We start from the raw sequence: 72,089 nt of genomic DNA, 5'->3' as shown, positions 1-72,089 counted from the left end.
AGATGCTCTCCAACTAGTTTCCCTGGAGTCTGCTTCTCTTTCCCTGCGTTAATGTGAGTGCAATAATAACAACAGCCCACCCATTGTCATCCACTGGTAAGAGGGGAGGGTTTATTTGGACTCAGGGTGTTGAGTTTCAGTCCATTATCACTTTGACCCATGGCCTTCATGCCTGTAGTGAGGTAATATGTCATGATAGGAGTGTGTGGTAGGTGAAACTGCTTATATTTGGCTTACAAAAAGAGTATACAAGGAAGACAGAGGGAGAATGAACATGTACAGGAGAGGCTAGTGTTGTAAATCCCTCCAGATAGCATGCCCCAGGAACATCAGACCTCTGACTTAAAGATTCTAGAACCTTCCATTTGCACCACAGGTTGGAGACCAAGTTTGCAACACATGAGCCTTTGCAGTATATTTCAAACCAAAACCATAGCTGTGATTTCTCTAGAAGAGAAAAATGCAGGCAAAGAGAGATTAGAGGCCATCCGTGGCTAATAAGAAGAAATCTTGCTGACAATCTCTGGGCATCTTTAAAAGTTCATTCTTGGGATTCTACCTCAGCAATCCCAATGTCTCCCAGCAATCTGTGCTGTAAAAATCCCATGCTACACGGGGAGTCCATATGTAGGTGCCTTGGTTAGCCACCCAAGCTGAGCAACCAATCATCAGCCAACATTGTCCTCCAGCTGTGTGAGGGAGCCATCCTTACCCTGCAAAACCACCAAGGCTCATGATGACTGCCAATGTCACAGTACCCCAGTCACTAGCTATCTCCCCTGGCACAGAACAACCCAGTAAACCCACTGAACAGTAGAGAAGAGAAATTGCTTTAAGCCAATGATCTTTGAGAAGGTTTATGATGCGGTGATGGAAAAGAAACTCTTACATAACACAGCAAGGGAGTCAATCTGAGAAAGAAGACATGAGATCTAGGGAAAAAAAAGACCAAAAATGGACAGTCCTCAGGGGGAGCTGGACAGCAGATGCAAGGAACAGTGGTTGGGTAAAGACTGTGGGGATTTCCACTGGCAGGAAAAGCTCTGAACTTGGTGCATTTTCTCCCATATTTGAACATCCAGGAAAACATATCTGATAACCTCTAACACTAGACAGGAAAATAACACTTTCATAGACAAGCAAATAAATAAATAAAAATGTATTATCCCCAAGGAAATAAAAACCAAGTAAGAAAGAAAAATGTAATGACTGTATACAATTTAGTTCATCATAAAATTTTGCCTAATTAATATAAGGTTAATGCTGAAGGATAAGCAATTCTAATAAGCAAGATGGAAAGGGTTAGGGAAGAAACAAAGGAAAGCACAACAACAGCAAAGCTATTGTCAACTCACACACAGGCATCCAGTGGATATTATCAAAAACTTATAAATCCACAAATATCAATGACTATTCATTTCTTGGAAATATAGAGGCAAACTTGTACTATCAAAAAATAGTACAAGTCGAAAAAAACCTCCAAGTCTCTGAGAAAAAGGAACTAGGTATCAGGAAGAAAGGCATGGTGGTACCATGGTGAGGAGAGTGTCACTTCCTCTGTAAGTGCAGGATCAGTGACACATAATCCCTATGCTACACAGCCTGTTCCTATTTCAACATGACTACTGCAGTATCTTTGAACTTTTATATGCAAATAATCTTCCATGAACCCACCAGGGTCCCATCTGGAAGTTGATAACAGAGAGCTGTCATTGTCCAATGACTTAACATAAATAAGGCATTTGGTACCATACCTAACACTTTGTCTGTGTGTACATGTGCATGCACATATGCACACACAACACACTCAGACAATATTTGATTTTAACCCTTTGCCATGTTTGATTTTAACACATGAATAAGGATTGCTTGGATAAAAATAAAAACTGGGGTAGGGAGGGACTGCAGAGATGCTCAGTTAGGAAAAACGCTTGGAATGTTATTACAAGAATCTGTTTGGATTCCAAGGACCTACAAAATTCTAAGACCAGGGTTATTGCCTGTAACTCCAGCGTTCCAAAAGCAGAGTTGTATGAATATCTGAAACTTACTCATGGACTACTCTAATCTTAGCAGTGACATCCAGGTTCAGTGAACCCCATTACCCAGCTATAGAACATCTGTCAACAAAATCACATATGCATTGAATAAATACATGTGTGATAAGGGTAAAGGCATTAGGTTTGGCTTTCAAGGGAAAGAAAATTTTAGGGAGAAAAGATGATGTACTCTCAAAACCTGTGGTCAGAGGATCCACAAGAAACTAATAGAGCTTTGAGGAAAGGAAGACTCTGCTCTTATTAGACACATGAAACCCTGAAACAGGTGATGGAAGGAGGCACTGAAGTCAGTTCTTGAAGAGTTTAAAGGTAGTGCCCATGGACACGTCAACTTCCCTCAGTTCTGACAATATGATAACAAGAAATCAAGGGACCTGCTGCTATTAGAATCAATAATTCATGAATGTGAGCATGAACAATTCACCTGGTGGGGATTTGGTCTTTACAGGGCATCTGCCAACATTGATCCTGTCAAGAGCCAGAAATATATTCTACCCTGTTCCCTAGGAGCTCATGTTCTTGTCAGTCATCCAAGAGCTTCTATCCAAGCCCCAGCATGTACCTGGTTTCCCATCACTCTTCATCTCCTCTTCAGTTCTTCTCAATGTTAAGATGCTGGTCTATGTTTCCACCTTTTCCCTGACTTGGCTCTGTCTATGGCCTCCCATCAGGCACCAACTCTGTGACACTGTTCCACTGCTTATTGTTACATGAGGCTGAGTCCTTTGTGTCTCAACTAGTAGTCAAATCATGGAAGGTGAATGAGGGAAATATTTTAATCAGCAGCAAGACAACACTGGCTACCATTGAAGACCATCGCCTTAGATGGTAAATAAGACAACTGATGTAGAATTTGGAAGTCCTACAAATAACACTGTTTAGAAACAGAAGGTACCTCAAGGGGCAGTAATCACAAACCTGAATTAGAGGCAGGCCCAATCCAACCTCTGGTCCATCAATAATTCTGTCTCCCCAACTCTGCTTCCTTCCTTCTCCTGCACTTGTACCCTTCAACCCAAGTGGAGTTAATACAACCAACAAATTGGGCATTTTCCACTCAATGTTGACCAGCCATGGATATTCTAAAATTCATGAGCAGGGACATAGATATCTCATTTCCCTCTTTCTCGTTGTATTGGTGTGTGTTTGTGTTCAGGGTTTGAGATCTAGGTAGTGAACCTAGATCATGGAGGGAAGCCTGGACTTTCTGATCGAAACAATGACCATCATTCTTATGATGTTAAGAACAGGCCACCTTTGGAGACTTGGGATGGTAGAAAACATGATGATTAGTGTAAACCATGATATAGAAGATGGATGTCTAAGGGCTTCTTTATGTAATATGCTCAGTCCATTGGAGTCAAAGGCTGAGTACATAGGAAAAAGCAGAGAAGGCTCCATGTTTAGTATGTGTGCAGAACACTATTGCTTGTAAAGCAACATCAAAACCAAGAGAAAGAGACCCGGGTTTTGAAACTGGATTTCTTTTGATTGTGTAATCAAATAGGCAAAGAGGAAAGGTTAGTTCAATGGTAGAAAGTTTTCCTAACATGTGTGAGGCCCTGGGCTGGATCCCAAGCACCAAAACATACAAGATAGAATAGCCATTCCAAAACTCCTGTCAGTCCCACCTACGATAAAGGAAAAATGAAGATGACTGCAGGCCAGGGAGAAATAGTGAAAGCTATTATAGCAGTCTGAAGAAAGAAAAGTAACAGGATATAAATGGAGTGCCAGAAATGTACACATTGCTATAAAAGATAAAGATGACAGAAAGAAAAGCTTCTAGTGACATTATACCAGAATAAGATAAATAAAATCAACACAGCTAAAAGAATAAGAAAAGACACCATTTAGGAGACAGAAGAATAAGGATAAATTATTTTGCTCTGAATCCCCAAAATCTCAGACTACAGAAGCAACTATACTGTTTCAATTAAGAAATCTATGGGGAGATATCCTGATTCACCCATATTAAAGGCTTTGCATTGGAATTATTCATTCATGATTGAAGACAGTATAGTACTTAATTCAATGAAAGTCTGTATGGTGGTTTGAATGAGAATGGCTACCATAGGCTCATATGTTCCAATATTTGGTCCCAATAATTAGGAAAGACATATGACATTGGATTGGTCTCCACATCTGGACAAATAAATATATGAGCAAGTGCACCCATCCACAAGCATGTGTACACACACAACAATCCATATGTGTATGTATACATACAGTAATGCATATGTATATGCACACATACAGAAATGTTAGGAAATGCCATGTTTTTTAATCAGATTGGTGTAAAAGAGGAACAGACACTGACTCTGGGTTAAGTTCAAGGAAGTGAACTTGAAGTTAGATGCTATTGTGTATTTTCATCCAAAGAAGCAGGTTATTAACAGTTTCTTCAAGTGTGCATGAAAGCCAGCATGTAGAAAATGTTTTGGCACAAAATCCTAATATGAGGTTCCTTTGAAAAAGAAGAAATGATGGGAGGATTTAAATCTTATACATGTGTTGGTGGAACAGTTTGAGAAGAATCAGGAGGTATATTCTCTTTGGAGAAAAAGTTACTGGGGGCAGGCTTTGAGGTTTCAGAAGACTCATGCAATTCTTAATTAGATCTCTGTGTATGTGTGTGTCTCTCTGTGTGTGTCTGCCTGTCTCTCTGTATGTCTTTCTCTGTCTCTCTCTGTCTGTCTCTCTCTGTCTCTCTCTGTCTCTCACTTTGTCTCTCTCCATGTCTCTTACTCTGTGTCTCTCTCCGTGTAGCTCACTCTGCGTCTCTCTCTGTGTCTCTCACTCTGTGTCTCTCTCTGTGTCTTTCTCTCTGTGTGTGTCTCTCTCTGTCTCTTTCTCTGTTTCTCTCTGTCTCTCTCTTTGTGTCTCCCTCTGTGTGTCTCTCACTCTGTCTCTCTCTCTGTGTCTCTTACTCTGTCTCTCTCTGTGTCTCTCTGTCTCTCTCTATCTCTGTCTCTCTGTTTCTTTTGCTGTCTCTCTGTCTCTTTCTCTTTCTCTCTCTATATATATATCTTTCTCTGTCTCTCTCTGCCTCTCTGTCTCTCTGTCTCTCTCTGTTTCTCTCTCTCTTTCTGTTTTTAATCAAGATATGAGCTCTCAACTATTCCTTTGTTCTGTCATGATAGTCTCTGACCCTTTGTGACTATAAGCCAAATTAAAAGCTTTTTTTTTATAAGTTGCTTTGGTCATGAAAACCAACAGAAAAGCCATTAAAGTAGTCTGTTAAATAATTGCGATATCAATGGTTTCCATTTTGAACTTCTGGATCCCCTATACTCAAGGTTAACACTATGTGATACTAAAGCCTGGAGAGGAATTAAAATTTTGTATTATTAATTCTGAAAGAACTGCAAGCTAGTATTGTTCTATAGATCTTATCATATATCATATCTAAAGGGCATATTTAAGACTAACAGTAATCTAAAACATTCGTGACATTTATATAATACTCTGTTATTTATAGGTAAGGATAAATGAAACATAAGCTTAGCCCCTAGGGTAATTGAAGTCAATTTTAACACTAGACATTTGGATAGAATTCACATGCAAATTATAGGTGTTAATCACTTTATTAAATACTATTTCAAGTGTTTGTTCTAGCTAAGAGTTATCTATCAAACATCCCAGGACAGAATAGCATTGCTCATTTTCAGAGATTTAAATCCCCATGGGGATGTCTTAGGGCAGCATAATAGTGGGGAAAGCTGTATTCAACTCTCTAAAAATATATGGATTGGAATGCTCCACTATAATTCCCATAATAATATCCCCTGCCAACACAGAGAATGGCCCATTAAATTCACAACAGTTCCGAGAGAAAATGCATTTAACACTACCAAGTAGAATGTTGTTAAAAAATTAATCTAACACGTTGAGCCCTCCTCCCATAAGGATATACTGTGTAAAGTCTCCTTCGCAATGTAACACCTTCAACCAATGGAAAGAAAACCAGGTTTTTATACAGAACACATTTATAAGATTTAAATTCCCCCATCAGTTCTTGATTTTTCAAGGGAACTTAATAAAAGAATTTTGTGCCAAGAATTTTTCTACATGCTAGATTTCATGCATACTTGAAGAAATGGTTAATAACTTGCTTCTTTGGCAGAAAATACTCCATAGCATCTAACTTCAAGTTCCTTGAACTTATCCAACAGCTTCAGTGTCGAGACAATCAAACATTTCTTTCTTTACACCAATCTGTTTTAAAAAGATATCATTTCCTAAAATTTCTGTGTGTATCCATACACGTACGGATTGTTGTATTGTACACAAGCATGTGGGTGGGTGCTCTCATCCATATATTTACTTGTTCAGATATGGAATCCAGAGGATGTTATAAGCCTTTCACAATCAGTCTCCACCTTATTTTCGACACAGGCTTTCTCAGTGAACCTGACACAAACCATTCCTGAACACTTGATGGCCGTCAAGTCCCTGGGCTCCACATAGAGACTATGTTAACATAAAAATCCATTCAGTAAAGATAAATATTCATTTACCTGCATATAAAATGTAGTCTAGAAAATGTGCCATTAGGTCAATACAGGGGCCCTCAAATTATATAGCATAGAGCTTGTTCAGCTTTAGGTGATATATATATATATATATATAATGTATATATATATAATTTATATACATACATATATACATATATATGTATGTGTATAAATTAAAAGTTCTAAAATACTTAAACACTGAACTTTGTAAGGATCCATTAGCTTAGTTTTAGATACCTAATTACCAAATTAGTCTGTGAGTGCAGATCCAAAACTAGATATGACATAATTTTCAAATATTCAACAATTCGAATAATTTTAAATGACACAACTTTTAAATCCTAAGTAGCTCACAGTAAAATACTATTAATAATAATAAATATTGTTCTTTTATCGTTATAAGCTAGCCATGAACTATTATATCCTTTGAAACAGTACACACACTTAAGATGATCATGACTTGCCAGGATGCCCACTTGGTTATTTAGGAAAGACTGACTGCTCACATAGCAACGGCAATGGCTTCATAGCGGCAAGCCCTTCACTTAAAAGCAAAAACTTCAAGTAATAACACCTATATCCATACAGTCGCATTACTGAATTTTATGGGTGTGTTTCATCAGATATTATGGGTTATTGTTTTATTTTTACGCGGATCTAGGGAGCTTTGTGTGTTAGATTGTCACTGAGTTGAGTGACGTTTGTCAAATGCTACATTACACAGGCATGGCATTCAGCTTTAGGACAAATACATGCATCGTAAACACCTAGGATGGTCGACATAAAGGCTGACCCAAACCTTGATCATCTCGGCTGAAAATTTTACTGTGGATAAATAAGAATGAAGAAATAAGCAACTAGGGAAAGATTCATTTCCAGGGTTGTAATGTAATATTTGACTCAGTATTTAAAGATGGGCCATTTCTGAAAATGAAGACAGCAAAGGAGCAAGGGAAGGTATCAGCCCTTCTAGTCACAGTCTCACCATGTAAAGGTTTTCATCGGCACATAAAGCTAAAAGCTGCGGCTCATCCAGCTACCACCAGTGGAAACCATTTAAATAGATGTTGGCATGCTTTCTTTTCTACCTGTTTTTTTACACTTGATACCTGATCTAAGTGCTCATTTGGGATAAAAATTTAAGTAGTTTCCCAACCTCTCCCTTTCTCCTCCTAAGCTCAGCTCCCTACTCTCTATTCCAATTAGAGTATAACCAGTCAATTAAAGTGGCAAAAGATTTGCATTTTGTATCTGTATGTTCAGACTTGTTCATTATGGCTCTGAAACAGGTCTGGGCACACATTAAGGGTTGGCACACATTAAGATGAAAGCATTGCTATGGAAACAGGTAGTGTGTCCTCCCATCTCCCCGCCCTGCGTCCGAATTTTCTCCCAGAATTAGGTTAGAGGACAAGAACCTTTTCCTAAGAGGTTTTACCAGCTCTTCTCTTGATTTTTGGCCCAGTCATACTAGTGTGACCCACATCCATTTGTATGAAATCACTATTTTCAATTAAATGGAAGCATTATAACTGACTGAATATACAATTTAACCTTGATATTTCTATCAGACAGGCATCCTACCTACTGGAAACATCTCCCAGTAAATGGAGACAGATCTAACTTGAGACAACACTACTGCTTAAGGTGGCTTAATGGCACTTCTTTCTTGATCAAGTAGGAGCCTTGAAAAGACAATTATAGCTACCTTGCTTCTCTGTTCTATTCTTCTCAGTGACTGCCAAGATATAAACAAAAGAAAATTACAAAAGAAAAAAATAAGAGTTAAAAGCCAGGGAAATTAAGGGAGCAGTTAGGTAAAGGAAGATGAAGAACTAACTTAACAAAAGAAAAAAGATATTGGTAAATAATTTAATATTTAGCCTATTGGGTTATAAAAGTATAAATTTAAAACACAAGGTACATATTTATAATTATTAGTTAATAAAAGCTTTCCAAAGTTTTATTTAGCTTACTATCTGCATGAAACTCCCCAAGTCAGTGATTACTGGTCACTGGTAAAGCAGTCCATTTTCAACCCTCCTTAAGAAAAATGACACATGTGGCATATAAATGCTTCAGCCCATTTGATGCATTCATGCCATTTATATAAGTTTACTACAAAAACAAGATCTTGAAAAGGTATTAAGTATGCATATACCAAGTAATAAAATCACAATCAATATAGAAATGTGACTTGAGGTAAAACAGCACATATATATGTAATGTGACACAACCACTGTACAGATCACCAACTGCTGTGTGCTATGGAAACAAGCAGCTAATACAGTAGTGAAGAAAGCAAGGCTGCGGCCGTTGGGTCTGTCACCATTTGTCATTACTTGTAAATCAGACATAATACCATTTTTAAAAGAAAAGAACTTTAACTACAGAGATGTTAGAGCACACAGAGAGGGATCGGTGTGCTCATAAGAGCTCACCGGATGTTTATTAAACAGGATACTGTTATACGGAAGAACCAGAGTCTTAAGATGTGAAAGATAGATAATAGTCACTGTTCAAGATTCATTCTGTTGCTGTTACAGTACTATCACAAAAAGCCACGCAGGGGAGGAAAGGGTTTATTTGGTTTACATTTCCAAGTCACAGTCCATGGGGGTTGAGGGGTGAATTCAGGGTAGGAACTGGAAAAAACCATGGAGGATTCTGCTTGCTGGCTTGCAGTCTGGCTCATGTATTTGCAGTCTGGCTTTTGTATTTGAGGACTGCCCAGGAACTACTGTAGTCTGAGCTTTTGTACATCAAGATAATGTCCCATGAACAAGTCCCATAGGGCAACCTGATCTAGGCAGTTTCTCCATCTAGGCTTTCCAGTCTGGGCTGTGTCAAGTTGACAATTAAAGCTAGATAGGACAGTCACCAAGCAGACATAGTTCAAAGGAAATCCTTTTAAAACACCAGCAACCCTTTAAGCTGCAATAACCTTTGATACTTCCTCAAACTCCTGGTAGTCAAAGGAATGAGAACTAATATAAAGAGATAGTTTTAACCTATTAAAATAACCACAATTTAAAACTGTATAAGGCTTGGTTCTGGAAATGAGGCAATACATGGCTAATTCCAGATATAGCAGGATGAATAACATACAATAGTGGGAGGAGGAAGTAAGCCTCAAAAGGCATTGATATTCCCTCAAAGAAATATCTTTAAATTCATTTAAACATGTCTTTAGCATAAGATCTAGCTTTACCATTCATTCAATGTTGAGAAAAGCTGAGTACAAGCTCCATACCCCACGGCCAGGTAGAGCATGTGCAAAATGTGGGCTGTACACTCGACAGCATAGAACATTGCCACTAAAAACAATGCTCACAGATGTGCTAATAGAACAAGAGGGAACGCATATGCCAAAGTTCCAAATGAAAGCAGGTGCATAAAATACACAGACGTCACCCTTGCAATCTGTTTTAAACACACTGTGTGCATCTAACAAGCCAGACAGAAGCACATCGGAACTCTATCCAGTTAGGTTTGTGTGAGGATATTACAGGTAATGTTTTTTATATATTCCCTATCTTTTGATTTTAACTTAATTAAGATTCTAATTAGTTAACTTCTCATGATCCTTACATTGGTAATATAGCAAGGATACTTGTTTCTCAGAAAACTTAAGGGATCAAAAAGAATGAATGATCTTGGAAAGCAGTATAAAATAAGATTACAGGAGGATATGTAACAGTGAGGTAGAACATGAAATGGCCAGGATTTATCTCAAACATGATAAAAAATTATCATTTTTAAACACTATCAAGTTTATTACATAAATTAAGATGGTCATAATATCCCAAGACCATAAATTATTACTGTGCTGTGCCTCAGCCAATCCATCATTATCCAAAGCATCATTGTGTGGTTTATGATTGCAAAAATGACTATAATAACTGGTATCTACCAATATCCCAGTTGTGTGTCCTGCTTTTAATTTCTTTAAGTCCCTTTGAGGATTCAACTAAAGAAATAGACACTAATGATAACCACAAAGGGTGGGATGTGGTAGAAGCTAAGACTGCCTGATAGGTCAGGGGCAGCTGAGCTGGGATTTGGAGAGTAGGTGGGAATTTGACCGGTAGAAAAAGAATGAGATGGGTTCATCTTCCCTCTGTCTAAATCTGGGCAGAGAGGACCTAGAGCAGCAATTCTCAAACTGTGGGTTGCAATCCTGTTTGGGATGTCATTGCCCTTTCACAGGGGTCATATATCAGATATTTACATTGCAATTCATATCAGTAACAAAATTAACAGTTATGAAGGAACAACAATATAATTTTATGGTTGGGGGTCGCCATAACATGAACTTTATTAAAGGCTCACAGCATTAGGAAAATTTGAGAACCACTGAGCTAGAGGATACAAGTCTGGCAGGGAGTCATTGCTTGGGGAAAGAAATGTGCCACAAAACCAGGTGACTCCCTAATCAACTGTCAGGGGTAGGACTAGAACTCAGAACCCTTGTCCACGAGCTTTGGTTTCTCTCTCATACAAGAACAGGGGGATACATTAATGTAACTAAAACTAAAATTCTACTTCTATTCATGATTCAGCTCTATGAAGATTCCCTGGAGGACTCTGGTTACCTGGAGAAAAATAGGTGCCTCTTGCCTAGGTTGTAAGAACTGATGAGATTATCTTAAAGATCCCTGTCAACCCAAGCTAATGCCATTAGTGCTCTCTTCCCTAGTTTACTAACTCTTGCTGTTTGAAAGTTGGATGGCGTGACAGATTTCCACCTACAGTCAAGGTCTTCAAACTTCACTATACTTCAGGAACACCTAAAGACCTTGAACATTTTTGCTACCCAGGTGCACACTTACCCATTACATCTGAAACTCTGCAAGTGTGGTTCAGATTTAAACTCCTCCTGTGCCGCAAATGTCCAGGTACATTGGAGTATCATGCTCAAAGCATAGTCAAGGACCACATTGGCAGAAGCATCATCTGGGTGCTTGCTGGTCATGGCAAAATCAAGTCCTCCTGGTGCTACAGTTTTACAAGCTCTCCATGTGGCTAGTATGCCTCATAATGTCTGGAAGGCACCTTTCAATCTGGATTTACTAAGGCTATAATAAACACCCAGCAGTTCCCTCCTCTTTTGACTTTCAGAATACAAGAGGACAGTGAATCACAGCTCTGTCTTCAAAGATTAAGCAAGGCATCCTTAATCCTTGAGATCTCCAGAGGTTACCCTCTGTGAGAGACGGGGAGCTGTGAGTTGATGGGCAAGGCCTCCTAGAGGAACTGTGGTACTGAGACATGTAGTGGCATCACAAGTACAGCCCTGGCCAGGTTACACCAGAAGCAGCAGGCTTGAAGTTCGAAGTTTTGAAGTTTAGGGAGAAGGTCCAGATTGGTGATACAATTTGTGTGAAAATGTTCTGGAAACTGTAAATCATTATGCAAATGGGAGAGTTTCTATTTTCTGTAATATGTCCTCATGGATCTTCTAGGAATCTTTAACGAATTAACCTCTTAATGACAAGAAAAGGCAATCACCAAGTAAGGATGGGCACTCAAGTCTTTCCAAATGATGGAGCTGACATTAGGCAGCCCTAGCCGATGCATAGTGTCCTCTGCACAGATGAGCTGACCAATACGACCACACCTCCTGCTTCGCCTGCCATGCCAGCACACTTTGTAATAGCATCTCCACTCAAGCTTGGATAATTAAAAATACAGACATAACAGTGCTTCAAAAATGAAAATGAGACTTGCTTAATTTCAGTAAAAGGGGCAGAGCTGTGGGGACAGTTTTCAGGCTTGAGTGGAATCAGCCCAAAACCCAGATATTTTCTGTGCTGAAATAAGTTTCACTTGTGACACCATGTGATCTGAATTGCACTGGCCTACATTGCTGGTACCCCGAGATACAGGTAGCTCACAGCTCACAGGGCTGTGGGTTACAAATTTCTATCAGTCCTGAAACCCAAATATTACACACATCTCACATGTTGTCAACCAATTATGTCATGTTTGAAATGACATTCAATGTCCAGTGGACATTGGACTACCTTCCACCAATAGCAATCATCATTGCAAGATGACCTTCTGTGGTCACTGGTTCCTGAAGGGCAAGGAAAGGGAAGAGACAACCAAGACAATGTATCATTCCAGAAAAACACCAACTTGATCTCAGGTATCTCAGTTCCATTCTACCCCTGCGACAGAGACAGCAGTTTCAAGCATCTGGCAATGGACTGACTTCATACTCATGTCTCTGAATTCTGTTTCTTTAGAAACCAACAAATATGCATCATCGGGAAAGATGATAAGGCTCGCTAAAGAAACCCCTGCTATTATTTACGGGCTCTCCTGAGTTCTCCACTGGGTCGGAAGGGGTGGAAAGGGAGTGTCTATCTACTGAGCTCTATGCCATGCATTCTAAGGGACACTTTACAAGAAGAAAACACTAGTCTCTCCACGTCACACACAAGGAATCTGGCCTTGAAGGAAGCCAAACTACCCAAGTCACAAGTTACACTAGTACAGATCTCCACTTTCACATCTGCTCCACCTACATTTCCAGTTTGACCACAGCAAGAAAAAGAATCCTGGGAACACAAGAATGAAGAAGCAGCCCTGCCGTCCATCTGCAGGGTGTTTTCATCTCGTTCTCCAGCTCCGTCACATCTCTGCTCTTCTTTAAGATGACCTTGAACCCATATGCTCTTACTGGGCATCTGGAGACAGTGATTCTCCCTACAACCATTACCACACCCTAACAAAAGACAGTCCACTTGCTTTAATCTGTTCTCTAAATGTCCCAAGTAATTATGTATCAAAAAATTTCCCCTTTCAAAGAGTTGGAAAAATTTTCTAATTTGTGGTTGGCAAAACTCATTCAAACTATATTTTCTCTTTACTACTTGCAGCCAGCATTTTTACTAAAACCCAGTCACTCTGCAAGAAATAAAACTAAACCCAACACAAACTCTCCTCAATCAATATTTCCAATACTCCATTACACTGCATATTACCAAGTTCCCAAACATCTTGAGTTGAGTCAAATTAATAAATTTATCAATGACACAATATATACAGAATTCAACTCAAGCTATGTCAATGAAGAAAGCACAAGCCACGATTCACTCGTTGTCTCAAAGGGTAGAGCTTTAAAAATGAGTGAGACACGTGCTTAGTGCTCTATAAAAATTGCACTCAGGCAAAAGAGGAAAAGCTGCATAGAAATAAAGTTAAACCACTAAATCTGGTAACCTAAGGTGGATCACTGGAACCCACACAGTCGAGGGGAAGAACTGATTCCTGAAAAATGTCCTCTGGTCTCCACACATGCCATGATGCATACACCTGGACCTGCATATGCATGTGCACACACAAACACACATTAATATATGAATGCTTACAACAGTTTCCAAAAATCAGAATTTGGGAATCAAAGAGATGGTTCAGTGCTTAACGTACCTGCTAGACAAGCATGGGAACCAGAGTTCTCACCTCCAAAAGTATCACATAATTGGTCTTGGCAGCCCATCTTAATTTCAGCACTTAGAAGGTGGGTAAAGCATGGCTCTTAACAAGGGAAAGATGCCTGGGTTTACTAAGACAATGCTTGATTGACAGAACTGGCTGGATTCTCAATAGAATGAATAGACCTTTAATAGATGTTGTTTGTGGATCAAACTCTTTTATTTATTGATCTTTTGATTGCTTATTTACATCCCAAACCAGGAATTCTCAATCTTCGTAATGCTCTGACCCTTTAATATAGTTCCTCGTGCTATGGTGAACCCCAGCCATAAAGTTATTTTCTTTGCGACATCATAACTGTATTTTTGCTACTGTTATGAATCATAATGTAAATATGTGTGTTCACATGACCCCTGTGAAAGGGGTCACAGCCCATTGTTTGATAATGGATGGTAGATGCTAGCACCTGAACTCATTAGATGGTGGCTGTTCCTCATCTTACTTCCTCAGTTTTTATCAATCATCTGCCCCACCTAAAACAAGGCAGCAGCAGGACATTCTCTTTCAGCACAGGCGGGGTGCCCTATAGCCCTGAGAGCCTGGCAGTACCTGAGCAAGCAGTGAAAATCCTACAAGGAGCTACTTCATCTACAGTAAGGACCAAACTCCATCCCTAAAGCTCAGTTCTAAACCACCGTGCAGTCATGAGGACTTAGCAAAAGTGTCTGGCTCCTATTCTGAAGTCCAGACTTTGATCAAGTAGGTCACATTTGTTAGGGGAACCTTCACCATCACAAGGTCCCAGTAGGTTCTAAGAGACATCCAGGCTTAGAGCGCATTGTATATGTTCTAAGCCCATTCACCAAAATAGTCGTCCACTGTCATGATCGCTATGCCTCCATATCACATCAGAGAAGCTCACACCTCCACCCACATTACACGGGCAGGATGCTCAATCCCACATAGGTTAAATTTCCTAGCAAATACAAGATATACACATCTGCCTGAACTCACCATCTTGTACCATCATCCAGCCTTTAGCTATTTCCACCTGACCCTGTCTACCTGAGCAATGTCCATTTACTCTTTCATGCCCAACTTGGCAGCACAAAGACCCAAAGTTATGATTCGTGTCATGCTACCCTCTCCTCTACCACCGGAGTATATCTAATATTACCTTATATCCATAGAAACCCCAGTTCCTAACCATATCATGACCAGGTCTATTCCATGATTAAAGTGGAATCTTCCTGTTGTTTTCATGTGAAGTTTAAAAATTATGTGAACAATATGTGTTTGGCATGCATTATATCTCCAATAATGTCTGTGGGGTCATCATCCAGTGGAGCGTCAAGTGGTCCACTGTCTTTATTGGTTAGGTTCACTGGGACACCTACACTGACATCAGTGATTGATATATGTGACTTTTTGTTTGAAACTCTCCTCTGTGTTAGCTTGTAGAATCCTGTAGATTCTTTTACTTAAGTATCATTCTCTTTCTGTTTTACAAATGAGAAAATGAAGGCCAAGGGGCTGTTATAACTTGTCTAGAGTCGTGGAGCAATGAGTGTACAGTCCAGATTCAACTCAGGTTGTCTTCACCCCAGACTGTACTCAGTACCAGGTTGTTATCCAAGGTCAAATTCCTCGCCCAATGAGGGGGACATCTGTTCCTGCATTGCCCACCTGCTCATTACAACCCAGAGGGAAACACTTCTACCATAATTGCTCCAAGCTGTCAGGAGATATGGCCATTACTTTGCAATGACAGACACCCTCGGGTGCTAAGAACAACGTTGGAAACCTTGGCTTGTCAAGGCTGAAGTTAATATTGTAAGAAGGACCTGTCTACTGGGCACCCCAGACCTCCTCCTGCCTTTTAGGAAGTAGGATAACAGATGCCACTCTTAAGAGAAAAGCACTCTGAGGATAAACCAAGTACAAAGTGTTTCAAGGACTCAGAAAAAGAAATCTCAGTCACCTCTTGTCTCTCTCCAGCAGGGACATGAGTATAACAACAGTCTCTGTTCTCCATCACAGGTAACCCATCAGAATCACATGAGAAACTGTTTTTCAAGCAGCAGGAAAATTAACACTGAACAAGAAACAAACAAGTCTGTACTCTAATCTATGACAACTCGACTTCAAACTGCATAACAAAAGTTTCATTTTTTTAAGTTGCTTTTCTTCTTCTTCTAGCCTGGCACATGACCTTGGCCTATAGGCAGGAGAATGTCATTGATTCAGTGTAGCCTAGCATCATCCCAACACTGAAATGCCTTTGATCTAGAACTGATAGAAATATACACACTTGAAGTGTATAGCATAATGCCCTGTGGCATATGGAAAGGGTCACCATAGCTATGTTACATGGCACACCTGTCATTCACATAGGGGCCTTTATTTCCTTTGGTAAGGACAGTTGTTGTCTATCGCTAACTCTCCCTCATGCTTGTGTATTAACTCTTCTGAGATTTTTCATCTTAAGAACTGGACCCTGTTCCTTTTCCCTCACTGGCTTCCACAAAGAAAGTCTCCTCTTTGACCAGGGTCTGTCTGCATGTTTTGGATGAATCATTGAACATGACAACATCTTCTCTTATAGATCACGGTGGCCTCTGACCCAATGAGGGCTCCTGAGAAGGAAGAAAGACTGTGCATTCCTTTCTTCCTAACATGGTACTACATTAGGTACCACCACTACTCTTCCTCAAACAGAATTGTTGAAAGAGAAAAGGAATACAGAAGCTGTAGTCGGGTAAGCAATGAGTTGCCCAAGTATACACAGTAGTGATTGCAAGCTGGGGACTAGCCTGGTCTATCTGTAGACAAATCAGGCCCCATGGCTCTTACTGAGTGTGTATCTGAGAAAGCTCCAGGAACAAATGCCAGTGTGATAGAGACCTGTTATACAAATTCTGCCTCTTAAACACAGTTGTTCTGTCCTTAGTGTCCTTGGCCAATATGTTACCTTCCCTATGTGAGGCAAGGAAAGAGAAGGGTTAACAGAATACCCTTACCACTCCAATACTGAGGGAAATGTCCACACATTGACAAATGGAAGAAGTCTGCTATTTTCTTCTCTTGAGCACTCATAGCCCCCTCCTGTCCCAGTTCCACATTTAAGACTTACATAGTGAAATGAGTGGCTTTTTCTCTGCCAGTATATAACTTAAATGCACCTTCAAGCCTGCAAAGACACACACACACACACACACACACACACACACACACACACACACGCACACACACACACACAAAAGCACTGCACAGTTGCTATGGGAACCAACCTAGAGAATTCCCTGCCTTTTATTCTATTAAAATTTTACCCTCACATCTTTGAAGTGAGATATATTTCCATTTATGAGAAGACAACAAGAAGAATCTGTCCTGAAAGACAGACTCTGCTCATATCCCATGAGCAGACTGGTTTTACCAAATCTGATGATCTAATCACAGTATGCCAGAAATCATAGATCTGTCTCTAATCAATAATGTGTATGTGAACCATCAAAGCTAAGTGTCTGAGTAAACTCCCTTTCTCCTTTACTCTTGGAGCAGAGAAGGACCCCCATGACTACAGTTTCTTTGCTCTCATTCTGTGATCCTCTCTGAGTCACTTACCCTTCCAAGCCTCTACTGAATATCTGAAAATGTAGGAAGACAGGGCTGGAGAAATGGCTATGTAGGAAAAGTGCTTGCTGTGCAATCTTGTTGACTTAAGTTTGGTCCCTAGCACTCACTAAAAAGCTGGAAATGGTCACGTGCATCTGTGACATCGTGCTGTGGAGGTAGGGCAGGCAAAGTCCAGAGAATCTCCAGATTACAAGCCAGCAATCAATTGGCAATAGCTGTCAAAAGAAGATGATGCAGATAGTCAGAGTGGAAGACCCTGAACACTGATCTCTGGCTTTCACATACACTGGCACACATATGTAAATACTCATATCTGCGAAGATGGGGCCAGCTATCCATTTATTCAATGATCCAGGAATGCTGTCTTTATGATGACACCAGAGTTCGCCTTGAGTTTACCTTGCTATCTATGAAGGAGGAGGCTTGCAAACAAACCTAAATGTAATTGCACGGAAAACACGATTATCAGGTAGCCCTATCCTGAGGCGTCTCAGAGCAGCCCATTTACCGACTTAGCTGATAATTGCCAAGTAAGCAGATACAGTATGGCTTGAACTGATGTAAAGTCAAAAGTCATGTTTATCTCTTCATTTGATCATCATGTTGGGAGCCAGAGTTCATCTCTCATGTCTGTCACGTATTGCCTGTGCACCACCACAAATGTCCTAAATTCCTTGAGTCACAAATTTCTCATCTGGAGAGAAGAACTAATAATGCATATAGCATGCACCAGATGAGGAGGTAAATGACAAATGACAAAGTACACCAGTCTGCTGGCTGTGTTATTGCCAATGATGCCTCACTGAGGCATGACTTGCTGGCTAAACTGTGAGGATCATGGCTCTTATTACATTGTAGAAGTGTTTTAGTGGGAGGCTAAGATCGCAACAACAAGGACAGCAAGATGGGCATGAAGCAGAACCCAGGTGCCTTAAATTGGGCTGGGAACAAACTATTTGTCATTCTTTTCAAGTTGCACCTCTGCCAGGAAAGAACAGCTGAGCTCTTGCTTAAGAACCTCTGATCTTAACTGAAATAGCAGGGGGTGACCAGGAAGTACATGAATTCATTACGCATACCTTGTCAGTTTATTGACTATGCAAAAAGCAGACTTGAGAAGTCACCTGGGCCCATATTACAATCCCTCATGCCGCTGAGTCTTCTGGGGGAAAAACAAGTACATGTGATACCTCTTCTTTCCTTTATTGCTTCTGGAAGCTTTGTGGTTGTGCCAGAATGGAATTTTGCTCCTTACCTTCCACCTTGAGACAAGTCTCTATTGTTTGACATTTCCACACCAGCCTAGGTGACTCATGAACTTGCAGGGATTCTCCCATCTCAGCTTACCAGCTTGCCCACTGGGATCATAAATGCACTTGATAACACCCAGCTTCATTGCATGGATTCTGGGGGCTTGAACTCAGCTCCTCATACTTAGGCGGCAAGTTGTTTACTGCCTGCATCCTCTTCGCAGGGATAACTTCCTTTCTTGGCTCTGTGTTTCAGATGGTTGGGTACTTGACCCCACCATACAAAGAGCCTCAGGAGGAGTCAATGTCATAGAGAAGACAGGAGACTGAACAGCTGCCCCCAGTGGGCAGGGACATGGACCACCCAAAGTGAACATATATGCCTGTGTGCAACCTTATGGGCTCCTAAGAACCTTGTCATCAGTGGTTACAGCTACGATAATTTAAACCAAAGTTGACTATTTCCCAGGGTGTTTGTGTTGCTTGCCTCCTTTGGGCTTAGCTGCTTCCAGGTAATGAGTATACAGAATGTCACTAAGACATTATAAGGGAGCTCGTGACAAATATTAAACTAACAGTGTGACAGATAATAAAAAGTTGTATTTCTAATCCTAGGATGGAAATGCTCAGTGAAGATAAGGAAAATATAAGGAAGGCATTGGAAAAGGCTCCACAGCAGTGACAACACTGATCGTGGGTCCTGGGTACTGAGCACCCCGATGGCCCCACTTAACATTTAGCAGGGTCTAGCAAGGTAACAATTCCTTTGCTATTTTATAAATACAGGAACTGTGTCAGTCAGTTTCTTTCACTGTGACAAAATATCTAAAGCTAACATTTTAAGCAGTAGAAAGGTTTACTTTGATGTGTGCTGTCAGAGACTTCTTGCTTCCTTGGCTTCCTTGTTTTGGGATCTGGAGCAAGGTCAAGTATCATGGAGAGGATTATGTGGTAGAGAAAAACTGAACAGGTAATGTCAGCTGGTCAGTGAGGAGGAAGAAATCAGCTTGTCAGTGAGGAGGAAGAAAAGGAAAGAAAGGAAGAGAAGAGGGAGGAGGGGGGTGATAGAGAAAGGTCCCAATACACACTTGAGGCAATGTACTCTTCCAATGACCTAGTTCCTTCAACCAAGCCCCTACCCCCAAATTTTCTACCATCTCCCAAATTGCCATCAGCAGACAAACAAGCCTTCAATGCATGAGGCTTGAGGCACCATTAAAATTTAAACAATGTGGGAATGTTGTCTGCTGCCACCACTGCTGAAAACAGCATGGAGATTCCTTAGAAAAGGTGAAATTAGAATAATATCATCATTCAGTGCAACTCTTGAGAATGCTAAGTCAGTGTCCACACACTGTATACCCACATTTCACAGTAGCCAGAGTATGCAAGCACCCTAGGTGTCTAACAACAGATGAACAAAGGAAAAAATATGTGGAATATACACACAATGGAACCTTATTCTGGCATTAAAAAATGAAATTACAAAATTTGCAAGAAAATGAGAGGAACTGGAGTGTCCAGTAAAATTAGTCAGACCGAGAAAAACATTTGTTTCATATGCAGAGAGGGATTACATACACACAAACATATATAAATATGGGGAGGAGACATGAGAGTAGAAGGGGATTCTGAGGTGGCAGGAAGAGATCTCAAGAAAGGCAGAGGAGAAACGGTAATAAAATATATGTGATATGAAAGCAAAAGGAATAATTGATTGCTCAAGGAGAAGAACTAATTTCTGTGTTTTCTTTTATGACAGTAAGAAGACTTAACAGATTTTGAAGGGTGTTCTTTATCTCTATGCTCTTAATCCACTTGCCAGATCTTCCTTCTGCAAGCACCTTGCACATGTCATAATCCAGCTACTTATCACAACACTCTTTACGGAATTCTGCAATATGAGATGGAGAATATTAGATGTAGGAGGAAACCTGACAACTACAATTCAATTCTTATCTTTGAGGACTTCAGAGTCTAATAGGAGACGAATGTAGTTATAGTACAAATATAGTTCTAATGGTTTCATTGTGATATACCATGTTGCAATGTGGAACAACACTATAGTCTACTTTGCATGTGAAGTGTGTGTTTGTATATGTGTGAGTATGTTTGTACATGCAAGTACATGTGCGAGTGTGTATATGTGTGTATGTGATTGTGTGTGTACATGTGTGAGTGTGTGTTATATTGATGTACTATAAAGTATCACATAAATTCTCAGGTTATTGATAGAAGGGAAGAATTGATTTGGGGAACAGAGGTCAGGGTAGACATTTGGACAATGTGCATTTTAATGGAGCTTTGAGATATGAACATTGGTAATAAAGAGAAAAAACAGATTGAATAGAAGGGGCAGTCTGTTGAATGATCAAGGAAAGCTTATATTCACAGAGATGCCTTTGGTTGTTTTCCTAACCCCACTTTATTCCCTTTACTTCAGTTATTCAGCCAGCATGTGGGTAGCAACTTACTACTGGAATATTTCCTACATGCAAAGCAAACAGACCTGACCTACGTGCATAGACCCTATATACCAATGCAAAGAAAACAGAATAAATTATAATATCCATTCTGTATCTTCCAGTTATTAGTGCGACAAAGAAGAGACAGATCGAACACCCCATTTCATTCTGCCTTGATGGAATCCTAGACTCCACCTTCCCAGAAGCCAACGCTACACTGTTAATTTTTTTTTGAATTAAATTCTAGCCAACCAGGTATGAAATATTTATGGCAAGATAGTCTTGGCTGTTAAGAAGCAAATCACATTAAAGCACCTGATATTTCAAGTTTGTGACTGGATTAGCTTTAATTAGAATTCTCTCCCATGCCTGAAGAAAAAAATTTCAGGACACGGTATCAGAAAATCAGCTTTCCTCTGTGACTTGTGAAAGATAAATCAACTTGAAAAATTTCCAGTCATTTCTAGACATCTATTTTTTAAATGCTATGAAAAAAAAACTTGTGGCATACTTTAAATTCTTTTTAGGTCACCAAGATCTGTAACATTTAATAATACATTTCAGAGCTAAGAATTCATATACAGTCTCATGTTATCTTCACAAATTGGATTTCTGGCCTCCAGTCACAAATAAACTTAGTTTCTTTCAACATATAAAACAGTTTTTTTTACTAGCCAGCTCATTTAGCCAACCATAATCTTTTGTGATCCTTTTAAATTTGAATTTTTGAGAGTAATGTCAAGTTTACGAAGTAAATGATTTTTAGACCTGCAAATGTACACAATTTAGAATTTTTTAAGTGCTTTGAAAACCCCCTTCTCTTAGAAGTAAGGAAGCCCAGACCCTGTGAGAGAGAGACCCAACCGCCTGGTCAGGTGGGCACTCCTGAGGCTGCAGAGCGGAAGAGACCACCAACACTGCTCACCCCTGCCCACATCCCTGGCCCAAGAGGAAACTGTATAAGGCCTCTGGGCTCCCGTGGGGGAGGGCTCAGGAGCGGCAGGACACCTGCCAGAGACACCACAGGACCCTGAAGGAAACAGACCGGATAAACAGTTCTCTGCACCCAAATCCCGTGGGAGGGAGAGCTAAACCTTCAGAGAGGCAGACAAGCCTGGGAAACCAGAAGAGACTGCTCCCTGCACACACATCTCGGACGCCAGAGGAAAAAGCCAAAGACCATCTGGAACCCTGGTGCACTGAAGCTCCCGGAAGGGGCTGCACAGGTCTTCCTGGTTGCTGCCGCTTCAGAGAGCCAGTGGGCAGCACCCCACGAGCGAACTTGAGCCTCAGGACCACAGGTAAGACCAACTTTTCTGCGGCAAGAAAGCTGCCTGGTGAACTCAAGACACAGGCCCACAGGAACAGCTGAAGACCTGTAGAGAGGAAAAACTACACGCCCGAAAGCAGAACACTCTGTTCCCATAACTGGCTGAAAGAAAACAGGAAAACAGGTCTACAGCACTCCTGACACACAGGCTTATAGGACAGTCTAGCCACTGTCAGAAATAGCAGAACAAAGTAACACTAGAGATAATCTGATGGCGAGAGGAAAGCGCAGGAACCCAAGCAACAGAAACCAAGACTACATGCCATCATCGGAGCCCAATTCTCCCACCAAAACAAACATGGAATATCCAAACACACCAGAAAAGCAAGATCTAGTTTCAAAATCATATTTGATCATGATGCTGGAGGACTTCAAGAAAGATGTGAAGAACTCCCTTAGGGAAACACAGGAAAACATTAATAAACAAGTAGAAGCCTACAGAGAGGAATCGCAAAAATCCCTGAAAGAATTCCAGGAAAACACAATCAAACAGTTGAAGGAATTAAAAATGGAAATAGAAGCAATCAAGAAAGAACACATGGAAACAACCCTGGATATAGAAAACCAAAAGAAGAGACAAGGAGCTGTAGATACAAGCTTCACCAACAGAATACAAGAGATGGAAGAGAGAATCTCAGGAGCAGAAGATTCCATAGAAATCATTGACTCAACTGTCAAAGATAATGTAAAGCGGAAAAAGCTACTGGTCCAAAACATACAGGAAATCCAGGACTCAATGAGAAGATCAAACCTAAGGATAATAGGTATAGAAGAGAGTGAAGACTCCCAGCTCAAAGGACCAGTAAATATCTTCAACAAAATCATAGAAGAAAACTTGCCTAATCTAAAAAAAGAGATACCCATAGGCATACAAGAAGCCTACAGAACTCCAAATAGATTGGACCAGAAAAGAAACACCTCCCGTCACATAATAGTCAAAACACCAAACGCACAAAATAAAGAAAGAATATTAAAAGCAGTAAGGGAAAAAGGTCAAGTAACATATAAAGGCAGACCTATCAGAATCACACCAGACTTCTCGCCAGAAAATATGAAGGCCAGAAGATCCTGGACTGATGTCATACAGACCCTAAGAGAACACAAATGCCAGCCCAGGTTACTGTATCCTGCAAAACTCTCAATTAACATAGATGGAGAAACCAAGATATTCCATGACAAAACCAAATTGACACAATATCTTTCTACAAATCCAGCACTACAAAGGATAATAAATGGTAAAGCCCAACATAAGGAGGCAAGCTATAACCTAGAAGAAGCAAGAAATTAATCGTCTTGGCAACAAAACAAAGAGAATGAAAGCACAAAAACATAACCTCACATCCAAATATGAATATAACGGGGAGCAATAATCACTATTCCTTAATATCTCTCAACATCAATGGCCTCAACTCCACAATAAAAAGACATAGATTAACAAACTGGATACGCAACGAGGACCCTGCATTCTGCTGCCTACAGGAAACACACCTCAGAGACAAAGACAGACATTACCTCAGAGTGAAAGGCTGGAAAACAACTTTCCAAGCAAATGGTCAGAAGAAGCAAGCTGGAGTAGCCATTCTAATATCAAATAAAATCAATTTTCAATTAAAAGTCATCAAAAAAGATAAGGAAGGACACTTCATATTCATCAAAGGAAAAATCCACCAAGATGAACTCTCAATCCTAAATATCTATGCCCCAAATACAAGGGCACCTACATACATAAAAGAAACCTTACTAAAGCTCAAAACACACACTGCACCTCACACAATAATAGTAGGAGATTTCAACACCCCACTCTCATCAATGGACAGATCATGGAAACAGAAATTGAACAGAGATGTAGACAGACTAAGAGAAGTCATGAGCCAAATGGACTTAACGGATATTTATAGAACATTCTATCCTAAAGCAAAAGGATATACCTTCTTCTCAGCTCCTCATGGTACTTTCTCCAAAAGTGACCATATAATTGGTCAAAAAACGGGCCTCAACAGGTACAGAAAGATAGAAATAATCCCATGCGTGCTATCGGACCACCATGGCCTAAAACTGGTCTTCAATAACAATAAGGGAAGAATGCCCACATATACGTGGAAATTGAACAATGCTCTACTCAATGATAACCTGGTCAAGGAAGAAATAAAGAAAGAAATTAAAAACTTTTTAGAATTTAATGAAAATGAAGGTACAACATACCCAAACTTATGGGACACAATGAAAGCTGTGCTAAGAGGAAAACTCATAGCGCTGAGTGCCTGCAGAAAGAAACAGGAAAGAGCATATGTCAGCAGCTTGACAGCACACCTAAAAGCTCTAGAACAAAAAGAAGCAAATACACCCAGGAGGAGTAGAAGGCAGGAAATAATCAAACTCAGAGCTGAAATCAACCAAGTAGAAACAAAAAGGACCATAGAAAGAATCAACAGAACCAAAAGTTGGTTCTTTGAGAAAATCAACAAGATAGATAAACCCTTAGCCAGACTAACGAGAGGACACAGAGAGTGCGTCCAAATTAACAAAATCAGAAATGAAAAGGGAGACATAACTACAGATTCAGAGGAAATTCAAAAAATCATCAGATCTTACTATAAAAACCTATATTCAACAAAATTTGAAAATCTTAAGGAAATGGACAATTTCCTAGACAGATACCAGGTATCGAGGTTAAATCAGGAACAGATAAACCAGTTAAACAACCCCATAACTCCTAAGGAAATAGAAGCAGTCATTAAAGGTCTCCCAACCAAAAAGAGTCCAGGTCCAGACGGGTTTAGTGCAGAATTCTATCAAACCTTCATAGAAGACCTCATACCAATATTATCCAAACTATTCCACAAAATTGAAACAGATGGAGCCCTACCGAATACCTTCTACGAAGCCACAATTACTCTTATACCTAAACCACACAAAGACACAACAAAGAAAGAGAACTTCAGACCAATTTCCCTTATGAATATCGATGCAAAAATACTCAATAAAATTCTGGCAAACCGAATCCAAGAGCACATCAAAACAATCATCCACCATGATCAAGTAGGCTTCATCCCAGGCATGCAGGGATGGTTTAATATACGGAAAACCATCAACGTGATCCATTATATAAACAAACTGAAAGAACAGAACCACATGATCATTTCATTAGACGCTGAGAAAGCATTTGACAAAATTCAACACCCCTTCATGATAAAAGTCCTGGAAATAATAGGAATTCAAGGCCCATACCTGAACATAGTAAAAGCCATATACAGCAAACCAGTTGCTAACATTAAACTAAATGGAGAGAAACTCGAAGCAATCCCACTAAAATCAGGGACTAGACAAGGCTGCCCACTCTCTCCCTACTTATTCAATATAGTTCTTGAAGTTCTAGCCAGAGCAATCAGCCAACAAAAGGAGGTCAAGGGGATACAGATCGGAAAAGAAGAAGTCAAAATATCACTGTTTGCAGATGACATGATAGTGTATTTAAGTGATCCCAAAAGTTCCACCAGAGAACTACTAAAGCTGATAAACAACTTCAGCAAAGTGGCTGGGTATAAAATTAACTCAAATAAATCAGTAGCCTTCCTCTATACAAAAGAGAAACAAGCCGAGAAAGAAATTAGGGAAATGACACCCTTCATAATAGACCCAAATAATATAAAGTACCTCGGTGTGACTTTAACCAAGCAAGTAAAAGATCTGTACAATAAGAACTACAAGACACTGAAGAAGGAAATTGAAGAAGACCTCAGAAGATGGAAAGATCTCCCATGCTCATGGATTGGCAGGATTAATATAGTAAAAATGGCCATTTTACCAAAAGCAATCTACAGATTCAATGCAATCCCCATCAAAATACCAATCCAATTCTTCAAAGAGTTAGACAGAACTATTTGCAAATTCATCTGGAATAACAAAAAACCCAGGATAGCTAAAGCTATCCTCAACAATAAAAGGACTTCAGGGGGAATCACTATCCCTGAACTCAAGCAGTATTACAGAGCAATAGTGATAAAAACTGCATGGTATTGGTACAGAGACAGACAGATAGACCAATGGAATAGAATTGAAGACCTAGAAATGAACCCACACACCTATGGTCACTTGATTTTTGACAAAGGAGCCAAAACCATCCAATGGAAAAAAAGATAGCATTTTCAGCAAATGGTGCTGGTTCAACTGGAGGGCAACATGTAGAAGAATGCGGATCGATCCATGCTTATCACCCTGTACAAAGCTTAAGTCCAAGTGGATCAAGGACCTCCACATCAAAGCAGACACACTCAAACTAATAGAAGAAAAACTAGGGAAGCATCTGGAACACATGGGCACTGGAAAAAATTTCCTAAACAAAACACCAATGGCTTACGCTCTAAGATCAAGAATCGACAAATGGGATCTCATAAAACTACAAAGATTCTGTAAGGCAAAGGACAGGGTGGTTAGGACAAAACGGCAACCAACAGATTGGGAAAAGATCTTTACCAATCCTACAACAGATAGAGGCCTTATATCCAAAATATACAAAGAACTCAAGAAGTTAGACCGCAGGGAAACAAATAACCCTATTAAAAAATGGGGTTCAGAGCTAAACAAAGAATTCACAGCTGAGGAATGCCGAATGGCTGAGAAACACCTAAAGAAATGTTCAACATCTTTAGTCATAAGGGAAATGCAAATCAAAACAACCCTGAGATTTCACCTCACACCAGTGAGAATGGCTAAGATCAAAAACTCAGGGGACAACAGATGCTGGCGAGGATGTGGAGGAAGAGGAACACTCCTCCATTGTTGGTGGGATTGCAAACTGGTAAAACCATTCTGGAAATCAGTCTGGAGGTTCCTCAGAAAATTGGACATTGAACTGCCTGAGGATCCAGCTATACCTCTCTTGGGCATATACCCAAAAGATGCCCCAACATATAAAAAAGACACGTGCTCCACTATGTTCATTGCAGCCTTATTTATAATAGCCAGAAGAAAGAACCCAGATGCCCTTCAACAGAGGAATGGATACAGAAAATGTGGTACATCTACACAATGGAATATTACTCAGCTATCAAAAACAACGAGTTTATGAAATTCGTAGGCAAATGGTTGGAACTGGAAAACATCATCCTGAGTGAGCTAACCCAATCACAGAAAGACATACATGGTATGCACTCATTGATAAGTGGCTATTAGCCCAAATGCTTGAATTACCCTAGATGCCTAGAGCAAATGAAACTCAAGACGGATGATCAAAATGTGAATGCTTCACTCCTTCTTTAAAAGGGGAACAAGAATACCCTTGGCAGGGAAGAGAGAGGTAAAGATTAAAACAGAGACTGAAGGAACACCCATTCAGAGTCTGCCCCACATGTGGCCCATACATATATAGCCACCCAATTAGACAAGATGGATGAAGCAAAGAAGTGCAGACCGACAGGAGCCGGATGTAGATCGCTCCTAAGAGACACAGCCAGAATACAGCAAATACAGAGGCGAATGCCAGCAGCAAACCACTGAACTGAGAATAGGACCCCCGTTGAAGGAATCAGAGAAAGAACTGGAAGAGCTTGAAGGGGCTCTAGACTCCATATGTACAACAATGCCAAGCAACCAGAGCTTCCAGGGACTAAGCCCCTACCCAAAGACTATACATGGACTGACCCTGGACTCTGACCTCATAGGTAGCAATGCATATCCTAGTAAGAGCACCAGTGGAAGGGGAAGCCCTGGGTCCTGCTAAGACTGAACCCCCAGTGAACTAGACTGGTGGGGGGAGGGCGGCAATGGGGGGAGGGTTGGGAGGGGAACACCCATAAGGAAGGGGAGGGGGAGGGGGATGTTTGCCCGGATACCGGGAAAGGGAATAACACTTGAAATGTATATAAGAAATACTCAAGTTAATAAAAAAAATAAATAAAAAAAATAAAAACAAAAAACAAAAAAAAAAAGAAAGAAAAGTATCCTCAACAATAATAGAACTTCTGGGGAAATCAACATCCCTGACCTCAAGTTGTATTATAGAGCAATGATAAAAAAAAAAAAAACTGTATGGTATTGGTACAGAGCCAGGCAGGTAGATCAAGGGAATAGAGTAGAAGACCCAGAAATGAACCCACAAGCATATGGTCACTTGATGTTTGACAAAGGAGCTAAAAACAGACAGTTGAAAAAAGATAGCATTTTCAGCAAATGGTGCTGATTCAACTGGAGGTCAGCATGTAGAAGAATGCAAATCTATCCATTCTTATCACCCTATACAAAGCTTAAGACCATGTGGATCAAGGACCTATACATAAAACTAGATACACTTGAATTAAAAGAAGAAAACGTGGGGAAGAGCCTTGAACACATGGGCACTGAGGAAAACTTCCTGAACAGAACACCAATGGCTTATCTCTAAGAACAAGAATCGGCAAATGGGACCTCATAATATTGCCAAGCTTCTGTAAGGCAAAGAACACTGTCATTAGGACAAAATGACAACTAACAGATTGGGAAAAGATTTTTACCAATCCTCCATCTGATAGAGGACTAATATCCAATATATACAGGGACTCAAGAAGTTAGACTCCAGAGAACGAAGTAACCCTATTAAAAATGGAATGCAGAGCTAAACAAAGAATTCTCAATTGAGGAATATCGAATGGCTGAGAAGTACCTAAAGAAATGTTCAACATCCTTAGTCATCAGGGAAATGCAATTCAAAACAACCCTGAGATTCCAGCTCATACCAGTCAGAATGACTAAGATTAAAAAAAAGAAAAAAACTCAGGTGACAGCAGATGCTGGCCAGGACGTGGAGAAAGAGGAACACTCCTCCATTTTTGTTGAGATTGCAAGCTAGGACAACCACTCTGGAAATCAGTCTAAAGATTCCTCAGAAAATTGGACACAGTACTACCTTAGGACGCAGCTATACCACTCCTGGGCATACACCCAAAAGATTATCCAACGTATATAACAAGGACACATACTGCTAGGGACTAAACCACCACCCAAAGAGTACACATGGACAGACCCATGGCTCTAGCTGCATTTGTAACAGTGGATAGCCTTTTGGGGCACCAATGGGAGGAAAAGCCCTTGGTCCTGCCAAGTCTGGACCCCTAGTGTAGGGGAAAGTCAGGGTGGGGAGGCAGGAAGGAGTAGGTAGTTGAGGAGGGGAAACAGCCTCATATGAGAAGTGGGTGAAGGAATTGGATAGGGTGTTTTTTTTTTTGATTCTTTTTTTTTATCATTTTTTTTTATTAACTTGAGTATTTCTTATATACATTTCAAGTGTTATTCCCTTTCCCGGTTTCCGGGCAAACATCCCCCTCCCCCCTCCCCTTCCTTATGGGTGTTCCCCTCCCAACCCTCCCACCATTGCCGCCCTCCCCCCATAGACTAGTTCACTGGGGGTTCAGTCTTAGCAGGACCCAGGGCTTCCCCTTCCACTGGTGCTCTTACTAGGATATTCATTGCTACCTATGGGGTCAGAGTCCAGGGTCAGTCCATGTATAGTATTTAGGTAGTGGCTTAGTCCCTGGAAGCTCTGGTTGCTTGGCATTGTTGTACTTTTGGGGTCTCGACCCCTTCAAGCTCTTCCAGTTCTTTCTCTGATTCCTTCAATAGGGGACCTATTCTCAGTTCAGTGGTTTGCTGCTGGCATTCGCCTCTGTATTTGCTGTATTCTGGCTGTGTCTCTCAGGAGCGATCTACATCCGGCTCCTGTTGGCCTGCACTTCTTTGCTTCATCCATCTTGTCTAATTGGGTGGCTGTATATGTATGGGCCACATGTGGGGCAGGCTCTGAATGGGTGTTCCTTCAGTCTCTGTTTTAATCTTTGCCTCTCCCTTCCCTGCCAAGGGTATTCTTTTTCCTCATTTAAAGAAGGAGTGAAGCATTCACATTTTGATCATCCGTCTTGAGTTTCGTTTGTTCTAGGGATCTAGGGTAATTCAAGCATTTGGGCTAATAGCCACTTATCAATGAGTGCATACCATGTATGTCTTTCTGTGATTGGGTTAGCTCACTCAGGATGATATTTTCCAGTTCCAACCATTTGCCTACGAATTTCATAAACTCGTTGTTTTTGATAGCTGAGTAATATTCCATTGTGTAGATGTACCACATTTTCTGTATCCATTCCTCTGTTGAAGGGCATCTGGGTTCTTTCCATTTTCTGGCTATTATAAATAAGGCTGCGATGAACATAGTGGAGCACGTGTCTCTTTTATATGTTGAGGCATCTTTTGGGTATATGCCCAAGAGAGGTATAGCTGGATCCTCAGGCAGTTCAATGTCCAATTTTCTGAGGAACCTCCAGACTGATTTCCAGAATGGTTTTACCAGTCTGCAATCCCACCAACAATGGAGGAGTGTTCCTCTTTCTCCACATCCTCGCCAGCATCTGCTGTCACCTGAGTTTTTGATCTTAGCCAATCGCACTGGTGTGAGGTGAAATCTCAAGGTTGTTTTGATTTGCATTTCCCTTATGACTAAAGATGTTGAACATTTCTTTAGGTGTTTCTCAGCCATTCGGCATTCCTCAGCTGTGAATTCTTTGTTTAGCTCTGAACCCCATTTTTTAATAGGGTTATTTGTTTCCCTGCGGTCTAACTTCTTGAGTTCTTTGTATATTTTGGATATAAGGCCTCTATCTGTTGTAGGATTGGTAAAGATCTTTTCCCAATCTGTTGGTTGCCGTTTTGTCCTAACCACAGTGTCCTTTGCCTTACAGAAGCTTTGCAGTTTTATGAGATCCCATTTGTCGATTCTTGATCTTAGAGCATAAGCCATTGGTGTTTTGTTCAGGAAATTTTTTCCAGTGCCCATGTGTTCCAGATGCTTCCCTAGTTTTTCTTCTATTAGTTTGAGTGTGTCTGGTTTGATGTGGAGGTCCTTGATCCACTTGGACTTAAGCTTTGTACAGGGTGATAAGCATGGATCGATCTGCATTCTTCTACATGTTGCCCTCCAGTTGAACCAGCACCATTTGCTGAAAATGCTGTCTTTTTTCCATTGGATGGTTTTGGCTCCTTTGTCAAAAATCAAGTGACCATAGGTGTGTGGGTTCATTTCTGGGTCTTCAATTCTATTCCATTGGTCTATCTGTCTGTCTCTGTACCAATACCATGCAGTTTTTATCACTATTGCTCTGTAATACTGCTTGAGTTCAGGGATAGTGATTCCCCCTGAAGTCCTTTTATTGTTGAGGATAGCTTTAGCTATCCTGGGTTTTTTGTTATTCCAGATGAATTTGCAAATTGTTCTGTCTAACTCTTTGAAGAATTGGATTGGTATTTTGATGGGGATTGCATTGAATCTGTAGATTGCTTTTGGTAAAATGGCCATTTTTACTATATTAATCCTGCCAATCCATGAGCATGGGAGATCTTTCCATCTTCTGAGGTCTTCTTCAATTTCTTTCCTCAGTGTCTTGAAGTTCTTATTGTACAGATCTTTTACTTGCTTGGTTAAAGTCACACCGAGGTACTTTATATTATTTGGGTCTATTATGAAGGGTGTCGTTTCCCTAATTTCTTTCTCTGCTTGTTTCTCTTTTGTATAGAGGAAGGCAACTGATTTATTTGAGTTAATTTTATACCCAGCCACTTTGCTAGAGTTGTTTATCAGCTTTAGTAGTTCTCTGGTGGAACTTTTGGGATCACTTAAATATACTATCATGTCATCTGCAAATAGTGATATTTTGACCTCTTCTTTTTTGATCTGTATCCCCTTGATCTCCTTTTGTTGTCTGATTGCTCTGGCTAGAACTTCAAGAACTATATTGAATAAGTAGGGAGAGAGTGGGCAGCCTTGTCTAGTCCCTGATTTTAGTGGGATTGCTTCAAGTTTCTCTCCATTTAGTTTAATGTTAGCAACTGGTTTGCTGTATATGGCTTTTACTATGTTTAGGTATGGGCCTTGAATTCCTATTATTTCCAGGACTTTTATCATGAAGGGGTGTTGAATTTTGTCAAATGCTTTCTCAGCATCTAATGAAATGATCATGTGGTTCTGTTCTTTCAGTTTGTTTATATAATGGATCGCGTTGATGGTTTTTCGTATATTAAACCATCCCTGCATGCCTGGGATGAAGCCTACTTGATCATGGTGGATGATTGTTTTGATGTGCTCTTGAATTCGGTTTGCCAGAATTTTATTGAGTATTTTTGCGTCGATATTCATAAGGGAAATTGGTCTGAAGTTCTCTTTCTTTGTTGTGTCTTTGTGTGGTTTAGGTATAAGAGTAATTGTGGCTTCGTAGAAGGAATTCGGTAGGGCTCCATCTGTTTCAATTTTGTGGAATAGTTTGGATAATATTGGTATGAGGTCTTCTATGAAGGTTTGATAGAATTCTGCACTAAACCCGTCTGGACCTGGACTCTTTTTGGTTGGGAGACCTTTAATGACTGCTTCTATTTCCTTAGGAGTTATGGGGTTGTTTAACTGGTTTATCTGTTCCTGATTTAACCTCGATACCTGGTATCTGTCTAGGAAATTGTCCATTTCCTTAAGATTTTCAAATTTTGTTGAATATAGGTTTTTATAGTAAGATCTGATGATTTTTTGAATTTCCTCTGAATCTGTAGTTATGTCTCCCTTTTCATTTCTGATTTTGTTAATTTGGACGCACTCTCTGTGTCCTCTCGTTAGTCTGGCTAAGGGTTTATCTATCTTGTTGATTTTCTCAAAGAACCAACTTTTGGTTGTTGATTCTTTCTATGGTCCTTTTTGTTTCTACTTGGTTGATTTCAGCTCTGAGTTTGATTATTTCCTGCCTTCTACTCCTCCTGGGTGTATTTGCTTCTTTTTGTTCTAGAGCTTTTAGGTGTGCTGTCAAGCTGCTGACATATGCTCTTTCCTGTTTCTTTCTGCAGGCACTCAGCGCTATGAGTTTTCCTCTTAGCACAGCTTTCATTATGTCCCATAAGTTTGAGTATGTTGTATCTTCATTTTCATTAAATTCTAAAAAGTTTTTAATTTCTTTCTTTATTTCTTCCTTGACCAGGTTATCATTGAGTAGAGCATTGTTCAATTTCCACGTATATGTGGGCATTCTTCCCTTATTGTTATTGAAGACCAGTTTTAGGCCATGGTGGTCCGATAGCACGCATGGGATTATTTCTATCTTTCTGTACCTGTTGAGGCCCGTTTTTTGACCAATTATATGGTCACTTTTGGAGAAAGTACCATGAGGAGCTGAGAAGAAGGTATATCCTTTTGCTTTAGGATAGAATGTTCTATAAATATCCGTTAAGTCCATTTGGCTCATGACTTCTCTTAGTCTGTCTACGTCTCTGTTTAATTTCTGTTTCCACGATCTGTCCATTGATGAGAGTGGGGTGTTGAAATCTCCCACTATTATTGTGTGAGGTGCAATGTGTGTTTTTAGCTTTAGTAAGGTTTCTTTTACGTATGTAGGTGCCCTTGTATTTGGGGCATAGATATTTAGGATTGAGAGTTCATCTTGGTGGATTTTTCCTTTGATGAATATGAAGTGTCCTTCCTTATCTTTTTTGATGACTTTTAGTTGGAAATTGATTTTATTTGATATTAGAATGGCTACTCCAGCTTGCTTCTTCTGACCATTTGCTTGGAAAGTTGTTTTCCAGCCTTTCACTCTGAGGTAGTGTCTGTCTTTGTCTCTGGGGTGTGTTTCCTGTAGGCAGCAGAATGCAGGGTCCTCGTTGCGTATCCAGTTTGTTAATCTATGTCTTTTTATTGTGGAGTTGAGGCCATTGATATTGAGAGATATTAAGGAATAGTGATTATTGTTTCCCTTTATATTCATATTTGGATGTGAGGTTATGTTTGTGTGCTTTCATTCTCTTTGTTTTGTTGCCAAGACGATTAGTTTCTTGCTTCTTCTAGGGTATAGCTTGCCTCCTTATGTTGGGCTTTACCATTTATTATCCTTTGTAGTGCTGGATTTGTGGAAAGATATTGTGTAAATTTGGTTTTGTCATGGAATATCTTGGTTTCTCCATCAATGTTAATTGAGAGTTTTGCTGGATACAGTAACCTGGGCTGGCATTTGTGTTCTCTTAGGGTCTGTATGACATCAGTCCAGGATCTTCTGGCCTTCATAGTTTCTGGCGAGAAGTCTGGTGTGATTCTGATAGGTCTCCCTTTATATGTTACTTGACCTTTTTCCCTTACTGCTTTTAATATTCTTTCTTTATTTTGTGCGTTTGGTGTTTTGACAATTATGTGACGGTAGGTGTTTCTTTTCTGGTCCAATCTATTTGGAGTTCTGTAGGCTTCTTGTATGTCTATGGGTATCTCTTTTTTTAGGTTAGGGAAGTTTTCTTCTATGATTTTGTTGAAGATATTTACTGGTCCTTTGAGCTGGGAGTCTTCACTCTCTTCTATACCTATTATCCTTAGGTTTGATCTTCTCATTGAGTCCTGGATTTCCTGTATGTTTTGGACCAGTAGCTTTTTCCGCTTTACATTATCTTTGACAGTTGAGTCAATGATTTCTATGGAATCTTCTGCTCCTGAGATTCTCTCTTCCATCTCTTGTATTCTGTTGGTGAAGCTTGTATCTATAGCTCCTTGTCTCTTCTTTTGGTTTTCTATATCCAGGGTTGTTTCCATGTGTTCTTTCTTGATTGCTTCTATTTCCATTTTTAATTCCTTCAACTGTTTGATTGTGTTTTCCTGGAATTCTTTCAGGGATTTTTGCGATTCCTCTCTGTAGGCTTCTACTTGTTTATTAATGTTTTCCTGTGTTTCCCTAAGGGAGTTCTTCACATCTTTCTTGAAGTCCTCCAGCATCATGATCAAATATGATTTTGAAACTAGATCTTGCTTTTCTGGTGTGTTTGGATATTCCATGTTTGTTTTGGTGGGAGAATTGGGCTCCGATGATGGCATGTAGTCTTGGTTTCTGTTGCTTGGGTTCCTGCGCTTTCCTCTCGCCATCAGATTATCTCTAGTGTTACTTTGTTCTCCTATTTCTGACAGTGGCTAGACTGTCCTATAAGCCTGTGTGTCAGGAGTGCTGTAGACCTGTTTTCCTCTCTTTCAGTCAGTTATGGGGACAGAGTGTTCTGCTTTCGGGCGTGTAGTTTTTCCTCTCTACAGGTCTTCAGCTGTTCCTGTGGGCCTGTGTCTTGAGTTCACCAGGCAGCTTTCTTGCAGCAGAAAATTTGGTCTTACCTGTGGTCCTGAGGCTCAAGTTCGCTTGTGGGGTGCTGCCCAGGACCTGTGCCGCCCCTTCCGGGAGCTTCAGTGCACCAGGGTTCCAGATGGTCTTTGGCTTTTTCCTCTGGCGTCCGAGATGTGTGTGCAGGGAGCAGTCTCTTCTGGTTTCCCAGGCTTGTCTGCCTCTCTGAAGGTTTAGCTCTCCCTCCCACGGGATTTGGGTGCAGAGAACTGTTTATCCGGTCTGTTTCTTTCAGGGTCCGGCGGTGTCTCAGGCAGGTGTCCTGCCACTCCTGGGCCCTCCCCCACCGGAGCCCAGAGGCCTTATACAGTTTCCTCTTGGGCCAGGGATGTGGGCAGGGGTGAGCAGTGTTGGTGGTCTCTTCCGCTCTGCAGCCTCAGGAGTGCCCACCTGACCAGGCGGTTGGGTCTCTCTCTCACCGGGTCTGGGATAGGGTGTTTTTTGTCAGGAAACCATGAAAGGGAATAACATTTGAAATGTAAATTTAAAAATATCTAATAAAAAAGAAAAGAACAAAAGAAAAAAAAAGAAGTAAGGAAAAGTTAGCTCACCAGTCACATTTTCTCCGTTTTATTAGTATATTGCCCTTGGTTTTATATTTATTTCAATGTTTTAACAAGAAACCTGAGTACAGCCCTGAAAGAAACATTAGGCAATGTTACATGTTAAGCTGAGTGAGGAGACACGCTATTTTTATCGTTTTCAGTAGTGTTTTTAACAACCAAGCTGTTGAGTGGCAAAATCAGCTTGTGAAAAAGGTCTTTATTTCCAATACTACAATGATATTGATAGGACATTTAGGCTATGGATGTCACAGTGAGGAAATCCATCTGGCACTAAGGAGTTACCCTAAAGCCAAACTAGCAGCAGTGCCCTTAGATGTACTACCATCTACAAGGTGGAATTTGGACAAATCCTGAGTTTCTGTGCTTACAAAAACAAAATCCTGAGAGTTACAATTTTACTGCTCTATTTTGTGGTAATAGGATGCCTAACATCAGGTCTGCCCTTTAACTGGTCCTGAACCATGCACTGAGACACTGCTTCATCTAGACAAAATGCTACACAGCGCATCTGTAGAGTGTGTTTGTATCACAAGAGCAAAGTTTCCATCTCCCACTATCACCTGCCCCGGTCCCCGGGCAGTCAACTCTCTATTCCTCGCTTCTGTACATTTACCTATTTTCAAGAGCCTCTTGTTCCAAGGTAGAGGGACATTTATTTGGAACAATATGTTTCATGTGTTTTTTGTATCTTCCCATCTGCTCTAAGAGGTGAGTGTGACTGCAATAGATTGAAGTGACTACTCCATGCCATGACTACAGAACAAGAAAAGTAGCATTAATGCCCAGAGAGGAACAACTCAATTAAGGACTCATCCTTGCTCTACTGTCTATGAGAAATATAAAGGAAAAAAATAAAAAAAAAAAACATAGCCATGCTATATCTGCCATCAAGACTCTCAGGGAAGTCTTCACTGTTTGTCTTAGGGTTTTATTGCTGTGAATAGAAACGATGATCAAGGCAACTCTTATACAAATAAACATTTAATTGGGGCTGGCTTATAGTTTCAGAGATTCAGTCCAACATCATCATGGTGTCAAGCACAGCATCATATAGGCAGATCTGGTGCTGGAGAAGCTAAGAGTTCTATATCTTGATCCAAATGCGGTAGGAAGAAACTACTGTGTTTTACACTGGGCAGAGCTTAAGCATATATATTACCTTGAAGCCCCACCTCCACAGTGACACACTTTCTCTTATAAGGCTACACCTCCTCCAATAACGTCACACCTCCTAATAGTGCCACTTTCTATGGGCCAAGCATTAAAACGCATGAGTCTATGGGGGCCAAACCTGTTCAGAGCGCCAAATTCCACTCTCTGGCTCCCATAGGCTTGATAGCCATAACATAATGCAAAATACATTTAGTCCAACTTCAAAAGTCTTCATACTCTATCACAGTCTTGGCAATGTTTAAAAGTCCAAAGTTCAAAATCTCTTCTGAGATTCATGCAAAAGCAATCTCTTAACTGTAATCTCCTATTTTAAAAAAAAATCACATACTTTAAACTCTACCCCTTGTTCTATTTAGATCTTCACCAGTTTTCTGGTTTTGGTGATTTCCCTCACTGCCTAAGGTTGGTTGTCCTGAAACTTACTTTGTAAACTGACCTTGAACCTAGAGATCTACATGCCTCTGTATCCTGAGTGCTAAGATTAAAGGCAGACAGATAGCATGGCACATAGACCTAAACTTTTCTTTAATTCCCTTTACAAGGTGGATGCTTGGCTGGGTAGGATCTTGCCCCAAGGTCACCATTCACGCCCTTAATTCCATTTAATACTTTAATATGATTTCCTTGAACACAGAAATTAGCCCCATTCCATGTCCTGGTGCCTGTTTAATCATTGAACCATATGTTTTATATTTTTTCTTTCTATGATTGCTAAGCTTGATCAAAACTCTTCATAAGAGTGAACCATAGGACAGAGTGTATGCTAGACTTTTTTGAGATCTCCCATATCAATGCAATTAATCTAAATCTCTTTACCTTAGCCTCAGGTAGACTCTCTGAACAAGGGCATAAAGCAACCATATTCTTCATCAAAATATCTCAAGAACAATCTCTAAGCAAATAAAATTCTTCTCCTCTGAAACCTCTTCACCCAGACCCCAGAGTCCAAATCACCCTCAGCACCAATGTCTCCAAGATTCCTACTAGGAAGGCCATTAAACCCCACTTAAAGCATTCCATTGCTTATGAAATCCAAAGTCCCAAAAATCCACATTCCTCTAAACAAAAATATGGTCAGGCCTACAGCCTTAGTCTCTGATACCACCACCTTCTGTATTACCCAGGGTTCTCTACAATCACAGAACTCATGGAATTAATATATAGATATTAGATAGATAGATGATAGATAGATAGATAGATAGATAGATAGATAGATAGATAGAGTCATGGAAAGACAGGCAGAGAGAGAGAGAGAGAGAGAGAGAGAGAGAGAGAGAGAGAGAGAGAGAGAACTTTTTTGGAATGAGTTACAGGCTGCTAGTCCAACTAACCCAGCAATAGCCAGTTGTGAATAGAAAATCCAAGAATCTCTCTGGTAGTTGCTCAAGCTGGGTGTTTCAGCTGATCTTCTGTATAAGCTGGAATCCTAAAGAAGTGGGTTCCGATGTATGTGCTGGCAAAGAGCAAGCAGATGAAGAATAAACAATCCTGCTTTCTTTCATTGTCCTTATGCTGGCCTCCAGCAGAAAGTATGGTCCAGATTAAAGGTGTGCCTCAAGATCTGGAGTAAATGTGTATGTCAATCTAGACTTAGAGGGAGTGTCATCCCACCTCATGATCTGGATTAAAAACTTATGTCTTTCAGACTCAAGATCTGGGTCACAGGTGTGCTCTACATTTCTGGATTGTAGTTTATTCCAAATAAACTTAGAATAGCCATCACACTGTTCCACTACAAGAATTTGAGAAAATTAAATGATGGTGACATATTTAGAAATAATAGGAACAACATCTAGATAATGAAATGGTTACTTGGGCAGGGAAATGAGTTTGGAGTTAATTCCGCATGTGTATATATTACACTAGAAAACATCTGTCTTTGGGAGAAACAATATCAACAAGCATCAATTACTTAAGTTCTTCACCAAAGAATTCTGTGTCTGAAGAGTGTAAGGTCTTCAGGGAAGTAAGCTCTATGTACTATAAGATGATTAGTGATCTATTGCTATGAATAGAAACCATAATATGAAATACCACAGCAACTCTTATAAAGAAAGGCATTTAATTGGGGTTGGCTTACAGTTTTAGAAGTTTAGCTCATTATTATCATGATAGGAACATGACATCGGGCAGGCAGACATGGTGCTGGAGAAGGAGCTGAAAGTTTTCCATCTGGATCCACAGGCAGCAGAAAGAGAGCGACACTGGGCCACAGGCAGCAGAAAGAGAGGGAGCATATGAAACTCCAAAGTTCATCCCCAGTGACCCATGTCCTCTAATAAGGCCACAGTCCTTAATCCAGCAGTTCTTCACCTATGGGAATCACTTCGGGGTCACATATCAGATATTCTGTATACCAGATATTGAATTATGAATCATAAAAGTAGTGTATTATAGTTTTGAAGTAGCAAGAAAATCATTTTATGGTTGGGAGTCACCACAACATGGGCAACTATATTAAAGGGTCAGAGCATGAGGAAGGTTGAGTCGCTAATCCCTTCAAAGGGTGCCACTCCCTAAGCATTTAAATATATGAACCCTAAGGGGAAAATTCTTACTCAAACCACCACAATGTTTACCGTGGCATTTCCATGCATGACTACTAATTTTGAAAAACTTCTAGACAAGGCACAATATACCATGCTATATACACTTAAGGTATTATAAATATTCTAAAATACGTATAATTATATAGATAGTAGATGAAAAGTTATAAAATACAAACATAAAAAAACCAACTATGCTATATACTCCAGTAAACTAGGAATCAGTGACCTAACATGAGGAAATATATGTTTCTGTTCTTCAACCAGCCCAATGCTAATTCTTCATCATCTATCTTCCTGTAAAGTACAAACTTTACTAGTCACTGTGAACATGGGTAAAACACAGGCCTTAGAGTGTCCTTTCCGTGCACACTGAGCTGTCCAAAGGTATCACCTGACCATCCAGCATCAGTGATTTTGGGACATGCCAACATCTGTGTGTGTGAAGTCCCAGGAGCCTCCTGGGTTGCATTAGTTCTGCTGCCACAGGAGGGTAGCTTCTAGTTATTGCTCTGCCTCTGACATTCACTTGTGTTTCCCCTGTGCTTTGATGTTGGTCATGAGCTTCCATTTAGGATCTACTTAAAACATCATTAAACACCATTCAGTCCTTCTTTATCATCATTAAAGCAGACATTAAGCCAGTCAGGAATTCTCAACCACCCCAGGGGAACTCTAGATGAGATGCCAAGCAAGAACATGGGACCATTTATCATTGAGGTCTACTTTTTCATCCAAGGGCATTTTCAATACATGGGCTGATTTTCATCTTCATAGAATTTGGACCAATTTTAAAACTAAGTTATCAGGATACGCTAGGCAAGCCAATTATCTGAGGCTGGTCTCTGAGCACTGCCATGATCCTTCTTCCCACATAATGGGCAATTCCACTTAGAAGCCAGCGGTCGATGCTAAGGCTCATTCAATCTCATGCTGTTTGACAAGTAGGAAGCCAATTCTATCAACGATTTTGATTTTTCTCTTTTAATATTTGTTTCATTTAATCACAATTTTTTGAATTTAGGCATACTGATAATTCCCCATCTTTTTCACCCTGATGTTTCCATTTATCACCTTATGGTCATTTTCCTTGTTATGTTTTTTCTTTGTCTGATATATGTTTTGAATGAGTAGGTCATCCTAATATGAAGCATATTCACTCAGAGCCTAGTCTCTCACCCAGACTTTCTCAGCTTCTAATCACATCAGATTGTCAGAGGAAAAGTGATGACTTTGCCTTCAGTGGAAATAAACAAACAAAGTTCTCTACCCACCTCCAGAAATCAAGAGTGACCATCAAAGGGTAACAGTATAGTTAGGAAAACCATCAACCAATAGAAATGGGTTACAGATAAAAAGATCTTGTGTTTTGCCTTTGGTATAAAATCAAACCAACTCCAGCTCTACGATATACCATACAGAATGACTTTGTCAAGTCATATCAGACCCCCATGGTGTTGCATTCTATCTCTGGAAATGGAATATTATAATTACTGATTTACACCATTCACAAATAATGTTTTAATAGTCTAGCAACATAATGGAAAGTTTGACATGACATCATTTGGTCCTTCCACCTCAGAAAGATGACAAAAGATGAGCAAAAGATGCTTTAGTTCCACCGACAGTTTCTCTATTAACCAGGGTAAACTCTTCCAACAATGAGGACCACAAAGACAATCAAAAACTGAAAGCAATCACAACTTTCAGCCACTAAAGACTACCCATGGGGGTCTCATCACTCCTGCTTCCTTACTACAGGAACTCCCTCAGTCTTCCTCTCTCTCTCTCTCTCTCTCTCTCTCTCTCTCTCTCTCTGTGTGTGTGTGTGTGTGTGTGTGTGTGTGTGTGTGTGTGTGTGTGTGTGTGAAGAAGTAGTGCTTCATGGATCTGAGCTGTAGGATTCTATCAAATACCCACTCCACTGAGAGTCAATTCACTGAGAAACCACAAAACACCTGCAGTACTCTCCCAGTTTTCCCAGTGCCGAGTCAAGTCTATGGTATAACCTCTCTCTCCCAGTGTCCTCTTGCTAGTACATTCATTCATCCTGGAAGCATTTTAAGAATGCTGTCCATTTAAACAACTAAGGAACTTGAGTAGAGATTCTTTTTTTTTTTTTTTCTCATTGAACTGAACTCTGAGCCCAACATCATCCTCAAACTAATAAAAATGACCTTTGGTAACTGGAAAATGTCACACATGCCAGAAAGTTAAAGCATATCTCTTGTTTCACAAGGGTCTGAGGATATAGACAAAAAGATGAATGTCTTCTCTCAACAAATCCCTAGACATCCTGAGTACTATTTTTTAAAAATCTACCCAGAGATGTCATTAAGTTGCAGACTAGCAAATCTCAGATTTGTTTCCTTGATGTGTGCTATGAATGGGTGCAGAAATGTAAATATCTGATGTCCAAAGTAGAAGTATTAGGAGATTCCAAGGAAATTACGTTTCCTAAAGCTGGTAAAGGTGTGCCCTTGAAGAATCTAGTGTTTGGTCTCTCTCCTCGCCTCCCCTCCTGTTCTTCCTCCTCCTCCTTGTTCTCTGTATGTTCTCATGCTTGATTTCTGTCTCTCTGTGTGTGTCTGTGTGTCTCACTCTATGTCTCTCTGTGTGTCTTGCTCTATGTCTCTGAGTGTGTCTCTCTGTGTGTCTCACTCTGACTCTGTATGTGTCTCTGTGTGTGCATCTCCATGTGTACCTTTCGGTGTGTGCCTCTCTGTCTGACTCTCCATCTCTGTCTATCTTTACATCTCTTTCTGTCTGTCTGTCTTTCTCCCTCTCTGTGTATCTCTCTCCTTCTCTGTTTGTTTCTCTATCGTTCTGCTTCTCTCTATTTCTCTACCTCTATCGCTGTCTCTTTTTCTGTTTGTCTATTTCTCTCTGTGTGTCTCTGTGCTTCTGTTTCTGTCTCTGTCCCTGTTCCTGACCTACCACCTCATACTAGACATGTAACTACTGGCTCTAACATGCTCCTATCATGATGTGATGAAATGACTATGCTCACTGTCACCTGGCCTTGGACATAACATTTAGAGCCATGAGCCAACAATAGCCCTTTCTTTTTTTTTTATTAACATGAGTATTTCTTATTTATATTTCGAGTGTTATTCCCTTTCCCAGTTTCCTGGCAAACATCCCCCTAATCCCTACCCCTCCCCTTCGTTATGGGTGTTCCCCTCCCCATCCTCCCCCCATTGCTGTCCTCCCCGCAACAATCACGTTCACTGGGCGTTCAGTCTTAGCAGGACCCAGGGCTTCCCCTTCCACTGGTGCTCTTACTAGGATATTCATTGCTACCTATGAGGTCAGAGTCCAGGGTCAGTCCATGCATAGCCTTTAGGTAGTGGCTTAGTCCCTGGAAGCTCTGGTTGCTTGACATTGTTGTACTTTTGGGGTCTCGAGCCCCTTCAAGCTCTTCCAGTTCTTTCTCTGATTCCTTCAACGGGGGACCTATTCTCAGTTCAGTGGTTTGCTGCTGGCATTCGCCTCTGTATTTGCTGTATTCTGGCTGTGTCTCTCAGGAGCGATCTACATCCAGCTCCTGTTGGTCTGCACTTCTTTGCTTCATCCATCTTGTCTAATTGGGTGGCTGTATATATATGGGCCACATGTGGGGCAGGCTCTGAATGGGTGTTCCTTCAGTCTCTGTTTTAATCTTTGCCTTTCTCTTCCCTGCCAAGGGTATTCTTTTTCCTCATTTAAAGAAGGAGTGAAGCATTCACATTTTGATCATCCGTCTTGAGTTTCATTTGTTCTAGGCATCTAGGGTAATTCAAGCATTTGGGCTAATAGCCACTTATCAATGAGTGCATACCATGTGTATTTTTCTGTGATTGGGTTACCTCACTCAGGATGATATTTTCCAGTTCCAACCATTTGCCTACGAATTTCATAAAGGCATTGTTTTTGATAGCTGAGTAATATTCCATTGTGTAGATGTACCACATTTTCTGTATCCATTCCTCTGTTGAAGGGCATCTGGATTCTTTCCAGCTTCTGGCTATTATAAATAAGGCTGCTATGCACATAGTGGAGCACGTGTCTTTTTTATATGTTGGGGCATCTTTGGGTATATGCGCAAGAGAGGTATAGCTGGATCCTCAGGCAGTTCAATGTTCAATTTTCTGAGGAACCTCCAGACTGATTTCCAGAATGGTTGTACCAGTCTGCAATCCCACCAACAATAGAGGTGTGTTCCTCTTTCTCCGCATCCTCTCCAGCATTTGCTGTCACCTGAGTTTTTGATCTTAGCCATCCTCACTGGTGTGAGGTGAAATCTCAGGGTTGTTTTGATTTGCATTTCCTTTATGACTAAAGATGATGAACATTTCTTTAGGTGTTTCTCAGCCATTCGACATTCCTCAGCTGTGAATTCTTTGTTTAGCTCTGAACCCCATTTTTTAATAGGGTTATTTGTCTCCCTGCGGTCTAACTTCTTGAGTTCTTTGTATATTTTGGATATAAGGCCTCTATCTGTTGTAGGATTGGTAAAGATCTTTTCCCAATCTGTTGGTTGCCGTTTTGTCCTAACCACAGTGTCCTTTGCCTTACAGAAGCTTTGCAGTTTTATGAGATCCCATTTGTCGATTCTTGATCTGAGAGCATAAGCCATTGGTGTTTTGTTCAGGAAATTTTTTCCAGTGCCCATGTGTTCCAGATGCTTCCCTAGTTTTTCTTCTATTAGTTTGAGTGTATCTGGTTTGATGTGGAGGTCCTTGATCCACTTGGACTTAAGCTTTGTACAGGGTGATAAGCATGGATCGATCTGCATTCTTCTACATGTTAACCTCCAGTTGAACCAGCACCATTTGCTGAAAATGCTGTCTTTTTTCCATTTGATGGTTTTGACTCCTTTGTCAAAAATCAAGTGCCCATAGGTGTGTGGGTTCATTTCTGGGTCTTCAGTTCTGTTCCATTGGTCTACCTGTCTGTCTCTGTACCAATACCATGCAGTTTTTATCACTATTGCTCTGTAATACTGCTTGAGTTCAGGGATACTGATTCCCCCTGAAGTCCTTTTATTGTTGAGGATAGCTTTAGCTATCCTGGGTTTTTTGTTATTCCAGATGAATTTGCAAATTGTTCTGTCTAACTCTTTGAAGAAGTGGATTGGTATTTTGATGGGGATTGCATTGAATCTATAGATCGCTTTTGGTAGAATGGCCATTTTTACTATATTAATCCTGCCAATCCATGAGCATGGGAGATCATTCCATCTTCTGAGGTCTTCTTCAATTTCTTTCTTCAGAGGCTTGAAGTTCTTATTGTACAGATCTTTTACTTGCTTGGTTAAAGTCACACCGAGGTACTTTATATTATTTGGGTCTATTACAAAGGGTGTCGTTTCCCTAATTTCTTTCTCGGCTTGTTTCTCCTTTGTGTAGAGGAAGGCTACTGATTTATTTGAGTTAATTTTATACCCAGCCACTTTGCTGAAGTTGCTTATCAGCTTTAGTAGTTCTCTGGTGGAACTTTTGTGATCACGTAACTATACTATCATATCATCTGCAAATAGTGATATTTTGACTTCCTCCTTTCCGATCTGTATCCCCTTGACCTCCTTTTGTTGTCTGATTGCTCTGGCTAGAACTTCAAGAACTATATTGAATAAGTAGGGAGAGAGTGGGCAGCCTTGTCTAGTCCCTGATTTTAGTGGGATTGCTTCAAGTTTCTCTCCATTTAGTTTAATGTTAGCAACTGGTTTGCTGTATATGGCTTTTACTATGTTCAGGTATGGGCCCTGAATTCCTATTCCTTCCAGGACTTTTATCATGAAGGAGTATTGAATTTTGTCAAATGCTCTCTCAGTATCTAAGGAAATGATCATGTGGTTTTGTTTTTTCAGTTTGTTTATATAATGGATCACGTTGATGGTTTTCCGTATATTAAACCATCCCTGCATGCCTGGGATGAAGCCTACTTGATCATGGTGGATGATTGTTTTGATGTGCTCTTGAATTCGGTTTGCCAGAATTTTATTGAGTATTTTTGCATCGATATTCATGAGGGAAATTGGTCTGAAGTTCTCTTTCTTTGTTGGGTCTTTGTGTGGTTTAGGTTTAAGAGTAATTGTGGCTTCATAGAAGGAATTCGGTAGTGCTCCATCTGTTTCAATTTTGTGGAATAGTTTGGATAGTATTGGTACGAGGTCTTCTATGAAAGTCTGATAGAATTCTGCACTAAACCCGTCTGGACCTGGACTCTTTTTGGTTGGGAGACCTTTAATGACTGCTTCTATTTCCTTAGGAGTTATGGGGTTGTTTAACTGGATTATCTGTTCCTGATTTAACTTCGGTACCTGGTATCTGTCTAGGAAATTGTCCATTTCCTGAAGATTTTCAAGTTTTGTTGAATATAGGCTTTTATAGTAAGATCTGATGATTTTTTGAATTTCCTCTGAATCTGTAGTTATGTCTCCCTTTTCATTTCTGATTTTGTTAATTTGACACACTCTCTGGGTCCTCTCGTTAGTCTGGCTAAGGGTTTATCTATCTTGTTGATTTTCTCAAAGAACCAACTTTTGGTTCTGTTGATTCTTTCTATGGTCCTTTTTGTTTCTACTTGGTTGATTTCAGTCCTGAGTTTGATTATTTCCTGCCTTCTACTCCTCCTGGGTGTATTTGCTTCTTTTGTTCTAGAGCTTTTAGGTGTGCTGTCAAGCTGCTGACATATGCTCTTTCCTGTTTCTTTCTGCAGGCACTCAGCGCTATGAGTTTTCCTCTTAGCACAGCTTTCATTGTGTCCCATAAGTTTGGGTATGTTGTACCTTCATTTTCATTAAATTCTAAAAAGTCTTTAATTTCTTTCTTTATTTCTTCCTTGACCAGGTTATCATTGAGTAGAGCATTGTTCAATTTCCATGTATATCTGGGCATTCTTCCCTTATTGTTATTGAAGACCAGCTTTAGGCCGCGGTGGTCTGATAGCACGCATGGGATCATTTCTATCTTTCTGTACCTGTTGAGGCCAGTTTTTTGACCAATTATATGGTCAATTTTGGAGAATGTACCATGAGGAGCTGAGAAGAAGGTATATCCTTTTGCTTTAGGATAGAATGTCCTATAAATATCTGTTAAATCCATTTGGCTCATGACTTCTCTTAGTCTGTCTACGTCTCTGTTTAATTTCTGTTTCCATGATCTGTCCATTGATGAGAGTGGGGTGTTGAAATCTCCTACTATTATTGTGTGAGGTGCAATGTGTGTTTTGAGCTTTAGTAAGGTTTCTTTTATGTATGTAGGTGCCCTTGTATTTGGGGCATAGATATTTCGGATTGAGAGTTCATCTTGGTGGATTTTTCCTTTGATGAATATGAAGTGTCCTTCCTTATCTTTTTTGATGACTTTTAGTTGGAAATTGATTTTATTTGATATTAGAATGGCTACTCCAGCTTGCTTTATCCGACCATTTGCTTGGAAAGTTGTTTTCCAGCCTTTCACTCTGAGGTAGTTTCTGTCTTTGTCTCTGAGGTGTGTTTCCTGTAGGCAGCAGAATGCAGGATCCTCGTTGCGTATCCAGTTTGTTAATCTATGTCTTTTTATTGGGGAGTTGAGACCATTGATGTTGAGAGATATTAAGGAATAGTGATTATTGCTTCCTGTTATATTCATATTTGGATGTGAGGTTATGTTTGTGTGCTTTTCTTCTCTTTGTTTTGTTGCCAAGACGATTAGTTTCTTGCTTCTTCTAGGATATAGCTTGCCTCCTCATGTTGGGCTTTACCATTTATGATCCTTTGTAGTGCTGGATTTGTAGAAAGATATTGTTTAAATTTGGTTTTATCATGGAATATCTTGGTTTCTCCATCTATGTTAATTGAGAGTTTTGCAGGATACAGTAACCTGGGCTGGCATTTGTGTTCTCTTAGGGTCTGTATGCCATCTGTCCACCATCTTCTGGCTTTCATAGTCTCTGGCGAAAAGTCTGGTGTGATTCTGATAGGTCTGCCTTTATATGTTACTTGACCTTTTCCCTTACTGCTTTTAATATTCTTTCTTTATTTTGTGCGTTTGGTGTTTTGACAATTATGTGACGGGAGGTGTTTCTTTTCTGGTCCAATCTATTTGGAGTTCTGTAGGCTTCTTGTATGTCTATGGGTATCTCTTTCTTTAGGTTAGGGAAGTTTTCTTCTATGATTTTGTTGAAGATATTTACTGGTCCTTTGAGCTGGGAGTCTTCACTCTCTTCTATACCTATTATCCTTAGGTTTGATCTTCTCATTGAGTCCTGGATTTCCTGTATGTTTTGGACCAGTAGCTTTTTCCGCTTTACATTATCTTTGACAGTTGAGTCAATGATTTCTATGGAATCTTCTGCTCCTGAGATTCTCTCTTCCATCTCTTGTATTCTGTTGGTGAAGCTCGTATCTACAGCTCCTTGTCTCTTCTTTTGGTTTTCTATATCCAGGGTTGTTTCCATGTGTTCTTTCTTGATTGCTTCTATTTCCATTTTTAATTCCTTCAACTGTTTGATCGTGTTTTCCTGGAATTCTTTCAGGGATTTTTGTGACTCCTCTCTATGGGCTTCTACTTGTTTATTTATGTTTTCCTGGAATTCTTTCAGGGATTTTTACGATTCCTCTCTGTAGGCTTCTACTTGTTCTCTACGGGAATTCGTCACGTCTTTCTTGAAGTCCTCCAGCATCATGATCAAATATGATTTTGAAACTAGATCTTGCTTTTCTGGTGTGTTTGGATATTCCATGTTTGCTTTGGTGGGAGAATTGGGCTCTGATGATGCCATGTTGTCTTTGTTTCTGTTGCTTGTGTTCCTGCGGTTGCCTCTCGCCATCAGATTATCTCTAGTGTTACTTTGTTCTGCTATTTCTGACAGTGGGTAGACTGTCCTATAAGCCTGTGTTTCAGGAGTGCTGTAGACCTCTTTTCCTGTTTTCTTTCAGCCATTTATGGGGACAGAGTGTTCTGCTTTCGGGCATGTAGTTTTTCCTATCTACAGGTCTTCAGCTGTTCCTGTGGGCCTGTGTCCTGAGTTCACTAGGCAGGTCACTTGGAGTAGGAAGGTTTGTCTTACCTGTTGTCCCGAGGCTCAAGTTTGCTCATGGGGTGTTGCTTATGAGTTCTCCGCAGCCACGGCAACCAGGAAGATCTGTGCCGCCGTTTCCGGGAGCTTCAGTGCACCAGGTTTCCAGATTGCGTTCGGTGTTTTCCTCTGGAATCAGTAATGTGTGCAGAGTGCAGTCTCTTCTGGTTTCCCAGGCGTGTCTGCCTCTCTGAAGGTTTAGCTCTCCCTCCCACGGGATTTGGGTGCAGAGAACTAATAGCCCTTTCTTTACTTTCTAAGTACCTTGTGTCAGATATTTTATTGTAGTTGTGGAAAATAAACGAAGAAATTCCCATTAGGAAAAGATTCACCAGGTTAAATTGAAAGATTACTAAAGGAGGGAAGAGGAAGAAATAGACCGAATGAGAACAGAAGACTCCAGAGCAGTGAGTCCACGTGATGAATTCAATTCTCAAATCTAATAAAAGAACAAATAAAAAAATGAATGAATGAATGAATGAATTGTGAATGAATAAGTGAATGAATACCCTCAGATTAGAAATCTTCTGACTCATGAGCTCCTGAGAAGAACCCACTTCTTTACATCCCACAGTGGGAAAAGTAGGTAGCTGTTCCTCTGCCCTACTTACAACCTCAAGACCTGCCTACTCATAGGAAAGTAAGCATGAAAGCATTTCAGCCTAGTCCGAGTGGTCAGTCCTGTGACCCTCAAGAGGATCTAAGTCAAAACACTGTCTGGCTCAGCCTGATTTCTCAGTAAAGATGTTCCCTTATGTTTTATGGTAAATCATAACTGTATTCATAGCTACCATATTCTTTAATACTTATGAAAATGCTGTGAAACTCTCGATCTGGGACTAAAACTGTCCCAGTTTCAAACAAGAAATAAAGCACGATTCTAAAAGGACCAGTAACAATGAGAACATGCATGGACAGTGAGCCCTGTGGAAATGATCTAAGCCTACTTCTGTTTGCAACTTCTCTCCATTTGATCAGATGTAGCATTGATACTTCATCTCTTTCCTGGCCTGTATGACTATGAGATGCCAAAATATAGTAAATAATTTTTTACTTTGTCTTTGGACTTTCAAATGGTCTTGAGAACATTAATTGACAGTTATAATTATTTTCCAAAACATTGATGTATTGTTGTTGTTATTATTTCCTAAAGAACAATTTTTGCCAAAAATAACACCATAGTTTTGGTCTTGGAAAAGCTAAGGAATTTGCCTTAATATAAAAATAAAAGGACCAAGTTTTATATATGTAATATATATATAAATATATATATATATATATATATATATATATATATATATATATATATATTACTCTCCCCTTCTTTTTAACTTAAGGCTTAAACCATGACCTGGTACTATCAATTTCTATGTAAGAATATTCCTAAACTATAGATGAAAGTTTGAAAATTATTCCTACGTATAATAATTATTTGGATTAAATAAAAGAAACCTGATTTCTAAGATCCATACCATAATTCTTTTAATCAAATAAAAGGCTAAAAGTGGCTTCCTCTTAGCCATTTTTCACAGCATTTCATGCACATCCAGGTAGGTATTTCATGCAAAAAAAAACTTGCAGCTTTTGCATATTGTAAATTTATCCATCAGATGTGATTATGCACATGAGGAAATGCTTTTTCTGCATATCAATAAGCTACAGAATGGTCCACTTCAAAGCACGCAGTCTAATGAAATGGTAATGATTTCATTAATGTATCAAACCATGTCTAATTCCTCTCAAGGAACATAAGACAATTTACATTTACGCTGAATGCATAATAAGTAAATAGTCAAATTGGCAACAGATTAGAGAGTTCTCTACAATCAGAGTCCTGATACAGATATTGTTGCAAAATCATTAAAAATTGTTGCAGAATGCCATGAATTGGGGTATAATATTAAAATATTAGAAGCACTTTTTTTGTGGCCATAATTATTCATGAGGTAAATAATTAAAACAGAATTCATGAGATTATTCATCATATGTTTTGTATTCACAACTGCTAATCTGATTCTTATTGTAAAGGTCAAACTCCTTTCTTCATATCACTTTGTACATTGTTCCTTGGATACACTTTGCTGGATAGGAAAAGGACCAGAGGAAAAGGAGCTATAGTCAAAGAGAGAAAGAAAATCAGGGGTACAGAACTCAAGAGACAATAGTGTGGCAGGTCTTTTGACCAGGCAAATTAGTATATCATCTTACTTTGAACTTATGACTGTCTATTATGGGGTAAACACCTGAATACTCTACAGACTGCACACACATTTACCTGTAAAATAACAGTATTTAGAGGTAGTGACTTTGAGACATGATTGGTTTATGAGAACAGAGTTCTTATAAAAAGAGGCCACTGGAGCTGGGAAAATGTTCTTTCGGTAAAGTGCATACTAGGTAAGCATGAGGCTCAAAGTTCGGAGCCCCAGGATTCTGGTGAAAAGATGGGCATTGTGGTGCATGCCTGCAATTGCAACATGGGGGATGTAGAAATAGGCAGATTCCTGGGACTAGCTGGCCAGTCACCCTAGCCAACCGGTCTGCAGGTTCAGTGATAGACAGATGTAGCTCCTCATTGCTTCTTTGTGGGTTCTTCTTTTCCCATTCTTTATTCCCCAAGTTTGACCCCCGTCATTAGATATGAGAGAAGGAAGGATAGACAGGAGAGAGAGAATAGAGGTCCTTGAATCTAATTTCTTTATAATTGTTTCTTCTTTGAGCATGACTATGAACAAACAAAAACTAACCCCCTGAATGAACACCCCACGTATTCAGGCTCTAGCACACACACACACACACACATACACACACACACACACACACACACACACACATATATACACATACACTTACACACACACATACACACTCACATATACACATACACACACATACCACACATACACACACATACACATACACACATACACACTCACATACACACACATACACACACATACACACACATACATACACACACACATATATATATACATATATATGTATATATATATATACACATACATACCCATACCCTCTGTAAAGTTCACAGAATTCAAAAAAAAAAATCTGCAACTGGAAAAACCATGGCTCTGGTAGAACAGGAGGCAAATAATAACCATCTGCAGTGAAACAGCTCCATATTCCACACCTAGGATTAAGACAAAACATAGTCTTATAATATTTCTGTGCTTTGTAAAGAAATCAAATTTCCGGAATTCTCACTACAGATATTATCTCAAAAAATATTAGGTAGAGGATGATTGATCAAGACACCCAATGCCAACTCTGGCCTCTATAACCTGCGCACACACACACATACATTTACACACACACACACACACACACACACACTCACATACATATACATACGTACACACCCTGCAACTACGCATCAGAGAATCATCTAGACTAATGATCTTTCCACAATATAGGGACTCAGGAAGTCTACAATCCGACCTAGAAGTGAGACTTACCTGAAGGTGTTTACTATGGGGCCTTCCAATCCACTGAACTGTGAGAAATAAGCCTGCTGATTCTAAAGCACCGAGTCTGTGCTGCCTAGAAATAACATTCTGAGATACAACACATCCTATGTCATCCTTACTGTTATCGCTGCCTTTTACAGATGAGAAAATAAAGGCTTAAAAAGAAAGCCAGCCGGCAATGGGGGGAGGGTGGGGAGGGGAACTCCCATAAAGAAGGGGAGGGGGAGGGATTAGGGGGATGTTTGCCCAGAAACCGGGAAAGAGAATAACATTCGAAATGTAAATAAGAAATACTCAAGTTAATAAAAAAAAAAAGAAAGAAAGAAAGCCAGCCAGTGTCATAACAGTTACTATAGGACACTTAAATGGAAGACCTTCCTGCATCTCACCCCCAAATATGCTCTTCAACCCATCAAGACTGGGGATGTTCCCAAGGCAATAGAGTTTCCACAGATAGAAAGTTTATCAGATTTCCATAAAGGAAGACTTGTTTTTGTTTTGAGGGTTACAAAATTATCAGTAATATTTTTGGAGCAGGTGCATAGAGTTCAGGAGCAAATGGAACTTATTGCTAGATGAAGGATGAAATGAGAAATAACGGGAAGCAAACTCTTCTGACTAGTGTGCAACAGGAGACGGAGGAGTAGCGCAGCCCAGCATCCTCGCTTCTGTGTGGGAGGAAAGATGAAAGCAAAGGAGAAGAGTTTGGATGAAGCAAGGACCCAGGGAGAGTTTGGAGGACCTGAGGGTTAGCTGGTCACGAGAATAAGAGGGTATTGCAGAAGAACACAGAAAAGTAAGGGATCAGAAAGTCTGAGATGGAGTGCAGAGCAAAGAGAGCACTCTGTTCTTAGGAGCAAGTTCAAAAGAGATAGCAAGAATTCAGCCATTTTGGCTTCGAGTCCTCAGAGCTAGGAGATGAGAAGCAGCTTTCATCAGTAAAATAACTGCTAGATGATGTCTCCTTTATGTTCAGACATCTAAGACAAAACTAGTTGACACACGCCAGGGAGAGAGCATCGCAAGCCAGCTAGTAGAAATGTGGGACTCTGAAGCAGAAAAAAAATGAGTTTAGTCTTCCACAGATTAAAGTCAACTACCACTTACCCAGCACTTACTCTATACAGGGGGTTAGGCGAAATTCTGAGAGGGGTGACTCTGGGATATGAGATGTACAGCCCAGTGGGAGGGATCGAGGGATGACCCCAGATGTATGCTCCAAAGGAGGAACAAAATAGGGGATGAACACCTCCAGAGGCCACTGTGTAGGAGAACTGGCACTCGTATATGTTGTTCACTGAGTTAATTGATTCTGCACAAGAGAAGGTTTTGGAGAGGATATGACAGGTAGTCTATGAAAGGCACAGCCTGCATTCAGGGAGAGGTAGAATGTGGCCCCAGTCTGGTTAGGAGAGCCATTGGACACCCCTCCTAGAGCTGATTTAAACAGTCACCCTCCTCAGCTGAAAACTGACAGGACAAATATAGGCAATAGATCTGAGCCCTCTGGCAGAGAGAGACATAGTCAGCTTCAGATTGCTGTACACACTCTAATGCTTCTGACAATACAAGGCAGTTAGAAATATCAGTTCCAAGAACTCTGGACAGAAACTATCCAGGGGTTTTCTTGAGTCCTGGGAAAGAAATAAAACTTTATTTCCTTTGAGAAATCCTGGATTTCTATGGTCTTCTCTGTGACCTTGAGGGTTCATGTTCCCCAAAACCATTGACTTTCTGCTGTTAATATCACTTAACTATTAAATTTAGCCTCGGTATCTTTTAGGACCATTGGGGAGATTGCTATTAGAGGCTGACCCTGAGTTGAACAAAGGTTCCTCAACATTTGTTGGAGTACTTGGGTTTTCTCTCAGTTTTGTTAGCAAAATGGATGTTTATGTATTTAACTGCCATCAATCCCTTGGTGTATTGGTGAGCAACTCCCATATCTGCTACAGCTCCTGCAGCTTGGATCTAGTAACCCTAAATAGGAGTGGCAAGGGATTGAAGGACAGCCACGTAAGAAAAGTTAGAGTGTATGCTTGGATGGATCCACACAGGATCCACCCTTGCCACTAGGAATCTCAGAGTGTGTTTAGTGGGTATTGAACAGGGAAGAGGAAAGAGTTAGGTAGTCTCAGGAGGAGGTCTCTACAGGTAAACAATAGTCATAATCATCCAGGGGGAGGAGAAGGAAGCTGCAGTTGCTAGATTTGTACACACCTATCAATCATCATTAAATACTGGTGCCTGGACAGAGCTTGGCTTTTCATAGTCTGACCCAAATGGGGACTGGCTTTGCCAACTCCATTAGTCCAAGGCCTTAGAGTCATGACAGTGCCAATGTCAACCATACACATGTACTCGGGACTTCAGTCTCCCAGGGCATCCTCCGTTCTCTATACCAATCATCACATGTTATCCTTGGGATGCACTGTTAGAACAGGCTGACTAATATTTGCCACTTCTGCATTTTATATTCATGAATGCAGTTATTTTTTTTTGGTTGTGTTGAATAGACCGACTGCCACAGAAGACACTAGAAAGATAATTAAAGGACCAGCGCTGAAGAGTCATCAGGAACTGAAGTGCTCACAGCTGCATTTTATCCAACCTTTAAATAGCAAATAATTGCACTGCTTTCTGACCCAGTGATTTTCAAACTTGGCTATGAATAAGAATCATCTGGAAAGTCGGAGGGACGAAACAGAAGAGAACAGAGGCCCCACCCTAGCGCAAGCCTGTGAGCCTGGGTCTCAGTGTTCTCTAGCTTTCCAGGTGATTCTGACCCTTGATACAATTTGAGGACCATTGTTCTAAAGTGTTTACAGAGCTCCTAGTTCATTTTGTGAAGCCAGAAGAACTTTAATACCAAAATCTGAAGAAACTGGAAAACTGAGCTTTCTTGCTTTTTCAAATCATTTCTCTGTTTAAACTTTTGAGCTATTTCCATCCATTGAAACCCCAACTAAACTCCAAACTCCTTTCTCAAGCCCACAAGAGGTTTGATACGTCGTAATACATATAGTGTGTCATGTTCACTTGACGTCATCTTTCTATGCCACAGTTTCTAGGGACCTAATCACATGAATTTGGTCCACTTTATGGTCCCTGCTCTTCTCACCTGTACTCCCTTCCTTGAGATGGGGTGTGCTCCAAGGTAGACCTGAGTGGCTCTCCTATTGCCCGGGTCACTGAGTAGTATTTTCAGACCTTATCAAAAGGGATCAATTTCTGCACAAGATACTCAAGATCAAGTTCTCAACAAAGATTAATTTGCCCCAGAGGGACAAATCTCAGGGATAGGAGACAATGACAAGAGATAGAGCATCCCTAGGGAGAAGGGGAAAGGAACAAGGAAGAAAGGGAGGGGTTATTTGTCCCAGAGGAAGACAAAGGACTGCCTCTGGATAGAGAGAAGACAGACATGGACCATAGAAAAATGGCAGTTTATAAATGTAACAGAGGAGCCCCATGTTATGATGAGATGTTTAATTTTAATTGGGTATGTTAATTGCATGAGTTGGGAGAGGGTGACTGCTGGACTTCAATATTTTAATAGCTAGACCTTGGTAGTCAGCCACAGCAGGAAGAATTGGCCAAATACGGGAATAGTCCTTGGAGGCTAGCTTTAGGGCTATAATAATCTAATGTGTTTGTTTGTTTTGATTCTTTGTTTTGTCTTTTAACAAGACAGAGTGAATTCCAGAGAAGGGCAAGCCCTGCTCGAGCCCTGTTTCCCATGCTCAAGATGACTAGGGTTCCTTCATTATCAGTACCTAATGTTTTCTTACTTTCGGTCCTTGCTCATTTCTGACCATTAGACCACAATGTAACAGGCACAGCAGCGCAGCAGCAGGGAGCTCACTTTCTTTACCACTAAATTCTCAGCATTAGCTCAGGACCTGATGCATGGAGGGAAATGATTCCCTTATGAGTTGGGTTTCTGGGAGATTCAGTGTGGTCTAGCTTGAATCCATCACCCAGAACCTGGTATAAAATGCATGCTCAGGACACGTCTCCTGAATAAGGAAATCAATGTGTGTTGGTCTTTTCTCAGTTCAGCAAAGTACTCATAATAAAGAACTATTGGCCAAAATATTTCTTTTAAACATTGTGGAGAACGCTGAGGACTGGGTACATCTGGCCGGAGGAAGCCTGTTCCACTGAGTTGGAAATTCTAATCATGATCTACTAAAGGTATGACCACCCATAGAGCCAGGGTAAATCCTTCAGCACAGTGAGTTGTAAATGGCCACCTGGTTTAGACCTTTGCCTTCAGACTGGCTCACCTTCATTATGCTTATATAGACAAAGCTCATCAACAACAGAAGGAAAGATGAATGTAAGAAAGAGGGTAAGTGGGGGAGAAAACGCACAAGATGAACTATAGTAATTTCAGCAAACTGGAGACGGAGAGAAAATGATTCCAGCTTTATATCCCTATGCATTCTGGCAATGGCTCACGAGCTAACGTAGCTCTGAGCTATGGGGAATGGGGAGTGGATAGAGGCAGTAAGAAAGCAGGACAAGGATGATGGAGGAGTCATTCAGGAAGGGTGGCTCACTGAGTAGAGGGAATAAGCCGCTGCCCTGTTTCCACTCTGAGTTTTGTTCATGTCAGACAAGAGAGGACCGGCAAGCTACCAGCTCCACACTGAGCTAAGAATCTAAGGGATTGGGACTTCCAGGCCAGCTGTCACAAACTGCCCAGCAGACTGTGTTCTGCCCAATAGAGAAAGGAGGATGGGATGAAATATAGTAATTTCAGCAAACTCTGGAGACAGAGAAAAAGTAATCTGAAGAAGAACACTGTTAGAACTCAAAACAAATTCCACAGAGGGTAGAGGTAAGAGGTAGCAGGGAGATGGGGAGCATCATGTGCCTATGATGCAGGCTCACAAATCTAAACTCTTCACTGTTCTCACAGTCGATAGTTGAAGGGTTCAGGGATGACATTGCTCAAAAGGGTCCATTCTTTTTCAAAGTTAGTAATTTAGTCTTCTGAAAAGGTTCCTTTTTAGCATGGAAAAAAATAATTTCAGTTCCCGGACTCCACAGCCCACCAGGGAAAGGACTCAACCTTGTGCGGTTTTTGCTCTTAATTAATTAAAGCAGCTGTCTTTTGACTCCAGAAAACCATCCTCTGTGAGAATGTGGAAATTGATCTTTTTAAACACATGTTTTTTTCTAAGAGGCACATAGGATTTCTTCAGAAGGGTGACAACCATGCATAGACTGCTCAAGTATTGTTGGAGGGCCACCATCCAGAGGCAGGTGACAACATCGAAACACAAGTTCAGAGTCATGGAAAAGAGAGAAAACTGGAAACCGCCTACTCTGGAGGCTCAGTCCCAGCTAGGGATTGCTCTCCTCCCAGTGTCAGTGAATGAAAGTGCAAAGGCTCAGAATCATTCTTGAGGCAGAGAGGGAAGTCTCAGCAAGACAGCACTGGACTTTCGGGAACAGAAGATTTAAACAGCAGACAGGGAGAGGTGGAAAAAGAAGGGAAGCCTTACTAGTAGAAGATATGGCAATTCTGGGAAATTTCTTTCTCCATGAAAGACTGGGAACCTTTCATTAAAAATGATTTCTCAGGGATGGAGAGATAGATAAGTGTTTAAGAACGTCGGCTACTCTTCCAGAGGATCAGGGTTCAATTCTCTGTAGCCACAAGGCAGCTCAATATAGAGACACCTTTGCTGATATTGGAACCTGCTCTTCCAGTCTTCCATGCTGGAGTGAGAACCAGTGGCTCTCCAGAAACATTCCAGACCTTAGATGACACATTGGGACCACTGAGGAATCTGGCCTCAAGGACAGAGAAAGTACAGAATTGCCAGCTTCTCAGGTAGACACAGCAGCACCTACTGCTGGACTATTTGAACCACATTGCATAGCCTATTTACTAAGCCACTCTTAATAGAGATAGAAATAGATTGATTAAACAGACAGATCGATGACATTTAGGTAGATGGTCAATAGAGAGATGATAGACAGATAATAGACATAGATACAAAGATGATAGATATAGACAGATGATAAGTAGATGTTAGATCATGGATAGGTAGATCACCGATAGATAGATAGATAGATAGATAGATAGATAGATAGATAGATAGATAGATAATTTGTTCTCTTGATTCTGTTCCATAGATCAGTAGTTCTCCACCTTACTAATACTATGACCCTTTAATATAGTTTTTCATGTTGTGGTGACCCCCAACCATAAAATTATTTTATTGCTTCTTCATAACTATAATTTTGCTACTGATGTGAATTGTACTGCAAATATATTTTATGCAGGAAGTGTTAGCATTTTGTCTAGGCTCTGCCCCACAATTACCTGGCAATAGCCAGGTATGCCTGACTCACTATAAAATGGGCTACTTGCCCCTTTCTCTCTCTCTTGCTCTCTTGCCTTCTTGCTCTCACTCTGTTCTCCCACCCCTTCCCCCACTCTCCCATTTCCCTCCTCCCTCTCTCTCCACCTGCTCATGGCCAGCTGCTGCTTGCTTCCTCCTCCTCCTCCTCCTCCTCCTCCTCCTCCTCCTCCTTCTTCTTCTTCTTCTTCTTCTTCTTCTTCTTCTTCTTCTTCTTCTTTTCTCTCTCTCTCTCTCTCTCTCTCTCTCTCTCTCCCCCATCTCCATCTCTCCCTCTCTTTGTCTTTCTCTGTCTCTACTACCTCTCAACTCTCCTCCCCATGCCCTGAATAAACTGTATTCTATACTATACCACTGTCATGTGTCTGGTCCCCCAGGGGAAAGGAATGTGTTAGCAAGCGCTGTAGGCACCCCTTTCTCCCATACCTTACCACACCTCCACCAAACATATCCCCACTCTCCTTATCTTTTTAAAAACACAACAGGATGGTCTTATGCAACCCCTGTGAAAGGGTCATTTGACCCCCAAAGTAGTCATGACCCACAAGTTGAGAACTACTGCTCTAGAGACCTGAGTAAAGCACATTCCATTCCTTTTCTCTCCTCTCACTTATTTCTGTTGTTCTAATGCTGATTGCAGGCCTTATTTCTCTCCCTTAGTAACTGATTACTTAGTACACACCATACTGTCCTGGTTCATTTTCCCCTAAAATTGAGTTGAGTGCTTTTTTACTTTTGTGTATTATTGTTTTGCCTTTATGTACGTCTATACACTACATGTGTGTCTGATACCCTCAGAGGAAGAAGGCAGCTCCAGACCCCTGAATCTGTAGTGACAGATGAGTGTGAACCACCAAGTGGGTCCTGGAAACTAAACCAGGGACCTCTGAAAGAGCAGCTAATGTTCTTAACGGATGAGTGATTCCCTACAGCCCTCAAAGAGCGTTTTTGATTGGCTATCACTATACTTTCATTGTGGGACCTATGTGTCCCGCGCGCGACTTTCCGTCGGCAAGAAGCACGCGGACATTTAGAAATCCTTGCTATGACCAAACTGTATTTTAATCTTAAAGAGAAGCGCCCGCCGCGCCAACATGGCGCGCTTATAAAACCCTAGTGCGGCGCATCCACACCTGATTGGTTGTTTACCCAAGATCTCATAAGGCACGCCCTGGAGTGGGCAAAGACCTGGCACGAAGGCACTCTTGCACATGCACAGTTAATTTCCTGAAAGGGAGCCGGCTGGCGCGGCGAAGGCTGGAGCCATCTTGTAATGGCGGAGGCTATCCTGGGCTTCCACGGGGGGGGGGGGGGGGGGGGGGCACAGTGGAAGCCAGCACCATCTAGTGGTGGCGAATGTTATTGCGGCCCTCTACATCTCCCCCTATTTATTTATTTTATAACAAATCAATTATTTTATAACAAATCATGATCACCGTATCGCTTGCAATGAGGAAACCTCAGCGATGTGCAAGGGCTGATCAAAGGATCACTGAGTCTCTCTCATCCCAGTGCAATGGATCCACAGATCCATGGGGTGTAAGAGCAGAGAACTCAGATACAGAGAGAGCCTCTCTCCTCTCAGTGCAATGGATCCACAGATCCATGGGGTGCAGGAGCAGAGAACTCAGATACTGACTAATTCCTGAGCAAGATAACCAAATTCTAGGGGAGGCCCCTAGTACAATGGCCACAAGTGCTTGAGTGATAACAGCCTTGTCACGTTTCTGTTGAGATCTGAGTTTGCAAACCAACCAAGTATGAACACTGATCCACAGCATAGGGCTGCACCAGACAGAGCCACTCCCGATAAGTAGTGGGCACCTCATTTGGTCCTCCTCAGCTGTTACCACCAAGGGCCGTAGTCAAGCCGCTCCTATAATAAAATTTAGAATTCCCAATTGTTAGTAACTACTCCAGAAAGTTCACCCATTGTACTTGTCTAACAATAGATTGGGGGAGGATAACTCCAGACACTGCAGACACAATGTCTGCAGCAGTAATGGCTGCTACAATAGCAGCGAAAGTGTCAAGGTCTTTTCCAGGACAGTTCAGGATCAGTCATTTTTCTCTGGAACAACCAGCAGACAATGGAACCATTTCTGAGATCTGTATAACCAGGACAGAGTTCCCCAGTCTACTGTAGCTTTACGCAGGTAGCATTCCTGTAAAGCTACAGTCTGTAAAATGACCAGTTAAGGCAGCAAGAGTCACCAGGGAAAATGAAGGGGGCAGCAACGGCTGGAGTCCAGTCTTCCCCAGCAAGCAGCAGTGTACAGAGGGTCAGAGAGCAGGCCATAGTGGGACGGGACACACGCAGCAGTAACACTGACTGCAGCAACGGCAAAATCTCTGTGATGACAAAGGATGAAGGGGAATCTTCTATCTTCCTCTCAGGGCAGAGGAATGACTCCAGGGACCCGAACCAGGAGAGCTGAATCTTTATGCAACCAGGATCAGCAAGTCTCAGCAACCACTCAGGCAGCTGCCACACTCTTGTAGCATCCTGTAGAAAAAAACACAAACATTCCCTCTTCCCCATATAAAATATCTGAACAGGAACATGTCAATAAGTGGATCTCTCTATTTCACCTAGGCAGAAGTATGCCTAGTTGTAGGGTGCCATAAACTTTGGCATCCAAAATTTTAAAATTGAAATAAAATGAGCATTATTTAGCATACAGGGATAACTCCCCCTTTTTATTTATTAAGATATAGTAAAGATATTATTTATTAAGGTAAGTCCTCGAGGATTAAATTGAGGACACTGAGCACTTATATTTATAAATTGACTTGTATACCAAATTATTGTCTCCAGCATTATTGTACTGGATATATAAAGAATGAGATTTTTTCACTAATTGTTCTTATGTAAGGCCTATAATCTGTCTGGTATCTTGTCCTCCCTTGCTAAAGAGCCCAGGCAATCCAGTTTGAGTTCTTAAATGTCCTATAAAGGAACAGTATTTAGTGCTCTTAACCACTAAGCCATTTTTCTAGCACCTCACAAACTTTATTTACCTAAACATAAGCATTAATTAGAAATGTCAAATCTTGTAAATATTGTCTAGATTCAGTTTTACTAGAAATCCCTGAGCTGGCAGGGTGAGGCTGGGAGCTGAAAGTAAGCAAATGGAGTCTTCCTCTTTTCGTGAGGGTGTGTTATCAACTCCATTACCATTTTTAAAGAGCTGGGTCTATGGTTTTGTTTAGTTGTCTGAGCCAGAGCACTGAAAGGACAGTGAGTTGTCAGACAATTTACACTGAAATCACTCACTGATTTTAAGTAGAAAACCTGTCTCTAATAAAGCATTAAGTAATTGAAATCAATTGTAAACCACAAGCCACACATTGGCTATCAGTATGTGAATAGAAAGTTTGATTTAAAAACAGTGGCTAAACTACGGAATTTAATAATCTGTGTTGAAGCAATAGAAACTCAAGAGAATAAACAAGTGATCCAATCATACCTGTAGCCTTTTCATTAGATGAACCACCTATAAATACAGTAAGCGCATTTCCTATGGGTTGTATGCACAAATATACAGGAAGTACAAAAGCATGTAAAGAGTAAAATTATCAATTTTGTCTGAAAAATTTGTATATGCAATAGGCCAAATATCAGTATTTTGTAATAACCAATTAACTGTTGTTTGGAATAAGATATGTTTTACCAGGTTTCTTTTCAAAATACTTCCATGACTTTAGTCCACAACTCTGTACTAACAACACAGCTGAAGCTTTATCTCCAATGTGCATAACAAAGACCTAAGTCCTCTAGTAGGGTGAGGTACTTGGCCAATTAACATATCCTTAGAAGCTTAAAATTAGCTTCAAATATTCTTATCTGGAGTAGTGTAACAGCTACTCCCCAAATATTAAAGCTCATTTTGAGAGCAAAGGTTTGTAGTAAAAATTTCCATATACATTGAAAGATTTAAATTCTAACTTCTTACACTGAAGAAGCAACAAAATTACCTAATATGAGGCTATTAGCAATCCTCTAAATCTATCCTGAAATGGCAGTTGGAGTAAGTAAACTGGCTGTAATGTTCTCACAAGTTCCAAAACCTCATCAATCCTTCGTAAATCTTGTAACAATCTCTACCTGTTTGATTTTTCCTTAATTAAAAATAAGTTTGAGTTAGTCAATGTAACACTGGCAATCCTAAATCACAATCTTTAAGTTCTCTTTGTAACACCAGAACACAGCCACAAGGTCACCTGAGTTCTGAGTACATGACTAGGCAGCTGTCCTTAGGGCAGTGGAAATTAGCATAAAAATGCCAATAGCTTTAGGGTAAACCACAACTTTGGAAAGCAGAACTCGCTAGGCGACTGTTCTTGGGGCAGTGGAATTAGCATTAAAATACAGATACAAAGTTTGACTGCCAATTCTTATATATGAACGCACGATGGTGCGGTCTCCAATACCTCAACAAAGAGACAATGTCCTAAATTCTTTTAGAAGCCCGGTTCCTAGAATAAGAATTCCATAAAAACATTACCTCGAGCTCTCTGCTCCCAGACCCGGTGAGAGAGAGACCCAACCGCCTGGTCAGGTGGGCACTCCTGAGGCTGCAGAGCGGAAGAGACCACCAACACTGCTCACCCCTGCCCACATCCCTGGCCCAAGAGGAAACTGTATAAGGCCTCTGGGCTCCCGTGGGGGAGGGCCCAGGAGCGGCAGGACTTCTGCGCCTGAGACACCGCCGGAACCTGAAAGAAACAGACCGGATAAACAGTTCTCTGCACCCAAATCCCGTGGGAGGGAGAGCTAAACCTTCAGAGAGGCAGACAAGCCTGGGAAACCAGAAGAGACTGCTCCCTGCACACACATCTCGGACGCCAGAGGAAAAAGCCAAAGACCATCTGGAACCCTGGTGCACTGAAGCTCCCGGAACGGGCGGCACAGGTCTTCCTGGTTGCTGCCGCTGCAGAGAGCCCCTGGGCAGCACCCCACGAGCGAACCTGAGCCTCGGGACCACAGGTAAGACCAAATTTTCTGCTGCAAGAAAGCTGCCTGGTGAACTCAAGACACAGGCCCACAGGAACAGCTGAAGACCTGTAGAGAGGAAAAACTACACGCCGGAAAGCAGAACACACTGTCCCCATAACTGACTGAAAGAGAGGAAAACAGGTCTACAGCACTCCTGACACACAGGCTTATAGGTCAGTCTAGCCACTGTCAGAAATAGCAGAACAAAGTAACACTAGAGATAATCTGATGGCGAGAGGCAAGCGCAGGAACCCAAGCAACAGAAACCAAGACTGCATGCCATCATCGGAGCCCAATTCTCCCGCCAAAACAAACATGGAATATCCAAACACACCAGAAAAGCAAGATCTAGTTTCAAAATCATATTTGATCATGATGCTGGAGGACTTCAAGAAAGACATGAACACACTTAGGGAAACACAGGAAATCATTAATAAACAAGTAGAGGCCTACAGAGAGGAATGGCAAAAATCCCTGAAAGAATTCCAGGAAAACACAATCAAACAGATGAAGGAATTAAAAATGGAAATAGAAGCAATCAAGAAAGAACACATGGAAACAACCCTGGATATAGAAAACCAAAAGAAGAGACAAGGAGCTGTAGATACAAGCTTCACCAACAGAATACAAGAGATGGAAGAGAGAATCTCAGGAGCAGAAGATTCCATAGAAATCATTGACTCAACTGTCAAAGATAATGTAAAGCGGAAAAAGCTACTGGTCCAAAACATACAGGAAATCCAGGACTCAATGAGAAGATCAAACCTAAGGATAATAGGTATAGAAGAGAGTGAAGACTCCCAGCTCAAAGGACCAGTAAATATCTTCAACAAAATCATAGAAGAAAACTTCCCTAACCTAAAAAAAGAGATACCCATAGGCATACAAGAAGCCTACAGAACTCCAAATAGATTGGACCAGAAAAGAAACACCTCCCGTCACATAATTGTCAAAACACCAAACGCACAAAATAAAGAAAGAATATTAAAAGCAGTAAGGGAAAAAGGTCAAGTAACATATAAAGGGAGACCTATCAGAATCACACCAGACTTCTCGCCAGAAACTATGAAGGCCAGAAGATCCTGGACTGATGTCATACAGACCCTAAGAGAACACAAATGCCAGCCCAGGTTACTGTATCCAGCAAAACTCTCAATTAACATTGATGGAGAAACCAAGATATTCCATGACAAAACCAAATTTACACAATATCTTTCTACAAATCCAGCACTACAAAGGATAATAAATGGTAAAGCCCAACATAAGGAGGCAAGCTATACCCTAGAAGAAGCAAGAAACTAATCGTCTTGGCAACAAAACAAAGAGAATGAAAGCACACAAACATAACCTCACATCCAAATATGAATATAAAGGGAAAAATAATCACTATTCCTTAATATCTCTCAATATCAATGGCCTCAACTCCCCAATAAAAAGACATAGATTAACAAACTGGATACGCAACGAGGACCCTGCATTCTGCTGCCTACAGGAAACACACCTCAGAGACAAAGACAGACACTACCTCAGAGTGAAAGGCTGGAAAACAACTTTCCAAGCAAATGGTCAGAAGAAGCAAGCTGGAGTAGCCATTCTAATATCAAATAAAATCAATTTCCAACTAAAAGTCATCAAAAAAGATAAGGAAGGACACTTCATATTCATCAAAGGAAAAATCCACCAAGATGAACTCTCAATCCTAAATATCTATGCCCCAAATACAAGGGCACCTACATACGTAAAAGAAACCTTACTAAAGCTAAAAACACACATTGCACCTCACACAATAATAGTGGGAGATTTCAACACCCCACTCTCATCAATGGACAGATCATGGAAACAGAAATTAAACAGTGATGTCGACAGACTAAGAGAAGTCATGAGCCAAATGGACTTAACGGATATTTATAGAACATTCTATCCTAAAGCAAAAGGATATACCTTCTTCTCAGCTCCTCATGGTACTTTCTCCAAAATTGACCATATAATTGGTCAAAAAACGGGCCTCAACAGGTACAGAAAGATAGAAATAATCCCATGCGTGCTATCGGACCACCACGGCCTAAAACTGGTCTTCAATAACAATAAGGGAAGAATGCCCACATATACGTGGAAATTGAACAATGCTCTACTCAATGATAACCTGGTCAAGGAAGAAATAAAGAAAGAAATTAAAAACTTTTTAGAATTTAATGAAAATGAAGATACAACATACTCAAACTTATGGGACACAATGAAAGCTGTGCTAAGAGGAAAACTCATAGCGCTGAGTGCCTGCAGAAAGAAACAGGAAAGAGCATATGTCAGCAGCTTGACAGCACACCTAAAAGCTCTAGAACAAAAAGAAGCAAATACACCCAGGAGGAGTAGAAGGCAGGAAATAATCAAACTCAGAGCTGAAATCAACCAAGTAGAAACAAAAAGGACCATAGAAAGAATCAACAGGACCAAAAGTTGGTTCTTTGAGAAAATCAACAAGATAGATAAACCCTTAGCCAGACTAACGAGAGGACACAGAGAGTGCGTCCAAATTAACAAAATCAGAAATGAAAAGGGAGACATAACTACAGATTCAGAGGAAATTCAAAAAATCATCAGATCTTACTATAAAAACCTATATTCAACAAAATTTGAAAATCTTCAGGAAATGGACAATTTCCTAGACAGATACCAGGTATCAAAGTTAAATCAGGAACAGATAAACCAGTTAAACAACCCCATAACTCCTAAGGAAATAGAAGCAGTCATTAAAGGTCTCCCAACCAAAAAGAGCCTAGGTCCAGATGGGTTTAGTGCAGAATTCTATCAAACCTTCATAGAAGACCTCATACCAATATTATCCAAACTATTCCACAAAATTGAAACAGATGGAGCCCTACCGAATTCCTTCTACGAATCTACAATTACTCTTATACCTAAACCACACAAAGACACAACAAAGAAAGAGAACTTCAGACCAATTTCCCTTATGAATATCGACGCAAAAATACTCAATAAAATTCTGGCAAACCGAATTCAAGAGCACATCAAAACAATCATCCACCATGATCAAGTAGGCTTCATCCCAGGCATGCAGGGATGGTTTAATATACGGAAAACCATCAACGTGATCCATTATATAAACAAACTGAAAGAACAGAACCACATGATCATTTCATTAGATGCTGAGAAAGCATTTGACAAAATTCAACACCCCTTCATGATAAAAGTCCTGGAAAGAATAGGAATTCAAGGCCCATACCTAAACATAGTAAAAGCCATATACAGCAAACCAGTTGCTAACATTAAACTAAATGGAGAGAAACTTGAAGCAATCCCACTAAAATCAGGGACTAGACAAGGCTGCCCACTCTCTCCCTACTTATTCAATATAGTTCTTGAAGTTCTAGCCAGAGCAATCAGGCAACAAAAGGAGATCAAAGGGATACAGATCGGAAAAGAAGAGGTCAAAATATCACTATTTGCAGATGATATGATAGTATATTTAAGTGATCCCAAAAGTTCCACCAGAGAACTACTAAAGCTGATAAACAACTTCAGCAAAGTGGCTGGGTATAAAATTAACTCAAATAAATCAGTTGCCTTCCTCTATACAAAAGAGAAACAAGCCGAGAAAGAAATTAGGGAAACGACACCCTTCATAATAGACCCAAATAATATAAAGTACCTCGGTGTGACTTTAACCAAGCAAGTAAAAGATCTGTACAATAAGAACTTCAAGACACTGAGGAAAGAAATTGAAGAAGACCTTAGAAGATGGAAAGATCTCCCATGCTCATGGATTGGCAGGATTAATATAGTAAAAATGGCCATTTTACCAAAAGCAATCTACAGATTCAATGCAATCCCCATCAAAATACCAATCCAATTCTTCAAAGAGTTAGACAGAACAATTTGCAAATTCATCTGGAATAACAAAAAACCCAGGATAGCTAAAGCTATCCTCAACAATAAAAGGACTTCAGGGGGAATCACTATCCCTGAACTCAAGCAGTATTACAGAGCAATAGTGATAAAAACTGCATGGTATTGGTACAGAGACAGACAGATAGACCAATGGAATAGAATTGAAGACCAAGAAATGAACCCACACACCTATGGTCACTTGATTTTTGACAAAGGAGCCAAAACCATCCAATGGAAAAAAGATAGCATTTTCAGCAAATGGTGCTGGTTCAACTGGAGGTCAACATGTAGAAGAATGCAGATCGATCCATGCTTATCACCCTGTACAAAGCTTAAGTCGAAGTGGATCAAGGACCTCCACATCAAACCAGACACACTCAAACTAATAGAAGAAAAACTAGGGAAGCATCTGGAACACATGGGCACTGGAAAAAATTTCCTGAACAAAACACCAATGGCTTATGCTCTAAGATCAAGAATTGACAAATGGGATCTCATAAAACTGCAAAGCTTCTGTAAGGCAAAGGACACTGTGGTTAGGACAAAACGGCAACCAACAGATTGGGAAAAGATCTTTACCAACCCTACAACAGATAGAGGCCTTATATCCAAAATATACAAAGAACTCAAGAAGTTAGACCGCAGGGAAACAAATAACCCTATTAAAAAATGGGGGTCAGAGCTAAACAAAGAATTCACAGCTGAGGAATGCCGAATGGCTGAGAAACACCTAAAGAAATGTTCAACATCTTTAGTCATAAGGGAAATGCAAATCAAAACAACCCTGAGATTTCACCTCACACCAATGCGATTGGCTAAGATCAAAAACTCAGGTGACAGCAGATGCTGGCGAGGATGTGGAGAAAGAGGAACACTCCTCCATTGTTGGTGGGATTGCAGACTGGTAAAACCATTCTGGAAGTCAGTCTGGAGGTTCCTCAGAAAATTGGACATTGAACTGCCTGAGGATCCAGCTATACCTCTCTTGGGCATATACCCAAAAGATGCCTCAACATATAAAAGAGACACGTGCTCCACTATGTTCATCGCAGCCTTATTTATAATAGCCAGAAACTGGAAAGAACCCAGATGCCCTTCAACAGAGGAATGGATACAGAAAATGTGGTACATCTACACAATGGAATACTACTCAGCTATCAAAAACAACGAGTTTATGAAATTCGTAGGCAAATGGTTGGAACTGGAAAATATCATCCTGAGTGAACTAACCCAATCACAGAAAGACATACATGGTATGCACTCATTGATAAGTGGCTATTAGCCCAAATGCTTGAATTACCCTAGATCCCTAGAACAAACGAAACTCAAGACGGATGATCAAAATGTGAATGCTTCACTCCTTCTTTAAATGAGGAAAAAGAATACCCTTGGCAGGGAAGGGAGAGGCAAAGATTAAAACAGAGACTGAAGGAACACCCATTCAGAGCCTGCCCCACATGTGGCCCATACATATACAGCCACCCAATTGGACTAGATGGATGAAGCAAAGAAGTGCAGACCGACAGGAGCCGGATGTAGATCGCTCCTGAGAGACATAGCCAGAATACAGCAAATACAGAGGCGAATGCCAGCAGCAAACCACTGAACTGAGAATAGGTCCCCTATTGAAGGAATCAGAGAAAGAACTGGAAGAGCTTGAAGGGGCTCGAGACCCCAAAAGTACAACAATGCCAAGCAACCAGAGCTTCCAGGGACTAAGCCACTACCTAAAGACTATACATGGACTGACCCTGGACTCTGACCCCATAGGTAGCAATGAATATCCTAGTAAGAGCACCAGTGGAAGGGGAAGCCCTGGGTCCTGCTAAGACTGAACCCCCAGTGAACTAGTCTATGGGGGGAGGGCGGCAATGGGGGGAGGGTTGGGAGGGGAACACCCATAAGGAAGGGGAGGGGGGAGGGGGATGTTTGCCCGGAAACCGGGAAAGGGAATAACACTCGAAATGTATATAAGAAATACTCAAGTTAATAAAAAAAAAAAAAAAAAACATTACCTCAATTTAGACCTGTCTCCCTAGGTTGGCCCATGTCACATGTTATCTAGAATGACTTCATCCAAATTACAATTTTAAGCCAACTTTCTGTTACCAATGTTACACCTTTTTAACCATATCTAATAACTGAAAAGCCAATAGTACATAACCAAGGCATGTAGAGCTTATTTATACATTTAAAACCAATCAGAAACAAAATTGAAGTGGCTACACATGTCTTTAATATTTACACCAAGCACCATTTTTAGTTTTCTAGCTGTGATTTTAAGAGAAGCACCTTGTCACCTGTTGAGTCTAATAATCACAGTCAAAGATTTTTCTAAGATTAACAGCCATCAGTTTCATTACCATAGAAGCTGTGAAGCTCCTGGTGCCTTTAGGATAGGCTAGTATAAACATTTAGCCACCCCCTGGGGAGCTTGCCCAGAGGACTTAGGCTTCTAGCTACAGATGTAGGCTCTAAAACTCAATTGAAACTGTTTTTTTTTTTTTTTTTTTTTTTTTTTTTTTTTTATTAACTTGAGTATTTCTTATATACATTTCGAGTGTTATTCCCTTTCCCGGTTTCCGGGCAAACATCCCCCTCCCCCCTCCCCTTCCTTATGGGTGTTCCCCTCCCAACCCTCCCCCCATTGCCGCCCTCCCCCCATAGACTAGTTCACTGGGGGTGAAACTGTTTTTTATTCATCGTTCCCTTCTCGAAGCCAGTTAAAACCAAGTCAAGGTGTGAACGACTGGCAGATAATGTTTTTACCATTTTTTCTTTTGAACACGAAACATAAAACATTTAAACAATGAGAAACAAAAACCACAGACATAAACTGACAGACATGGACAGCCTGGTGCACCAGGGACAGACAATAGACAAAGAGGGAAAAAAAACAGATGGTGTTCACCGCGACTATCCTCTTGAGTGGAGTTGATATGGGCGATGGATTGTCTCAATTTCTGGACTAGTCCACCAACGTGTTGAAACCCAATTCCTGTAAGATACTGAGATGTATTATCTGAGCAGTACGACCGACATTCACCAAAGGTATGGAAGTGAAACACAGCCCTGAATATTTTTACTCCCAACCCACTTACATTAACTCCATCAGGCTGTGCACGGGCACTGAGATGTCCTTTTGTTTGATTCTCCTGAATAAATTTTCAGGCGGTCTGCCTCTATCAAATCTGATCAGTATGACTCTGTAAAGCTGTCGCGTCAGCGCAGGGACGCCGCAGCGTCCCCAGAGCCGGCGCCGGAGGTTAAGCACACTTCTAACAAGCACAAAGACAAAAATTTTCTCCCAAAATGTTGTGTTCCTTTTATCTCCTCCCTTCTCCTCACCCGGGGCATTCTTTCCCCAATCTTTCACCTCTGGCGGTGGTAAGACCGCAGGGGGGCCTGGTGCTTGAGATCGATCAGGATCCTTTTCTCATTGCAACTTTTCACTACCCTCTGTTTCTGACACGCTTCGCCCTTCCCCCAACACTCTCCGCTTCGCTGTTATAGCTGGGCAGTTCCCACGCGACCTCTGACGCCGTTTGGTGGTAACTAGAAACTCAAAGGTCAATAGAAACAACCCAAGGGCTGCCAGAGCAACCATAGCGGCTCCTGCTGCGTCCGGCAGAGGACTGAGCTGGAACAGATCAAGGCTAAACATGATCTCAGAGTCTTATCACCACTCACAGCTTCTGATTTCTTCCGTGAAACGGAGGCTTTTCGTAGCGCCGGCGATGATGTGGCTTTTTTGTCCCGAGTTCTCGGCACCAAATGTCCCGCGCTCGACTTTCCGCCAGCAAGAAGCACGCGGACATTTAGAAATCCTTGCTATGACCAAACTGTATTTTAATCTTAAAGAGAAGCGCCCGCCGCGCCAACATGGCGCACTTATAAAACCCTAGTGCGGCGCATCCACACCTGATTGGTTGTTTACCCATGATCTCATAAGGCACGCCCTGGAGTGGGCAAAGACCTGGCACGAAGGCACTCTTGCACATGCGCACAGTTAATTTCCTGAAAGGGAGCCGGCTGGCGCGGCGAAGGCTGGTGCCATCTTGTAATGGCAGAGGCTATCCTGGGCTTCCACGTGGGGCACAGTGGAAGCCAGCACCATCTAGTGGTGGTAAATGTTATTGTGGCCCT

This window comes from Rattus norvegicus, chromosome 6 (assembly GCF_036323735.1).
Source record: "Rattus norvegicus strain BN/NHsdMcwi chromosome 6, GRCr8, whole genome shotgun sequence".
Taxonomy (NCBI): domain Eukaryota; kingdom Metazoa; phylum Chordata; class Mammalia; order Rodentia; family Muridae; genus Rattus; species Rattus norvegicus.
Note: the sequence above shows the minus strand (reverse complement) of the source record.